This window comes from Antechinus flavipes, chromosome 1 (assembly GCF_016432865.1).
Source record: "Antechinus flavipes isolate AdamAnt ecotype Samford, QLD, Australia chromosome 1, AdamAnt_v2, whole genome shotgun sequence".
In the NCBI taxonomy this organism is placed as follows: domain Eukaryota; kingdom Metazoa; phylum Chordata; class Mammalia; order Dasyuromorphia; family Dasyuridae; genus Antechinus; species Antechinus flavipes.
In genome coordinates, this window is record NC_067398.1 from 577966450 (window position 1) to 578038538 (window position 72089).

At 36.4% G+C, this 72089-nt stretch overlaps 1 protein-coding gene across 1 annotated transcript; it reads right to left on the reverse strand.

Moving 5' to 3' along the window:
* Positions 1–17759: 17759 nt before the first annotated feature.
* Positions 17760–34746, reverse strand: GEM (GTP binding protein overexpressed in skeletal muscle). The gene is made up of 5 exons (XM_051970865.1): positions 34426–34746; positions 32288–32627; positions 25527–25603; positions 23391–23595; positions 17760–19228 (listed from the first exon to the last, which is right to left on the reverse strand). Exons 2-5 carry the CDS (start codon positions 32616–32618, stop codon positions 18951–18953), a joined length of 891 nt encoding a protein of 296 aa, XP_051826825.1. The 5' UTR covers positions 32619–32627; positions 34426–34746; the 3' UTR covers positions 17760–18950.
* Positions 34747–72089: the final 37343 nt, after the last annotated feature.

The following is a 72089-nucleotide window of genomic DNA, read 5'->3' on the forward strand; positions in this document are numbered from 1 at the left end:
CAGCCCTCCTTTCTGTGTGTCAGATACCACACATGTAGAGCACAGAATTTCCCTCCAAGTTCTTTCTAGCAGACTGGCTTTTTGTTGGACCTGAATTCACAAAATGTGTGTTAGTACTCCAGTATCAAATTATTCCCCAAGCTTTCCAGAAGATGTATTTGGCTTTACATCACTGTGTTATTAAAAGGCAGAGGCAGATGATAATTAAACTAATTTTCCAGCCATCTGTTCATTTTTAAATTGATATTTTGCACTTCTAAAAAAAACGATCTGTTATCCTCCTGGACAACAAAGATGGAATGTATAGAACTTATACAAGCTGGCGATGGGCAGATGATTCTGGCATAGATGTCAGCATAGGAATTAAGCCTTTGTGTATAAACATTGATGATCTCTCCATGCATTATCCTGGTCAGATGAAATTAATTGAATGTGAAATGCTTTCCTTTCATCCTTATTATAAACCTTGGCCTGGTCCTCATGTTTACAAAGGGTGTTAAATCCATCCCTTCACAGACCTTCAAGGACTTCTGAATACAGCAGTGATCAGCCCCCTTTAATGAATCACAGGTCCCCATTGCAATATGCTATTGTGGGTCAGTGCAAGATTTTGACCTGAGTTCTAATTCTGCATCAAATGTTTATAAACTGTGTGATCCTGAGCAAATCATAACTTTTCTAGGCCTCTGTTTTCTCAGCTATAAAATCATCTTGGACATTGTGAGCTGTGATCTCTCTTCCAGCTCTAAATCTAGAATTGTATGATCCAAAACCCACATTTTTGGTTTTTATTGCTGTAATTTGAGTAGTCACAGGCTCTTCCATCATCTCTTTGACTTTCTCAAGTGATTTTTCTTTGTGTGCTATTATCTGCTACTTGAGGGGCTTCATCTCCTTGACAGGGCTCTTCCTGGATTGTTAACTACTATAAGTGGCTCCCTTCAATGTCTCTGCCCATCCCATACAGTGCCTGTATGTACAAATGACTCAAAGCCATTTGGGATTACTTTCTAGAGAGTTAAAAGCCAGGATCTGATGTGTCAATATGCAATCAGCAATTAAGGACCTTTTTATTTGGCACCTAACATTATTTTTTTTTAATTCTTTATTTTACCCACCCTTAAAAAAAAAAAAAGTCAAGACAGAAAGTTGACTTCTTTCAGATCTGACTTTTAGAAATTCATAGGAAATAAAGTGAGTTTTTCCCTTTGTGCATCTGCTTTACTCCTGACATCAGCTATTTGGTGGATCTGGAGGAAAAAGAAGGGGGAGATTTCTACTGACTTTTTTTCCCCCGCTGTGGTTAATGGGGTTGTCTATTTAAAGAAGACCATTGTCTTTGCATGGGCTTATTTTTCCTTCCCAACAGGTTTAGAAGTTAGTGCTTTATCTTTGTATTTTTGTTGCATGAGTCTCTTGGTTTCTCTCTCTTTTTTTTAACTGTCTCAATTTCAGGAAGCTAAAACCAAAAACATAGATTAGAGTTGGCCTGAGGCCTTGCAAGCCTGAGACTATTTTGGTTCTAGTGTCTCTGAGGGCAGCATAAGGGGAGTGATGCAGATAGGATCTCAGAAACAAAGAATGTTGGAACCAAAAGGAAGTTTTAAAGTTCACATAGTCATAAGATTATAAACCAAGAACTAAAAGGAATCTCAGAACCCACCTAATCTGACCCCCTCATTTACAGACAAGATTTTTACTCTGAATATTCATGCATTCACTGATCTTTACTTTCTACTCCTCCATTGATCACTGACTGATAGCTCTACAATCTGGCACTTTGATTAACAGGGAAGACCTTACAAGTAGGTGCAAAAATTGGCTGCTTATATAATGTCATTTGAGAGAAGAAAAAAACTAAGAATCACAGGACTATTTGAACACCGTGACCATGAACCCCAATAACCTATTTCAAGAAATCTTAAAGCTGTCCAGATATTGGAGAACCAGAGGACAAAGTGAAATTAGAAAGAATTCACCAATCACCTCCTGAAAGAAATTCCCAAATGAAAATTTCCAGGAATATCCTAACCAAATCCAGAGTTTCCAGGTCAAATTTTAAATACTATAAGCAGCCAGAAAGAAAGAATTTGAGTATAGAGGATTCACAATCAGTATCACACAGGATTTAGAAGTCATCTCTCCAAAGCAGCAGATATTCCAAAAGGCAAAAAACTCCATTTATAACTTGTCCCAGCAAAACTGAATATAATAGGGAAAATGATTCTTTCATGAAATAGAGAGTTTTCAACTGATGAAAAGACCAGTGTAGTGAAGAAACATTGAAATTTAAATATAGTAGTGAAGGAAAAGTATAGAGAGATAAACATGAATGAATAATGATGATGGATTTAACAAGGACAAACTGTTTATCCTCCCAAATATGGGGAGATAATATATGTCTCCTCTGATTCCTCTCATTGTCAGAATTCATGGAGGGAATCCAATTAAACAAGACTGTTTTGTTATCTGTTTTGTCTTAATGATCTTGAGAAAATAATGGAAAGAGAAAAGAAGAAGTGTATATGTGAAAAGGAATAGGGATTGGTGGGAAGGGAAATTATTTCATCATGAACATAGACAAGTAGAAGTCTATGCAGACAAGGAATGGGAAGGGGAATGGCTAACATCTGAATGTCACCATTAACTCAACTGATCAAAAGAGGAAGACACACATACAAATACACAGATTTGGAAAACATTTTTATATTCAAAGGTTCTGAGAAAGGCCTTATTTCTAAAATATATAGAGAATCGACTCAAATTTATAAGAATTCAAATCACTCTCCAATTGATAAATAGTCAAAGGATGGGACAGCTAGGTGGTGCAATGGATAGAGCATCAGCTCTGAAGTCAGGAGGACCTGAGTTCAAATCTGGCCTCAGACACTTAACACTTCCTAGTTGTGTGATCCTGGGCAAATCACTTAACCTCAATTGCCTCAGCCAAAAAAAAATTCAAAGGATATGAACAGACATTTTTCAGATGAAGAAATTAAACCCATTTCTTGTCATATGAAAAAGTGCTCTAAATAACTATTGATCAGAAAAATGAAAATTAAGACAACTCTGAGATACCACTACATACCTGTCAGATTGGCTAAGATGACAGGAAACAATAATGATGAATGCTGGAGGGGAAAGTGGGACACTGATGCATTGTTGGTGGAGTTGAGAATGGATCCAACCATTCTGGAGAGTAATCTGGAATTATGCCCAAATGGCTATCAAACTGTTCATACCCTTTGATCCAGCAATGTCTTTATCCCAAAGTGATCTTAAAAGAGGGAAAAGGACCCACATGTGCAAAAAGGTTTGTGGCAGTTCTTTTTGTTGTGGCAAGAAACTGGAAACTGAGGGGATGCTCATCAGTTGGAGAATGGCTGAATAAAGTGTGGTATATGAATGTAATGGAATATTATTGTTCTGTAAGAAATAATCAGGAGGATGATTTCAAAGAGACCTGGAGAGACTTATATGAATGGATGCTGAGTGAGATGAGCAGAACCAGGAGATCATTGTACACTTCAACAACAATACTATATGATGATCAATTCTGATGGACAGCGGCTCTCTTCAACAAGGAGATGATCCAGGCTAGTTCCAATGGTCTTGTGATGATGAGAGCCATCTGTACCCAGAGAGAGAACTGTGGGAACTGAGTGTGGATCACAACATAGCATTTTCACTTTTTGTTATTGTTTGCCTGCATTTTATTTTCTTTCTCATTTTTTCCCTTTTTTGATTTGATTTTTTTGTGCAGCAAGATAATTGTATAAATATATATTTATATGCATATATTGGATTTAACATGTATTTTTTACCATGTTTAACATATATTGGATTACTTCCCATGTAAGGAAGAAGGGGAAGGAAATTGGAACACAAGGTTTTGCAAGAGTTAATGTTGAAAAATTATCCATGCAAATGCTTTGAAAATTAAAAAGCTTTAATTTTAAAAATCCAAAAAAAGTTGTTCCATGCAGCATAGGAATAGAAAGAGAGGTAAGTTCAAAATCAGAAAGGTACACTGATAAAACATGGGGTGTGGTTCCTTAGGAAGAGCCCCAGGAGCACAGTAGCCACAACCACAGACCAAAGGCCAATGTTCTCACATATAGAAAGACTTGTTAGTCTTGTCTTAGCCTTTTGGTGTGGTCCACACTCTGAGGTAACCGAGCAATCCCAAGCAAGTGGTCCACTGGCAGTAGAGTCTTCCAGGTTCCAGGAAGAACCTGCACCTACATCTCAAATCTTAAAGGACACCAATGTTTGTTCTCTGTCAATGCTTTGTCCTAGTTGTTACAGTAAATGGGACTCAGCAGTGAATGTCAGACCTTCCTATTCAGATACTATCAGTTAGACATGGACTTTGTGGCCTGAGTCAAGACAAGGTGATAGGCAGGATGATCAACTTCCGTTCTTTTGCTTCAAATGTCCTCTCTTTTAACACCTGAAAGAACATTTCTTGCTGCTGAATCTGAAATGAGACTTTTAAAGGCACAATGAAGAAAGCTAAGAGTCCTCATCTGTCTGAAGTCTGAAGAGACTGAATTGACCTTTCCACAGATGTTAATGTTTGAAAGGGCAGAGACAGACAGAACTGGGGCAAAGCCCAGAGATGGTGGTACCTTAAGTCAAGTGGTAATATGAGTATACTTATCTGCTGAAGCTAGTTGCCTTGGATTCTGAAGACCTGGATGCAAATCCTCGCTCTTCTCCTTATTAGCTATGGGACTAATTAAATTATTTCACTCACAAAGTCTCAATTTACTTCTCTGTAAACTAGGAATAATATTTGTACTATCAAGTACAAAGCACTGTACAAGTTATTATTATTGTCAGAGCCTCATTTCTTTACCTCCTAATGCAATGACATCTAAGAAAAATGAGGGAATTAGGACAGCAAGTGATTAACTATGGAATTGAATGAACCACACTAACTCCATTTTGTCTTTCAATTCCAGAGCTAGATTAGTTCCTTTTTTATGTGTCTAATCCATTTTCTGTCTTCTGGGTAAACATCCTTGGGGGAATTGGGAGAAAATCTTATTGTGTTGTTTGAATCTAACCCTGAATGGCTGGGCAGCTGGACCCCTCTACCTGCCACTTAGAGACCCTTAACTAAGGACCTCAGTTAAACTGACCAAAAACCCAGTCAGATCCTAAGGTTGATGCAAGAAGTTTTCTCACAATTGTACTTCTCAAGCAACTTTCTAAAACTGGTCCCACTGATCAATCAGTTATTGTTTTCATGCTCCTTTGATTGCTTACAGACATTTGAAGGGAATAGAACATCTCTTTTTCTGAATTCAGGGAATGGCACCTGTTTGCTCTCTCCCTCTCAATTTGGAAAATCCCTAATCTCTTATGTAATTAGGAATCAGTTTATCTAATGTTGTATTGTTGCTTTTTAATTAATTGATCTTATTTAACTAATTTTTTAAACAAATAAAAGTCTGTCTCTTCCTGTATTGGGATCCAGCCCTAAAATGTGGAAGGAGACTGATCTAGAATTGTTAGGCAATTGATATGCATTGCTTAATAAATACAAATGCTAAGAAGCTGGAATCTTTGTTTCCTTACTCATTTCATCTTTCATTAGCCACAAATCAAAACGTCTGTCACTGGCTATCTATATAATCAGGGAAAAGAAAGTTAATTAACTTATCTGTGTCTCAGGTAATTCATGTGCAAGATGAGAACAACTTCCTTGGATCTAATTCAATTTAATTCAATTCAATAAACATTTCTTAAGGAACTACTTACTCTGTGACAGGCACAGTGCTAAGCACTAGGAATACCAAAGAGGCGAAAGACCCCCAAGGAGCTTACAATCTAATGGAGGGACAAAACATGAAAGTAAGTATACACAAAGCAAGCTATATATGGGATAAAAAAGAAATAATTAACAGAGGAAGGGCAGTGAAATTAAGAGGGATTGGGATTTGAAGATTTATTGGAAAACCTCCTATATAGGTAAAATTATATACAAGAGACCTGGATTCAAATCCTCCCTGGCTATGTGGTCATAGTCAAATCATCGAAACCTTCTCTGCACAATTTCCTCATCAGTAAAATGCTGTGAATATCTTTAGTATTCTCCCAGGGTTAAGTTGAGGGTTAAAAACAAACAACTAACTGTGCAATTCATTTTGCAAACCTTAAATCCCATGTAAATATCTGCTCTTATCAGATTTCTATTGATTACCTCCAATTTTAAGTAAGTTTTAAGAGTCCAGTAATAAGTAGTGGACTCATAGGGATGAGGAATTGCGGGAGGGGGATGTAATTGTTATCAGAAAACAGAAGTAATGCTATCTGCTTCAAAATCTTTCTGATGCACCTCAGAAGTAATTTCCCTACCACAACAGTCACTTCAAGTTGGTACTCTGCTTTCTCCCCAACTCCTAATATAGCGGTTTCCAAATACTGAAACACATTATGGCAGACCACCAGCTAGATCATATAATCAAATAGATGAATCACAAGGCAATTTCCTCCAACTTATTCAATAGACTACCCATCGCACATATACACCCCCTTTGCTGTATCTGCCTTATCTTATTAAAATATAAATTAAAGTTTATTATTTTCAACTGATTGCCCTCCGCCTTTATTTTTCTTTAAAAAAAAAAAAAGCTGACTGCTGGTTATCCTGCTGACAATTATGTCCTCTGCCTTTTTCTGATGAATCATAATCTCTCTCTTCCATTGTACTTGACATTTCCCCAGCCATCTTTTAGAGGATCCCTTCTCCTTCCAACATTCATAAGAAATGAAAATAACTCCCCGCCTTTTTGCTGTGTCTGCCTTATCTTATTAAAATATAAATTAAACTTTACTATTTTCAACTGATTTCCCTCCCCCTTTTTTTTCTGAAAGAAAAACTGACTGCTAAAGTTACCCTGCTCACAATTCTGTCTTTTGCCTATTTTCAATGAATCACAATCTCCCTCTTCCATTGTACTTGACATTTCCCCAGCCATTTCTTAGAGGACCCCTCCTCCCTCCAACATTCATAAGAAATGAAAATAGCTCCTGGCTACAATCCTTCCATCAGATCTTTATTTTGAAACATCTGCACTACAATTATTCCTAGCCTTTAAGCTAGGCTACCAGATAAAAATATGGTTACAAATATCTCAAACAGATGTCCAGTGAATAGAACTCCCGAATTATTCTGAATCACCAATGTCCTGGGCCAGATTCCTCCAAGCAAAATATATATATATATCTGAAATCCTAAATCTCCATTGGGAAACTCCTGAATTTGTACTATGCTTCAAAAGTTCCAGAACTACATGTGAAATTAAAATGACTTCCTTTAGTCAAATGGAGTGATTAAAGTTTGTGGTCAAACAGAAGCGTAGTTATTTTACTTTTGACACTTTTTGATGAATCCATATGAGTTGATAGATGTGAGTTGAATACTACTCCTTACAAATATAAATTTCAATTTCTGTCTGTTGTCTCCTCTTGTGATTCTTTTCTTTGTCTTTCTGAAAAGCACCATAGGGGCCCACCCAATCTGCTGTACATTTATCTCTTGTTCCCAGCCAGGTAGTTCAGTGGGTAGATCATTTTAGTCTTGTCAGGAAGCTGTCAGTTCAAATTCAATTTCAGACACTTCCTAGGTATTTGACCCTTAGTCCAGTTTCTTCCATTGAAAATAGCACTAATAATAGCATCTACCTCTCATGATTGTTGTGAGAATCAAATGAAATAATGTGTTGAGTACATGACATATAGCAGATGTTTAATAAACACTTATTTCCTCTCTCTCCTTTCTCTTGTTTTCTCAATATTTTGTTAATATGAATGCAGCATTTGGGCTGCCCATCTCTCTTTTACTCTCTATAACAGATTCATATCCCTTTTCAGAAATACATGTTCCCAGTGATGTTTTTTAAGGTAAGAAACAGGCCTTTGTTAAACACTTACTATGTGTCAGATACTATACTGATCACTTAACAAATATTAACTCATGTCTTTTTACAACCTGGGAGGTAAGGACTATAACTGTCTTCCCTTTATAATAGGGAGAATTGAGGTAAACAGAGGTTAAATGACTTGGTCATGGAGCTAGTAAATGTCTGAGGCTAAAATTGAACTCAGATCTTTCCAACTTCAGGTTCAGTATGCTACCCACTGCACTGATGCTCTAAGGGACTTGACAGAGTAAAGAAATCTGGTCCTTCATCAATGGAAGTCTTTTGAATAAGACTAGATCACCACTTATCTGAGATATTGTTCTGGGATTAGCTAATATATTTCAGGTATGGATAGGACTAAGGGCTTCTGAGGTTCCTCCCATTTCTCCAATTCAAGGATTTGTTGATTCCCAGTGTTCTTTGGTTCACCTGCAATTTTGGATTCTTCTGTGATCTTGACATTGTTGGTATCATAGGCAGAATGTTGGCATTTAAGATATAGGTTTTTGAGCAACAAGAAACTCCAGATCATTGAAAGAGCTTTATAGTTTCCCAGAAATGATTTAACCTGATTTTTTTCCTCCTCTTTGGACTCAGGTCTATCTGCAATACTTGTCCGAAACAAACACTGTTATACTAATTCAATGGGAATACTCATCAAACTGTTACATTCTTGGCAATATACATTTTCCATTCACTTCATTTTTCCAAAGTGGATGGTTTAACCCAATAGCATTTAAATGACTATATATTGTATTGAAGAGATTTGTAGGGGTTCAATGTGATAAGCACAATGTTCTTGCAGTTGGGAATATTTGGATAATTTGAAAGAAATTCCTGTTCCTTTCAGATTTCACAAGTATATACCCACACACCCCTATATATATGTACACACGCACACATGTGTACATCTGTATATTTCATATGGCATACATACATGTATGTTTTGCTCAGTCTGTGATGCTAATAAATACTTTAGATCATTATATGTCTATTGATTTTATTCTTAGTTAAGTTGATGTTCAGCATTATTCAACATTGAACAATGATGGCCACATCTGTTATAAAATCACATGATTTCTCCATGGCTGGAGAGAGTTCTAATCTATCTTTTGTTCTGTTGAACCAAATGCAGAAGTCAAATGTCATTTCCTTCAAGAAGCCTTTACCAATATTCCAAATTATTTTGTCGTTGTTATTGTTGTTCCGTCATTTCAGTAATATTCAACTCTTCATGGAGTTTTCTTGGAAAAGATATTGAAGTGATTTGTCATTTCCTTCTCTAATTCATTTAACTAAAAAATGAGAAAATTGGAACAAACCTGATTAGGTGACTTGCCCAAAGTCACTAGGAAGATGAGTCTCCCTAATTCCAAGCCCAGCACTGGGTTATCTCCCTCCACAGTTCCTAGTACCTCCCAAATCATTATGTATTTATTAGATATAGAGCTTATATACATATATATATATATATATATATATGTGTATGTGTGTATATATATATATACACACATATATATGTATGTATATATATATGTCTTATCCATATATGTGTGTATATCCTATATAGATATATATGCATGTAGAAATATACAGGGTGATATATTTATAGGAATGTGTATCCTATAAGTACTTATATGTGAACATGCTATATGAACATGTTTAGTAGAATATAAGATCATTGAATGCAGGAGTAACTTTTGAAAAATCTGTATTCCCAGGATATAGCACACTAGAACATAATAAATCCTTAATAAATGTTTCTTGAATGATTAATAAAAGGTTAATCTAAGAATCAAGAATACCTGAATTCAACTCTTGCCTTTGACATACTAGTTGTATGAGCATAGGGAAGTCATTTAACTTTCACTGACCTCTCAAGCAACTTTCTAACTTATAAACTACGGATTTACATCAGAAGGGATTTTTCAAAATTTGTATGAGAAATCGATGGGCATTTACTTGGTTTCCAGTTATGAAAATTAAACTGGAGAAATGAAACTTAAATTAGAAAATTGAACCCACAAGGACTTAAGGAATAATCAGGAGCGGAGGTTTAGATTTGAATAGGAGCCCCTTGGACTTTGCCCTTCTCTTCCTCAGGCAATCTTCCATAAGAATGAAGAATGTAAGCTCCTTGGGATCAGGGACTGCCTATGTGATAACAAAAAAGGAATTTTCCCTCTTGGACAGGGAAGGATTGGAAGAGTGAAGAAGTGACCAAAGGCAGGAGCTCAAAGAATTTCTCTGGTCACATTTTGCTTAAAGGAAATATTACATATCTTATAAGGGAGAATGGTAACCTGTAAAGGATTCTGATTGGTCAAGATCCAGAAAGAAATAAAGCTAATTAAATTCCATAAAAAGGCTTGATCTGGTTTCTGTAAGTATGTTCCCATTCTACAAAGTTGCAATATAAATTTTTCCTGCATTCACCACTGAGTCAGTACAATTCTTGAGAAGATTTTTTTTTTCTTGAAAGAAAAATTATTTTACATTCTTGCAAGAATGAGTGCCTAGGTGAATAGACACACCTCTAGTAATCCATAGGCACCATTTTATTTCTTATCCTAAAGCACAAGTCTCTCCCCTGATTCCTCATTAATTGGATGTTATAGAAATCACAGGTCAAGTATTTCCATTCCTCATCATATTGTCAGTCCCTGCCCCAAAGGAACTTCCATTCTAGAAGAGGGAAAAAGGTAACAGAGGAGGGGTAAAGTCAAAGAACCAAAGATTCTTTTCAATTCTCAGGCCACCACTCCTGACTACAAAAATCAGTCCCTGCCCCCATGGAGCTTACATTTTTTAGGAGAAATCAACCTCCACCTTTGATCATTTCTTGATGTCCTAGTGAGTTACAGTTTTCTAATTTGTTTCATTTCTCCAATTTTCATAACTTCATGTGGAAACCAAAATGCCCATCCATTTCTCACAAATTTTTTTCTTTTTTCCTCCTTTTTTCTTTTTCATAATTTGTTTTCTACATCCTTTAGAAACCCCTCAGATTTGCTAATTTTTATATTCCACTTCATAATAAAAATCTATTAGTCCCTGCACAGATCTCCTGGATAGATAATTAATCCCCAAATTCTCTGCTAATTCCAGTTGTAATATATGCGCTTCTTCTTCCTGCCAATAACTTTTCTAGAGTCATTCTATTTTCCCATGCCATTTTGCTAGTAGCATTTAACTATTCTGTTATTCTCTTCACTGCCTTTCTAGTGTAACTTATCCAATAATATTTACTCACCAGAGTAGGAAATGACCCAAATTTAAAACTAGATTTCTAGCTTTGAATTCATCATTTACTGTTCTTGACTTAATACTTCCTGCTACAGTCTTAACTTCTTCATCAAATGCCAGGGTAAAAGGAATAGCCAATTGAGGTGATGTACAAGTGCCCACTCAGTTCCCATGCAAAGCAGGTTTCAGATTGCTGCCTCCACAATACCATCCAAGGTTTGCTTGGGGTATGTTAATTCTTGAGAGATTGCCAGAGCTACCCTCAGTTACATTCCAGACTTGGGTACGTAACACTACAATCCCTAGATTTGGAATCTTTCACCCTGCCATGAGAGGCAAATTGATTAATCTCCAGAGGTAAGGGACTAGTATAAAGCATTATAATTTTCCCCAGGAATGGTATTTTGGGAACAGGAGGAATTCACTCTCATGTTCTTCAAAACCCAAAGAGGATGGTACTATCTGGACATGGAACAACCTATAGACAAAAATTGCTTTTCATTCAGACTCTTTACAGAGCACTTTACTAATTCTATCCAAGCACGGATGTCTATCACTTGCCTTTTTTAAAAAATAACTTTCTATTGACAGGGTAATTTTTTACAACATTATCCCTTGCACTCACTTCTGTTCCGATTTTTCCCCTCCCTCCCTCCACCCCCTCCCCCAGATGGCAAGCAGTCCTATACATATTAAATATTGCCTTAAGTCCTTAACTTGATTCCAAACCTTCCTAAGAGATCTATACCTATTACCAAATTGATCTTTGATTTCCATTTTCTAAATGTCCAGTCCTTGTAGCAAATGAAACATTATTCCAAATTGAACAGTCAGTTTCATAAGTCCTCTTTTTTTCTCTATCAGGACACAAACCTTATACCTACTTATCTATGACTAGTCAAGCCTCTACAATTCTATAATTTGACAAGCCTCAAACTGAATTGTTTGTGGAGTATTTTTCCCACTAATATTAACCTGAATCTTAACTTGATGCCCTAATCCTAAATCCCAAATACTATTGCAGCATTGTTCCTATATAACCTCCTCCATTCACAGGATTGATGAACTGCAGGAAACTCTCAGACACTGAGTAGTTTGGGGTCCATTCACCAATCAGTTCTAGTTCCTTCCCAAACAAATGGGACTCAAAGTCTTTTAGGATATGGAGTAATGATCTCATCTTCTGAAACTACATCTTGCTTAGAATGGGCGTGGAGCTAGGTCAATCTACAGGATCCCATTTGAAGGGACTTAAGCTGATTGAAGATCCAGTGGGTTGTCAGACCCCTGAAGCTGGTCAATACAGCTTCTAGTGCTGATCATTTGAAGGTGAATTGCTCAAAGCCTAGAGGAAAACAAATCTAAAAGAATTAGAGAGAGAGCTAGTGCAAAGAGCAGAATCCTCATTCTTGGGAGTTGTGCTTATACCTTCCCTGAAGAGTCTATAAATAGTTAGACATCATCTCTTTTTAGAGACTACATTATACTCCAAAAGCAATTTTCAGAAAGGGTAAATCCCATCAGAATAACAGAGGTATTCACAAAATCTTTCATTAACAGAACTCATTTTCCTGTCACAAAGTAGAATACTGTGATAGATTAACCCAAACTTCTGCATATGTGTAAAGCCTCTCTGCCAGTTTTTTTTTTTTAAAGATATTCCTCCTCTTTTGCCAAGAATTGTTGTAGGATGAACTAGAGAAAGCCAATATAGATTGTCCAGCAGCTTTTCAATATAAATTATTCAAAAGAAAACACTATACACTCTAAACACCATTATACAAACAAATATTATCCGCACATTAATAACAAAATTAAATAAAAGTGACTTTCCCATTGATGTAACAAAATATTCCATGAGTTACAGCCCTCTAAGAAAACTTGAGTACACTAAAATCCTCTTCACTAAACCATAAAATATTTCAGTTTCAGTTTCAATAATCAATTAAATAAAAGATTCCTAAGTTGTATCATTTGTTTTTACATTTACATAAGGTCTTTAAGGGACCTTATTTCAAACAGACACATACATCTAGCAACAGATAGATGACCAGGCCAAATACTCATTTACCTAATTATAAGAGACTACATATGTTCAGACTGAAAACAGCAAGCTATTACATACTTGAACTGTGCCTAAGGCTTCTATTGATCACTTACTCTGATTATAGAAATTTGCTATAAGAAGAAAAAGCAGAGAATGATTATAATGGCAGAAAAACTGATCCTTCGGGGCCTTGGCCTTATGTGCCTTCAGGGCACATAAGTCACAGCTGACAGCCAGTCATGTAATAACAATCCACCTTGGAGCCAACTCAGCTCTCAAATGGCAAATTACTAATATAATAATTCAAGATTCAAAACTCTAACAGTTATACTCCAAGATATATCATCTCACTAATCAGTTTTAGACACTAAACTTATCTGTCCCATGTGCCTGCAGAGTACAACTAAAGCTAAATATATAGGATTGTCAGGTTGAAATCCTGGCACTAGGTACTTCAAGAAAGCACATTTGCTATCATATTCATTAAACAATGAGACCATGATTCACTTAATAAATAATTTGCTTAATGGGTTTTGAAATAACCATTTTCAGAGCATTTGAAATTAACCAGAAATCTAACAAATTTCTCTTAGAAGTTCCTTGAATTGCTAAGTGGTAGAACTTTTGATATAGCATCACAAATTATTTTGCCTTAAAACAACCACAGACTTGAAAAAAAAAACCAATTATTAACACCATATAAACATAAGATATTCCTTTAAACAATAGAAGCAATTAATGTTACAGTAATTTCATTTAACCAGAAGGGGGGTTGCAGAAGTTGGGGAGAGTGAGCTGCAGTGAATTGGTTTGTTTCTCACTTCTAGGGAAGTGAGGGAAGAGTGGATTTAAGCCTTCATCTTCCCAAGCCAACAGATCATGCAAATAACTAGTATACAGTTTTCAATCCTAAATTTCAGATAACTATCAAAAATTCCAATGGAAAACCTTCAAAAACCTAAAGGTGAAGAAACTCAAATTCTAAATGTAGAACCAAGCTGTTTCCAAACCCAGCAAGCTCACAAAGCAAGGAAATGGGCCCTAAAGCAGGATCTGAAGTCTACTTCCCCAGCCTATCCAACCCCACCTTAGAGCCTCCTAGACAGGCAGGAAAAAGACACAGGTAGAAATCAGTTTAGCTCCATGTTCCGCACCCTTTGGGGAGGTGGTCCAGTCTGAAATCCAAGTTATGTCAAATTCCTGAGATCCACTGTTGGCAGAGGAGCAGTCTTGTTCTACCATACCAACTGAAACCCCAGTGGGTTAAATCCTTCCCATAAAATCTATCTGTGGGCCAACCATGGCCACAGCCTTCCCCTGGGTCAGTCCTCCAAGGTGCTCTGACTCATGGCATCTTTCTCTTTTCCCATACCACATGGAATTTTTCCTGCTGCTTCCTGCCCCACTTCTCCTTATAGCTAACTCTTTTAGGGTGCTAAGTGCCTTTCATGATTTAACCTGCTTGCTCATGGGGTGTTTCCTTTCTCCTACAAATAGCAAATTACACTAAAGAACTTGCCCTTTCCATCATTAATTATTAAACCCCTTTCTATACTGTCCCACTCTATTTCATATTTACCATTCCTAGTGTCTGTTCTATCTCTTCATTTTTGGGTCTGGAACCACATTTTTTGGTACCAGCCAAAACATCCTACTCTTCTCTGTGCCCTCCAACATCTCCTGTCTCTGTCTCTGTCTCCAGTTTCTCTTTCTCTCAACATGCTCCTCTTTCTAACAACTTATCACATCCTTAACAATTTTAGGTTTCAATATATGACAATAACCCCAAATAATTAGCAACTTTACAATTTTTATAAATGGCCAAATAGATATAACATAGCCTATCACCAAAATGCATAGGAATCTCATGTAATTTACAGTCAAGTTTCCAATTCTAACATACCCATCAATTTTAAAAAAAGAAGTTATTTTAAAAATCAATACTTGGGGCAGCTAGTTGGTACAGTAGCTAGATTATCAGCCTTGAAGTCAGGAGGACCTGCATTCAAATCTGGCCTCAGACACTTAACACTTCCTAGTTATGACCAAGTCACTTAACCCCAATTGCCTCAGCAAAAAAAATTAATAAATAAAAAATAAAAAAAATCAACATTATATCTTGTGATATTCTAACTGGATGTGCTGTTCAAACTAGCAATTGTTTTTGCAAATCAAGCAAATCAAGGGTTTTTTAAAGTGGTTTTAAAAACAAGGGATAAGAATGCTTGATTAAGATTCACAATATAGCTAATATCTACATAACTTTGGACCAAATTTCATAAAATATATATATATGTCCAACGGAACTGACAAAATTTTAAAGCATAGCTCATAATTTTTACCTATATCTGATTGCTTACCATCTCAAGTGGGGGGAAGGAAGGTTAGAATTAGGAATTCAAAAAATGTTTTTAAATGTTTGAAAATTGTTTGAACATGAGTGTGTGTGTGTGTGTGTGTGTGTGTGTGTGTGTGTGTGTAGGAATGGATGTATATATGTATATAATATGAATTCTAAATTAACTTATTTTCTGGAAGAAGCCCATCCTGCTCCTTTGTCAACTCTGATCAGATTAGTTTCCCAGACTATTCTGTTTATATAGAATGATGAGAGAGCCTCCATTGTCTCAATCCTGAGACTGTCTTGATTAACATATCTTTAGGCAATTCTGGGACCTGGTCTTCCAGGTAGATTCTAGCTGTCTCTTCCTTGGTTCCTCTCTGATGCCTCCCTAGTTCCTCCCACTTATTTCATAAATCCTGCCTCCACTCTCCTGAGACTTTAAAAATTGTGTTTCCCCAAGAGCAATCATTCATTTGTGATTCCGTGTTGCATTTGCTTAAAGCTATTTTAACATAAAGCTATTTTAACAAAAAATAAAACAGCAAAATCATCTGTGGAGTTTGTTCATGACCTTTTCTCATAAATTGTCAAAGAGAATACTAATGTGATTTTATCATATGCACCTTGCACTTTGTACCTTGCCTTTCAATCAGGAATCACTCTCCCAACCTTCATCGGGTGTGTGTGTGTGTGTGTGTGTGTGTGTGAATTTGAGCTTCCCACAAATTGGAACTGGTCCAAACCAAAACTCTCTACTTTGTGGCCAAATTGAAAGGCATTTTACCTCTAGTAAATAAGTCAAGAAAGTCATGAGACTGTCTTCAAGGAATTGAAAGGCTGCTCATGTAAAAGAGGGGTCAGAACTTGGCTTGATGCAATGGAGAAAAATTGAGAAGAGATAATTTTAGACTTCACATACGAAAAAAGAAACATTCTCACACTTAGAGCCATCCAAGAGTGGAATTCATACTACCTGGAGGTCTGGGGTCTCTGGACAAGGGCTGAATGACCATTTGTCAGGTATGATGTAGTAGGAATTTACTTCTGAGTTGGAATTGGACCAGATGGATCTGTAGGTTCCTTCCAACGTTGAAATTCCCTTATTCTGGGAACTCTCATTCATTTAGAACCAGCTTAAGGAAAGTATCAATGGATTATGACCTATAATGTCCTGTGCTGGGCCAAGTAGCTTATGATTATGCAAGGTAAGTTAATTATGCAATTTGCAAGATTGCATTTAGATCTGCTGGGTCACTCTAAGACTGCAAGTTCATAGAATTAAGAGCTGAAAGGAACCCTAAGAGATCACATATGTCCATCCACTCCCTTCATTTTTTAGGTAAGGAAACAGGTCCAGAGAATTAAAGTGACTTGGTCAGGGCTACCCAGGTATATATCAGAGTCAGGATAGAAGCTAAAACCTATGACTACAATCCCATGTTTTGCCCACTATTTCACATTATTTTTCCAATAAGTGGTAAAGATTATTTTCATACACTTCAGCAGGGAATAGTAAAGGGAAGCAAGTATGAAAGTGACTGTTTGGACAGCTCCAAAAATGCTCAGAGAGACAGAGAAATGAGACTAAAAGGGTCATATAGAGCACAGTGTACATTGTGAAAGAAAGATAATGTTAATTTTCATTCCAATAAAGTTTATAACCCTCTCCTATCCTCCCACACCTCTAGGGAAAGAGCATAAAAATAGAGTTAAATGGAATTAACATCAGAAGGAAGAATTTAGCTAAAGTGACACTAGCCCAGGCCCAGGCCTTGGAATAACCAGCTTACAATTTTATAATCCTTTATGACTTCCTCTTTTGCTTTAGCCAAGTCCAAACCTATTGGCTTTCAGAGAGAGCTGCAAGGCCCATCTGTTCAAACAGGAATTTGCCAGATTGGAGAAGAAGCTCAGTCCAGCTATTACTTAGCATTTAGATGACCCTTAATACTTCCTAAGTACTTTACAAATGTATCACCTAAAAATATCTTTGTATTACTATAATTCCCAGTCTCTGGGGTATAGATGATGGGAATGTTCCTTAAGCCCAATTATGTCCATGCTGTTGTTGCTGTTGCCTCTATAATATGAAGTAATAATAGATAAGTGTCTTTCGAATGTTCTGGCTTTCAGAGATCTAGAAACAGCAATCATGACCATCTCATTTAGGGAGGAAAAACATTAAGGATTTTTTTCAAACTTTTTTTATTTCTTTTATTACAAGACATGTACGTAAAAACTGGCATATTCTGAAAAAGATAGAAAACAGTAATAAAAATCAACATTTTCCCATTAAGAAATCTGTTCATAAATACACGCTATCAAATATTAAAATGTTTATTCTTTCTGCAGAATAATAATAATAAATATGGCATAGCTGTGACATACACAAGGGCTGTTGCCAAGTACCAGAAGTACATGGGCACAGAGAAATGTATTATAAAAGCTCAGACCACTACTTATATTCAGACATTTGGCATTTGCGCTCCTGATTGCAATAATCAGACTTTTTTTTTTTTTTTTAAAGATCTGATTTTTTTTTTAATGGCTCTGTGGCAACAAAAGACAATCATTCTAAAGAGTATTTTGACTTGAAGGAGAACTTGGTTAAAGGATTTCTCCCCTAAATCAACAACAATATACACCAAAAAAAGGTAAGCTACATACTCAAGGATATATAATCTTTGACACCATAGGAGGGGTACATATATCATTTACCTAGTCTACATTACGGCAGATTTCTAGCTGCGGGCACTTAACAGAACTGATTTCTGGGTTCAGTTTCCAGTGAGGTCAGTCACTTCTTTTCACAGCTTTACCAAAGAACAATAATATCATAGTAATGAGGTCAGCACTCCAGTTGTAACTCAATAAAGCGTTAATAACCAAGGCACCTCTGAGTTTGACTGGGAGGCCATTCCTCTGGGGGGGAAAGGAAAAATTTCCCCGTCCTGAATAACCCTCAGAAGGCTGCACTATATAGGCTGAGGCCGTATTGGCTTCAAATTCACTGGGCAGAGCACTGAATAAAGTTATGTTAATAAAGAAATATTCTTATCCTACATGTTCCGTTATTTTTTAATTCTGCTGTTATCAAAAAGAGAAAAGAAAAAAAAAAACATAACAGCAAAACTTGTCCTACGGTCAATCTGGTTGGATTCAAATAGTGAAGACAAGCCTTTTCCTGTGAATAAACACCGAAAAGCAACAAAGACCTCTTATTTCCCATGCACTGTGTTGCATGTTGCCAATTCCCAACTGCAATGGGGACATCAAGTCTAACAATGAGTGAGCATCCAATCTAATGTAGATTGACTATTGGTCCCAATGGACTTTAACAATGTCCATAAAGGAGGACATCTTGGGGAGATCAAAGCTTCTAAAGCACGGAGAGGTCGTGGCAAGATTTGGATTTCAGCTTGAAGGCCATGTTCTTGTTATTCTTGGCCACTATCTTGCCCCAGAACCGGCGGGCTTTCTTGGGGATGCTCTCTCTCCTCTTCTGGTAAGCCAGTCTTCTCTCATTCTTCTCCTTGCTATCCCGCCTTAGGCGCACTTGCCGGACAATGCCTTCAAACAGCTCCTTCACGTTGTGCTGAACCGCAGCAGAAGTCTCAATGAACTTGCAATCAAAAACTACTGCACACGCTCTCCCTTCTGTAAAAAAAAAAAAAAAAAAAAAGGAGAAAATTCATGAAGCCAGATCTGTTAATCTTCCAAGAAAGCTTTTATCTTATTCAAAGATAAAAGTGTAAGACTTAAATCTAGGGAAGTCCTGAGGTCAAATCCCGACTCTCAATTATGAACTGTGTGACCCTGAGCAAGTCAACTGACTTATTTCCTTATCTGTAATATTATTATTATTATTATATTAATTATACATATATTTATATTATAATGTTATATATTATTGTTGTTAATAACATTAATATGTTATTTATATTATATATTTGTGTTATATAATTTTATTAATAATATTATTATAAAGGATAATAATAATCCTCACAGGGTTGTTGTGATAACATATATATATATAAGTTATATATATATATAAAACACATATAACAAGATAACATCAATAAAATGGTTGCAAACCTTAAGATACTATATATTTATACTATATATAAACACACACATATATATATGTTACTACATATTATATATATTTCTGAGTTATCATCATCATCTTCTTCTTCTATGATTGGATTCAGACTTCTGAAGGTTATAAATAGATAAGCAAGCTTGGCTTCTTTTTATTCTGAAATTGCCACAAATGTAGATTTTAGTCATTCATAATAGAGCATACCCCTTTCACTATAATGAGGCACATTCTCCCAATGCATAGATTGAAGCAAATAGTCTTGCAGAAAGAGCCTTGGAAATCAGAAGTCATCACTTCAGATTTAGAATTCATAACAAAGAAATTGTGTAACCCTCAGCAAGTCATGATTCTGTTACAATTTAGTTTTTTCTATTCAAAATAGCTACAATAATATTTGGCCTTCTCTACCAAGGAGGGTTGCTTTGAGAATTCAAGATGAATAATATATATTAAAAAAAACTTTGTACTGCTTTGTATTAAATTGGACATTTCCAGTGCCACCCTTCCCCACCAATCAAGATTTTTTTTAGAACTAGAGCACTGTGTAAAACTCTATATGGAGTATTTATGGTAACACTTTAATATGGATTACACAAGTGCTAGTAAGAGATAGGACCATACAGATAAAATCACAAATCTATCCAAGTAATATATGTAAAATATTCTTTTTTTCTTTTTTAATTTTTATTTTTTCCAGATATACATTGAAATATTTTTGGTTCTTTGGTTCTAAAAAATTCTTTTTTAAAATAAATATTTCCTTATGAAGTATGATAAGAAAGAAAAATCAGAATAAAAGGAAAAACCACAAGAGGGAAAAAATTAAAGGAGAAAGAAAAAAGTGAACATAGCACGTGTTGATAGACATTCAATGTCCATAAATGTCTCTTTGGATGTGGATGGCAATTTCTATCCAAATTGGGATTGCCTTGTATCACTGAACCAGTGAGAAGAACCAAGTCTCTCATAGTTAGTTGATCATTGTACAATCTTGCTGTTACTGTGTACAATGTATTCCTGGTTCTGCTTGTTTTGCTCAGCATCAGTTCATGTAAATCTTTCCAGGCCTTTGTACAATCAGTTTGTTCATTATTTTTTATAGAACAATAATATTCCATTACTTTCATACACCATAACTTATTTAGCCATTCCCTAAATGATGGGCACCTATTCATTTTCCAATTAAGTGTCATCACAGAAAGAGCTGCTACAAACATTTTTGCACACGTGAGTCCTTTTTCCTCTTTTATGATTTCTTTGGGATACCGATCCAGTAGTGATACTGCTGGATCAAAGGGTATGCACAGTTTTATAGCCCTTTGGACATAGTTCCAAATTGTTCTCTAGAATGGTTGGGTAAAATATTCTTTTAAAAATATATGAATACTATTTAAATTTGCCATAAGTATCCTGAAAGTGAATTGAATACTTTTTTAGTGTCTAGGAAATGATCTTATAGAATTAAGCAGCAGTCTGCTAGTAGGTCAACCCAATGTATGAAAAATTTACTTTCAAATTCTAAAAACTTTCCAAGTTATTTCCAAGATACACCTTACACACAAGAATAATTCAATTTGCTAGATTTCTTTTTTGTGTCAATATTTCATTTTTGCTACATGAGTTTTTAAAATGTTATAATCTAAATCTCATTTCAAACTACAATCATCTTTCCTAATGAGGTTTATTTCAGCTCCTAAGCTTAAAGAGAAAAATTCCTCTGTGAAATATGCAGGGCCTGCAGTGAACAGCTATCCAATGAGAGCTAACTAATGATGTGTTCCTTGCTGAAGGACTTCCTTGGCAAAGGTCATGGCAAAAGAGCAGCTAGTTAAGAAAGTCAACTTCTTTCAAATATTTCTATATTCTGAAGTAATTATTGTCTGTCACAGCCCACCTTCTGCCCTACTACATCCAACTCCAACCACAATGGTAACAAAGATAAGATCACTTTCTGATCTTCTTTCTAGCCATTATTTGCCAAGTGACTTTACAATTTAAAGAAATTATTTTATTGATTAGGTGTGTTTTCCCAAAAATTAAAAAAAGAAATGACAATTCTTTTTTAGTTTGAGCTTATTTCTTTTATAATTGTGTGACTCTAACTGACCTGTAAATGTAGACCACTGAATACTGGATTTTCTTACAGGGAAGCATAATCATGTTGTCTTCAATTTTCCTTTTCAAACATTAGCCAATAGCTAATTCTATATTAGATTAATAACTCATCTCAGGGATCCTGAAATCATTTATGTATCCTGATATCTATATAACCAAAATAGTTCTTTCTCAATATAAAAAATGCCCAAGTTGGGAAATGAATATAAACTGCTTGCATTTTTGTTTTTCTTCCCGGGTTATTTATACCTTCTGAATTCAATTCTCCTTGTGCAACAAGAGAACTGTTCGGTTCTGCACACATATATTGTATCTAGGATATACTGTAATCTATTCAACATGTAAAGGACTGCTTGCCATCTAGAGGAGGGGGTGGAGGGAGGGAAGGGAAAAATAGGAACAGAAGTGAATGCAAGGGATAATGCTGTAAAAAATTACCCTGGCATGGGTTCTATCAATAAAAAGTTATTTTTTTAAAAATGCCCAAGTTACACTGACTTATTTGGTCTGATTAGTCTAATGTTTTAAATAACGCCCAAGTAATTTAGATAGCCACAGGAACCAGAAACAAAGAAGTTTCTCAGCAAGCAACCACTCTCTGCCCAAACTCTGCTTCTCATAATTTTAATCTAACCTTTTCTTGCATGTAGAAAAGTTACTTTTCAGTTCACTGAAGCTTTAATATATCTACAGGGTGTGACATTGCTACCAGTAAAGATATTCTTTATAGAAATCTCATAGAACTTTTGACAGGAATATTTGGACAACTGGGGTTTGTGATAGTTAAGACAAAATTTGTTAATTACCAGAATAAGGCTTTGAGATTTACCAAGACATCCTAAAAAACTGGGTACCCCTGTTCCAGCTGTTTTTCAAAGGCTACTTTGCAATTAATAGGAAAAGGATCATGGATTCATAGCTAGAAGGGACCTTTGATATCACTGAATCCAACATTTTCATTTAACAGGTGAGGAAACTGAGGCCTATAAATGTTCAATGATTTGCCCAGGGTCACATAATTAATACATATATCAGAGATGATATTTGAATTCAGGTCTTTCTAACTCAAAGCATACTTCCTAATTCAAAAATATACTATTCTCTGGAGAGACAAAGACAGAGACAGGGAGAGAGAGAGAGAGAGAGGAGAGAGAGAGAGAGAGAGAGAGAGAGAGAGAGAGAGAGAGAGAGAGGCAAAGAATGGGAAAGAAAGAAAGAGAAAGCCAAAGAGAGACAGAAAAAGAGAGAAAGATAGACAGAGAAATATGGAGATAGAGGGGGAGGACACAAAAAGAAACAGATACAGAAACAAAGAAAGAGACAGACAGAGACAGAGAAACAGAAACAAAAAGAGAGAAACAGAGAAAGACAGAGACAGAAAGAGAAATAAAAACAGAGGGAGGGGAAGAGAGAGAGAGAGAGAAAGAGAGAGATAAGAGGGAAGAGGAGAGGGAGCAGCATTAACAACATAAATGAATCACTATCTCTATAACTAGAATCTTCCTGAAACTCTACTTCAGATCTTTAGTCATAGACAGTAGAGAAATGAATCATAGAAAAGAAGGTATCAAGAGGCTATATCATTTGCATAACTACACATACCTGACACAGAGACTTCACGGCACCGTACCAGGTCACTTTTGTTTCCAACTAAAATAATGGGAATGTCTTCTGTTTGACGAGCCCGGCGAAGCTGAATTCGAAGTTCAGATGCCTTCTCAAAACTTGCTCTGTCAGTGATGGAGTAGACAATCAAGTAGGCATCTCCCACCTGCATACAATGATCTTGGAGCCATTCGTTTTCCCCCTGGTAGAATGAAAAATACTTTCATGGTTGGCATATGAATGTGATGATATTTCATTGCGTCATAAGGAATGACAAAGAGTGTGTTTCAGAGAAAACTGGGAAATCTTATTTGAACTGATAGGGAGTAAAGTTAATAAAAGCAGGAGAATAATTTATATAATAATAACATCGTAAAACTGAATAAATTTGAGATTTAAGAACTCTGATCAACACAATGACTAACCATGGTGCCAGAGTGCCAATGATAAAGAATGCTTTTGGTAGAGAATGATTAATTAAATATGAAGGATGAGATATATTTTTGAACCCAGCCCATGTAGGAATTTGTTTTGTTTGATGATGCACATTTGTTACAAGGGTATTATTTGTCTTTTTGTTTTCTAGAAGAAGTGAAAATTATAGAAAATAAATGTTTGTTAATAGAAAAAATTTAATTAAAAAAATAAATTATAACAAACAAAAAATTAACAGGAATTAATTAAATGTTTATTCTTTTTTAAATTTTTATTTATTTATTTTGCTGAGACAATTGGGGTTAAATGACTTGTCTAGAGTCACACAGTTAGGAAGTGTTATGTGTCTGAGGCTAATTAAATGTTTGTTCTACGTTAGATTCTATAAGAAAGGAGGGAAGGAAGGAAGGAAGGAAGGAAGGAAGGAAGGAAGGACGGAAGGAAGGAAGGAAAGAAGAAAGGAAGAGAGAGAGAGAGAGAGAAAGAGAGAGAGAGAAAGGGAAGGAGGGAGGGAGGGAGAGCAAGGAAGAGAGGGAGAGAGGGTTAAAAGGGAGAAAAGGAGAGATGAAGGAAAAGGGAAAAAGAGAGGGGGAGGGAGGGAAAGGGGAGGGAGACATGGAGGAAGAAAGGAAGAGAGAGGGAGGGAATGAAGAAGGGAGAAAAGAAGGAAAGAAGAAAAAGAAAGAAAAGAAGGAAAGAGTAAAAAAGAGAAAGAAATAGTATGCTTATGTCTATAATCAGACTATCAGTTCTTTCTCTGGAAATCATGAGTCTTTGGGGAATTGTCTTGACTCATTGCATTGCTGAAAATAATTAAGTTATTCACAATTCTTCACCATACAATACTGCTGTTACTGTATACAATGTTCCCCTGGTTCTGCTCATTTAATTTTGTATTGGTGCATATAAATCTTTTCAGATTTTTCTGAAATCAACCTGCTTGCTATTTCTTATAGCACAATAATAGTCCAGTACAATCATATACTACAATTTATTCATCCATTCCCTAATTGATGGGCATTCCCTTAATTGCCAACTTTTAGCCACCACAAAAAAGAGCTACTGCAAATATCTTTGTACAAATAGGTTCTTTTCTCTTAAAAAAAAATCTCTGAGGCAGCTAGATAGTACAATGGATAGAGCACAAGTCCTAAAATCAGAAGTACCTTAGTTCAAATGTGACCTTAGACTATTAATATTTCCTATCTGTGTGATCCTGGGCAAGTCACCCAGTTGCCTCCTCAAGGGGAAAAAAAAACTCTTTGGATATAAACCTAGTAGTAACATTGATGGATCAAAATATATGCATAGTTTTATAACTGTAGGCAGCATCAACAAACATTGGTAAAAGCTTTCTGTATGAGAGCACTTTACTAGGTGCTAGAGTAGCACAAAGTTAGATAATATATGGTCCCTGTACAAACTGGTCATATTTGTTTGAGAACTGCAAATCTGAGTCCTTCTAGAAAAAGCAAATATGCTGAAGGCTGGAGGTTAGAATGACAATTTTGTACAGTTTTATATGGTTTGAAGTCGTCTACTGCCTCCTGAAAATGATGGTTTTCTTACCAATGACAAAATAAAATTGTTTATTAAGTATAAGGTTAAGCAACTGGAACTTTTTTGTGGTTTAGACCCTTGCTTATGAAAAGCCTCTTTCTTTAGGACTGGAGACAAGTATTCATTGGAGCCACATACCTTATTTTCCCACATGTCCAATAAGATGATGGTTGCACTTTCCCCATCAACAATCAGGGTTCGTTCATAGGTATCTTCTAGAAGAGAAAACAAAAATGATATTGAAGATAAAAACCCAAAAGTGGATGCTCTTGGATAGGAGGGCTGTGGCTAAGAATCATGGAATAATAGACTGAGAGATGGAAGGAAACTTAAAATCCATTTACTCCAAACTCTGACTTCAATAGATAATGAAACTTTAATGTGACAAGAAGACCTGAGTTCAAATCCTACCTTACTTGTGCAAGTCAGTTAATCTCTGATTCCCTCATTTTCCTCATTTGTAAAATAGAAACGACAAAGACATCTACTTCACTGGTTTTTTAAAGATCAAATAAGATAACATATTTAAAGTATTTACTTTGCAAACCTTAAATCACTCTATAAATGCTAGCTATTATTTGGAGTCCCATTCAAGTAAATACCCACAGTCACCTGTTACTTAATCCTGCCCCATCTCTTATTTAAAACGAAAAGCCAAGAGAGAGTTAGAAGTTTGACCAAGGTCACTCAAGGAACAATTGGCAGAGGAAGTAAGTCCAAGGCTTTTCCCCTGTTTGCTATTGTTCAGTCATTTTTTCAGTCATTTCCAATTCTTCATGAGCCCATTTGGGGTTTTTTTTGGCAAAGATACTGGAATAGTTTGCCATTTCCTTCTCCAGCTCATTTTACAGATGATGAAACTGAGGCAAACAGGTTAAGTGACTTGTCCAAAGTCACACAGCTAGTAAGTGTCTGAGACCAGAATTTAATTCAGAAAGATCGATCTTCCTGACTTCAGGCCCTAAACACTAAATACTATATCACTACCATACTGTTACCCTGATAGGATAACACATTTTAGTAATTCCAGGTAGGGATCCTACTAAAATTGTTTATCCAGTACACATGAATGACTCTTTAAGTCATGGCATAGCACATGGACCACTTTCACTCACAAGCCAAGTACAGCTTGAACAAATGCAGATATTTTATGGAGCTTGAACATTATCTCCAGGAAAGCACTTTCTAAACTTCCCTGGCTCAGAGTCAATGACCGTTGTGCACAAGGAATTATTAGACATTCCTGTATCTACAAAAGAGTGCAACTAACTTCCTTTAGCCACATTCAAAAACTTTTATCCTCACTTTATAGTCAATCAATTATGATTTGCAATCATTCCTTATTTCTATGAGGGCCATATTTCTTTGTGATTCTGGGATATATACCATCCCTAGTTTTCTTCTTCTGAAAAGGGAAAATGAGAGAAAGAGCTCGAGTCCCTTATAGTGTTAGCTCCAGTTTTTTTTTTAATCCCATTTTTGAAAAACATAATTAATTCTCCAGGAATACACAGAGCTTATTTTACCATTGAAGTACAGAAGAAGTAACAGCTCCAGCTCTGTTTAGTAATGGAAACTTTCCTTCCCCTCCCTTGCTCTGAAATTGTTTGTGGGTGAAGGGTGAGTACAATGTGCAAACATAGTTAGAATCTAGGAGAACAGTTGGGCAGAGAGCAGAAAGGAAGAATTAAGCAAAAGAACAAGGAAAAAGACAAGATTTTACAGGAAGTTCTTCCATCCATCGTCACTCATCTAGGCCCACTTAAAATGTCTTTCCCTTTATTCTGATATTTCTTGTCTCTGGGTCTGATACTTGGTCATTAAGATCTTCTTTCTTATTAAATCAAGTAATTAATGTGGCTATTCTAGGAACCTTGTTATGAACAAATTCTATCTTATCAGGGAAAGGAAATGAACCAGGTGCTCTCTCTTTGTTTCACACACAACCCATATATATGTAGATCCAATATATACACACACATATATACATATATGCATTATGAATATAAAGATATATATATATATATATATATATATCTTCCTCTCTCCCTCCCTCCTTCTTCTGTATGTGTATGTGAATGTGTGTATATATATACATATTAATCATGGTAGTAGCAAGAGAGCTAGTCTCAAAGACAGAAAGACCTGGGTTCGAGTCTCATATCTGACACATAGTGACTTTGTGACTATAAACAAGTCACTTTAATTCTTAATGCTCTAGGCCAGATATTCTCAAAGTATAGTTTGGGAATCCATGGAGGTACCTAAGATCCTTTCAGGGGTGGGGGTGGTGTGCAATCATTTCATGTTCAATTCTTCATGACCCCATTTGGAGATTTCTTGGCAAAGAAACTGGAGTGGTTTGTCATTGCCTTTTCTAGCTCATTTTACAGATGAGGAAACTGAGGCAAAAAGGATTTAAGTGACTTGCCCAGGATCACACAACTAGTGTCAGGGAGTACATAAGCTCAAAACTACTTTTATAAAGGGAGTTCCTTAAGTCAATGAAATCATAAATCCAGGCTCAAATCCACCCCTATCTAGTAAGGGTACATAGTAAGCACATAAGAATATCTCTCTGCCTATTTATAATCCCTTCATCTTGAAGTTACACACAAACAGGAGACAAGAAAGAAGCAGCATATGGATGGGGAAGGCTGTCTGTTGATTGTGGCCACCATGTGTGTTTATACTCAGCATCCCCACTTCCATATGTGTTTATATCTTTTCCCATCCTGAGTATGATCCCTGTTCATGCATTGGATTAAAAATTCTTTATTCATGTCATGTGTATCATTGCCCGAATATTCAGGAGGAATAAGATTTCAGTAGGATGTAGTCACTTTTATTTTAAGTACTTGTGGGTAGAAACTCTTGGATTCAACAGCAAACTTAAAAAAAAAAGATTATTCTGAATCTACAGAACTTCAAGGTTTTAATTTAAGGAGACAGCATCAGATATTAGGGTTATTAGGATTAATCACTCTCCTTGTCAAGAGTCAAAGTAGCCAGTTTCCTAGGAGAAGTTTTTTATTTTTTCTTTTAGGCCTCTCCCTATATTCAGAAGTTGTTCTTTGCACACACCTTCAACATGGGCTTCCCTGGAAATGAGAATCAGTGGGGAAATCAGGAAGCCTGGGGTCCAAGGCACAAGGTGACCTGCGTGCTGACTGAAACAGATATCAGGAATTGGGGAGGCAGAGGGGGGAAGAGGCAAAGCCAAAGATTTTGGGGGGAGGAAAGGGTCCAGGAATTTATCTCCAAGGGACCAAGAATTCAAATGTATTTAATAACACCACACAAAAAGATAAAATTTCATAATTCTCACAGTCAAATCTCTGCCTCCAGATAATTGTTAGTTTGAAGTAACAAGTCAGTGAGATATATAGCTAAAACCAATTGTACTTTGCATGGGCTAGATGAGGAGATCTGAAGTTATACATGGACTCCACAACATCCTTAGGTACTCCAAGAATGTTGTAGTGCCATAGAAAAAGCACTGAAACTTGCAATCAAGAGAGACTTGGCTTCAAATTCATATTAGCTATGTGACCTTGGATAAGCCATTTCAAATCCCTGAGGCACATTTTCCTTATTTGGAAAATGGGTCCAATACTATTTGTGCTACCTTAGTATTTTAGAAAAGAAAGTGCCACAAAAATGCAAGCTTTTAATATATGCAAGTTACTTATTGATGATCTTTATAATTAGGTTCTGAGAACTCTTAATTACCCAGGGGTTGACTCCTCTCTTTACTTATGTTTTTTTCTTTCTAATGGGAAAGAAAAGAGGGAGGCAAGGAGAAAGAAAATTCACTTTCTTTTTCTAGGGGAGGGCTAGAGTAAGTAGTTACAGAGAAAGATTTAAACTAATCTTTTTGTTATTTTTTTTAATTATCTGGGTGAAGCAGATTTTTAGTCATCCATGATATCTTTTTTCATATTTATATGTTTTCTCTCCACAAAAAGGAATTATTCTACTATTATACTAATAGCCAATTATTAATTGGGGATCCAAACTTTTCTTCTTTATTTTTCTTTCAAAATTCAGCCCCTATTAAAAAAAAATTTTTCAGTTTCTGAAGGACACGACTGATTGATGGGATTGTCCTAGCCCTCAAAGAAACTTGCTCTAGGAGACCTTCTGTTTAGAATATAAACAGAATCCAGTCTAGGCGAAAGGAGAAAGGAGCACAATTCTTGTATCCCTCTTTTACAGTTTAGGGTGACCTAGCTCATGAAGTAGAAAACAAATCAGAGAAGTCTGCATGGAAATGAATTCCCTGACCAGATTGTTGGAGACAGCTGAGACTTAAAATCAAGACATATCCTCAAAGGAAAAGTCTTTTAACCATCTCCTCATTAAATATCCACCAATTAGTATTGCTTTTCACTTATCAGGGGCATTCCCTTTAAAAAAAAAAAGTAAGACTTTTGGCCTATCCAAGTTTTTGTTTTTACCTACCAAGAGAAATCACTGATCATCAATTTATTGATTATTAACTAACTTAATAAATTATTAATTATCCAGAAACTCTTGGGGGTTTTCTATTCATCACATCTAACAAAATCTAACCTTCTAGACAGCAGGAACTCTTTCATTTTCTATATTTGTATCCCCAGGACTGAATAAAATGCTCAGCAAGTAGTAGATGCCTTATAAATGCTAATTGATTGATGAAATGTATGAATGAATGTCTAAAACTGAATTCATTATATCTCCTTGCACTCCCCCCACCTTCTGAACTATTTTATTTCTAAGGCTTCTATCCTTGAAGATAAAATCAAGATAAATTATATCATGTAATCCAACAGGTTTTCAGTATATCTCATATTCTTCAAAGAAGTAACCCTCACATAGTATTTAATCTATCTTTCCTAATCCATGAGTGAAGTGTCTTTTTAACAGTCTGACTCACAATACCACACACTGGTGAAATTAATCATAATGTCTTGGAATTGGAAGGGACTCTACAAGTCAACCTTTCCTAATTCCAATGAGCAGACTATTTTTTGCCTATCTGAGTTGATTTTCTGAGAAATATTTAGGTCTGAAAGTACTCGAAAGAGTGCAAAGCAACCAGCCAAGAAGCATTTATTAAGTTCCTACAGAATGCCAGATACTGTGATATATAAGCACTAGATGAAGTAGACTATTATCATGTGGACATGTGGTACTAAAGTAGTAATGTGGCATGGAATTTAGAGATCAGACTCCAAGGAGGGAGGAAACAAACATTTATTGGTCACCTATTATATGCCAGACATTATACTAAGCACTTTAGAAATATCTCACTCCTCACAACAATCTTTCAAGATAGATGTCATTATGCACCCCATTTTATAGTTGAGGAAACTGAGGCAGACAGATTAAGTGACTTGCTCAGAGACACAAAACTAAGACGTGTCTGAAGTTGGATTTGAATTCAAATTTTTCTGACTCTAGACCCAGGGTTCTATCCATTGTACCCCCTAAAATGTCAATTACTATTATTTTTAAAGTGCCATTGTCATTAATTATCACTCAGAGCAAGATGGTATGATTAGCAAATAAAGAGGGATACATGTACAAATGCTTTAAACACTTAAAAAGTACTGTATATTTGTGTAGTACTATTGATCCACCACTATTTGCAGAAGGTTCTCAGGGATGTTATCACTTCTCACCTCCTGGTTATTTTCATGAACTTCATGATCTCTAGAAACTCATCCTTTTGCAAGACCCCATCAGACAATTTCCCTCCCCAATTATAGGATTTCATCATCCTCTCACCACCATTACCACAACACCTCCTCTACCCAGCTTTTCAGTCTTATTATCATCCATTAGACTTCAAGCATCTTGAAGGCAGATATCATAGTAGGCACCTAACATATGTTTATTATTTTTATTTTCCATTTCAAAGCCAATAAAGCATCTCACTACTACAATTCTTTCCTTTTTTTTTCCCTGAGGCAATTGGGGTTAAGCGACTTGCCCAGGGTGACACAACTAGGAAGTGTTAAGTGTCGGAGATCAAATTTGAACTCAGGTCTTCCTGACTTCAGGGCTAGTGCTCTATCCACTGCACCACCTAGCTGCCCCTCACCACTACAATTCTTAAGGTTGCTCATTGTCTTCCTCTTGCCATAGTTCTATATCTCGTTGGTTGTACTTGGGGATATGCATACAATCAGAGTGGATTGAGGAGTTCATTTTGGTAGAAACTAAGTAGTGCCAGAGCAAAAATAAAGCTGGTAATATACTTTCCAGTGCTCCACACTGAATAATTTTTGAGAACCTTTGGATTCTGGATGATCCCACTACTTAGTTTCTACCAAAATGAACTCCTCAATCCACTCTGATTGTATTAAAACAGGCATAACAGTGAGAACAATGCTGCACCCTTCCTTCTACTTGGACTCCTAGAAAGAAAGATGCTTTCCCTCTGAGGCATGCACAGGGACTTTTCCAACATAAAAATTGAAATCATCCCTTTAATACCTAAGGCAATGAGTGACCAAAGAACTTGGCCCAGGGTCACAGTTATGAAAAGTGGAAATAGGATTCCATGCCCTTGGTTTATGGCATGGAACCAAACCTCACTATAGGTATATATACTTATGTATCTCACTTGGGCATATACCTCACTTCTCTTTTTTGCTTAGCCTTGGGATCTAAGCATTCCTCTCTCTGGCCAAGATTCAGAAGAGTTTGATCTTTGTCAATGATTATTTTATTCTTCCTGGTCCATCACACAGGGCTTGAATAAAAGACTTGTGGCTTTCACAAACCCATTAGTGTCAAGAATGTATTATTTCAGTTCTAAACCTTACCGATAAATAGCTCTACCATTTTATTGTGATTTTAGTGCAAATATGGCCTGCTGACTAGAGACAGTTCAACATTTAGCTACCTACCTCCCAGCACCTCACAGTCACTGTCCATGCTGTCAGGCACACCTGCAAAGATGTTGGCCAGAGTAGACTTGCCCACACCATGTTCCCCAATTAGCACCACTCGGTGATATGTATTTCCAGACTCAGAGGAGATAACAGAATCTGTGGAGTCAGATGACCAGCTTCTCCGGTAATAGTCTTCTGGATTCATAGAGTATCGGTTGCGATTGTTGTATGGATGGGGGTCTTTCTGGACCATCAGGTGCCTCCCATCTGCAGGGATGCTCCACCGTTGTTGTTGTGCCTGTAGGGCTGTACTGCTGCGGCGCATAGTGACATTGTTCAGAGTCATTGTTGGTTCCTAGGGAGCAAGCAAAAACAAGGCACCAGGATTATATTTAGGAGGGTTTGTTTTTTTTCATAAAATGAAATACATATCCCCAAGACACAAGGTATCAATGAAACAACCCTCAGCTCTTAGTGGTCCAAGTGCAAATTGCTCAGTCACACTCCCAGGAATAGAATTTCTAATCTACTTCAAGCAGTGAAACAGCTCTGGGTTCTGTTTCTAAAAGAAGAGAAAGAATACCATCACATAGGGATCACAGACAGATGAGAAATCCCCAGATAGGTCATAAATTTAAAAGCAGATAGTACTTGAGAGACAGTACTCATATATACTCTAAGCCACTAGTTTTATAGTTTTATAGATGAAGAAAATAAGAGCTAGAGAGCCCAAGTAATTCTCAAATTATTCCAATTCTCAATATCTCAAATTTTCAAATCCTCTGGCATCAAATTGCAAAGCTGCTTCTAGCTCTTGAGTGCTGATACTGAGAGTTGAACCTAAAGATGTCAAAGTCACAAACACACTTTAAAAAAAATCCATCTCCATTTAAATTCACAAATGAGTGGTTCTGAGGAGCAGCGGACCAGAGACCAGGTTATCTTTCCAACTCACTCTGCACTTAATTACACTGCTATCCATCACCCTGCTTTGCTTTGGTTGGAAACCAGTGGCAATGACATCATTGTCCCTCCACTGGAGCAGTATATACATTGGAACTACCATGTTTAGTCACATTGCCTTGATGCTCTCCAGCTGCTGTAACTACTATTGAAAATTTTTTCTCCTTAAAGTTTATGCCTCAGCCTTGCCATCTGCTCGCTGATATGCCTTTAAACACACACACGCACACACACACACACACACCCCACTCTGATGCTCCCTATCCTGGCATTAAACTTGCCCTCGGCTACTTCCAATCCTATCAGACTTGCATTGGGAATGCCTGTGCACATCTCTTTTCACTGAGTCCTGTTGCATTTTTTCATTCCTTTAACTGAGCTTTTTAATATTCTGGAAGTCTCAATTTTTTTAAAAGATGGACTATTGGACATCAGAAAAACATGATGAAGCAATGGAATTCAGGTTGGGCTTGAATGGCTTTCAAATCTCCCCTTTTCTTACCCGTTATTGTGACCTTGGGGCAAATCATATTTCTGATCTGAGTTTTATCATCTGTGACATGAAGGCGCTGGACTATATGACTACCAAAATCCCTTCTCAGCTCTAAAAATCTGTAGCATAATCAACACTCTCTAACAGGTCCAGCTTCTACCACATTATGATTCCTTCTTTCCTGGAGTTTTATGAACTCAATTGGTACCCGAAGTGGAGCATTAATATTTTTTCTTGGCAAAAAAAATTCTCGGGAGCAAGAAACATATTGAAAGAAATCACTATCCGTCCCCAAATAAGATGATCAATGCACATAAGAAAAGTAATTCGAAGTGACAGGGATTGGGGTGGGGGGAATACAAGACATCATCACTGTCCCCGTCCGTCTGGCTATCTGCCTTGAGAAATGGTATCATTCTTCATCCTTCCAAAAAGAGAATTGCCGTTATTCTCACCTTGAGGTCCTTTCTTTTTTCTGGACATTTAGAGCCTAGATCACAGCCTCTAAGATCACTTTTACTACTTAGAAAGAAGTTCTGACTGACTGAGGGCGCCGCATTTACGGCTCCCGGCACCGCGCGTCCCATCCCTCCTGGTCCCTTCGCTGCAGAGGGCTCTGCCCTCCGATAAAACCCCACGTCCTCGCCTCGCCTCCCGAGCGCTCACACAGACACACACACACGTTCGCCTCCACTACCTGACTTTGCACAGTCCTTTCCCAGCAGGGCAGCGGCGGGATCCCGGGGAACCTCCTGTTCACGTTGGAGCGAGCGAGGAGCGAGCGAGCGCAGTCTGGCGGACCGCTCTGCTGGAGTAAACTCCTTCCCACCGGCTGCCTCTCTCCAGCCGTTGCTCGGCTCCCCCAGGTTTATATTAAGCACATCTGATCAGACAGGGCTTTTCCGTGACGTCACTGCCCTGGCCACAGAGCGGGCGGCCCCCCGCTGGGAGGAAACGGGTATGCAGAAGAGCCCAAAGTTGCAGACGCTCCCAGCTAACACAAAATCGGTTACTTGCAGTCATATGATTTTTCTTTCCCCCTCCTTTCCCAAACCTCCACCCGCTTTTCCAGAGTGCCAGGGAAGCAGATCCTGTGACTTTTTTTTTTTTTTTTTTTTTAACAAGGTGAAAACAAGAAAATGGAAAAATACTCCAAGTGTCACTTAATCGTCTTTCCCGGCAATGTACTCGAGAGCTGTCCAGATGAAGGATACGCAAAGGTTCGGGGTTGGTTTGCAAAGGAGAGCTGGGGATCCATTCATTCTGCTTTGTCACGACAGCATCGATCAGCCCTGGGCGCTGGAACATCCAGCCTCCGAATCATGAATCTGCAGCCACCTGGAAAAGGGGAGAAGAGGAGAAGGGAGAAGGGAAGCATTTATTTCAGCAGCATCTTCTGGAACAAACAGCCTCGTGCCTCGTTTTACCCCTTCTTAGGCCCGAGACAAAAAGTGGTCGCAGCCGGCCAGCTACTTCTGCAGAGAATGAGAAAAGGAGGGAGAAGGGGAGTCACGGAGATTCAAAGGGTCATTTTAGGGAAGGAAACAATGAGGTATCCAAACAGATGATGGTAAATTCCCCTGACCCTCCCTACTTGCCTCTGCCCACCTCACCAGATGCCAAATCCCCACAATCAGTTACAAGGCATTAGGGTGTCAGGGGATTTCATCAAAACCTCAATCATCATCAACATCTCTGCAATAATCCCCAGGCAAATCAGAGCTTCGGGCAAGGGGCCAAGGCCGGAGAGCCACTAACCAGGGCACGAGCGGTGTCTCCTTCAACCCCAGGCACCTAAGGGATTTCTTTGAATAGTACGCATGTGGTGTCAGTCCTAATCTATCAACAAACGCACCTAAATCGTTTCTTCTTAGAGGGCATCTCAATTTCCCCAGATGCTGTGTTGGGAGATGACTCAGGGCCTTTTCAATGTGTCAGTCTTTTCCTCTAGCCAGCTTTGCTTCTTGTTTGGCCAATGAGTTGTAGCAAGAGCCAAAAGGCACTGCAGCTATCTCAATGGCCAAGTTCAAATGTTCCTCCAGCTTAAAGGAAACTACAGTCTTGTCTTTTTTTTTTTTAATCTGCAGGTGGTTTATATGCACCGAGGTATTATCCTGAATGACTAGCTGTGGGCAAGAGAAGAATCACTGAAATCACCATTCAAATACTTCCGTTCTTCTATCCAACCAGCCATACACATATAACCATAGACTCTACTTCCAACAATACCAAAAATCACAAAAATCACAGAATATAGAAATTTGGAAGGGACTTCAAGGAGGCATCTAATGGAACCCTGCCTGAGCAGAAATTTGCTGAACAACTTCCCTGGCAAGTGATGGAGCAGCTTCCACTGAGGGGGCCACTATTAATTCCTCCTTCAAAGGCAGATAATTTCACTTTCTGGAGAGCTCTGATTGGTGGGAGTCTACCTCAAGCATAAACTTGCTTTTCTTCAGGTTTCACCCACTGCTACTAGTTATGCCTCTGGGGCTGAGCAAAACAAATTTAATCCTTTCTCCACATGCTATTCCTTCAAATACTTTTAAGATAGCTCTCGCCACAAAGACTTCTCCAGGTCAATCAACAAGCATTTATTAAGTGTCTGCTCCTATGCTAGGAGCTGAGTAAAAAAATGAAAAAGTAAAAAAGTAAAAGTAAAAAGTAAAAAGATGAAATCATCTGTAAGTCTCAAGGATCTTAGGAAACATTTTCTGGTTACTTCAACAAGTTTTTTTTTTTATGTCATGGTCTCCATGTCACTTCCCTTCATTTCCTGGTTGCCAGTTTCTGGATATGCTTCTGGACTATCAGTGTCTTTCCTAAAATGTGGCATGCCATAACTGGACACAATATTCCAGATGGTGTCTGATCAAGGCAGAGTACAATAACAGAACTATCCCATCCTTCATTCTGAACACTATGCTTTTATTAAGGCAGTCAAAAAACACATTTAGTTTTTTGGCTGCCATGTCACACTCGACTCATATTATGTTTGCAGCCACTAAATGATAATCAATGATACCAGATAACAGCTCTGCAGCTACCAATCCTAATCCATGAACATAGAAAATATTCTCCTAAATATCTTTCCTCTCACTTAAGCTTCCCATAGAATTATTCTGATGAGGATGTTCCAGAGGTCTATATCCCAAAGAGATCAAGTAAAGGTAAAGGATTCTATATATCCAAAAATATTTATAATGATTTTTTGGGGTGACAAAGAATTGGAAATGGAAGGTACAACTATCAACTGAGGAATGACTGAACAAATTGAGATCCTTCTTATTATAAGTTAGATCCTTTTATCATCCAATATCTCCCGAAGTCTATACAAGTTCATGCTTGTTGCTTCTGATAGGATCTATCCATTTCATTCTCTGCTGCTCCCTTATCATTTTTGCCTTCAATCTTTCCTAACATCAGGGTCTATTCCAATTAGTCTTGTCTTCTCATTATATGGACAAAGTATTTAATTTAAGCTTTAGCTTTAGTATTTGTCTTTCCAATAAGTAGTCAGAATTAATTTCTTTAATTGAGTATTACAAGAAAGGAAGAGCAAGATGGCTTCAGAAAAATCTAGGAAGATTCATGAATTGATGCTAAGTGAAATGAGCAAGACCAGAACATTGTACACAGTAACATATTGTCATGAAGATCAACTGTGAAAGATTTAGCTACTCTGATCAAGACAGTGAACCAAGACAATTCCAAAAGACCCCAATGAAAAATGCTATTCATCTCCAGAGAGAGAATTGATGAATTTTGAGAGCAGATTGATGTATACTTTTTTGCTGTATGTTTCTTGCCTTTTATTTATTTGGAGGAAACATAGCTAATATGGAAATATGTTTTACATGACTTCATGTGTAAAATTCATATCATATTGCTGGCCTTTTCATTAGGTGGGGGAGATGCAAAAGAGATGAGAATTTGAAACAAAAAAAGTTAAATAAAGGTTAAAAAATAAAAGAGGGAGAAAAAAGATAATTCACATTTATCCAAAAGAAAATCATCTTTTATGATAAAATCATAAAGAAGAAAGAAGACATTGATAGTCATCTAGTCCAGTTTTCCATGCAAAATAAATATTCTTTTTAAAATTCCTTCCACATTAAGACCTATTGCCCAATCCTCCCACCACTTTCACCCTCATACTCACACAACCTTCTGCCCAGAACAAAGAATACAGAAAAATATATTTGTTGAGGGTTAGTCTTTGCATTTGGAGTTTTTTTTTCTATTTTATTTTTTTTAATTTCCCTTGTGAACTAATTTCACTATCTTCATAGAGTTATTCACTAAAAAGAGAAAAGAGACCCATTTATTTTACAAAAAAATCTAATTTGTGGAGTTTTGATTCAATTCAATTTGACATATATTTATTAAACATCTACAATGCTATAAGGCACTGTGTTAGGCATAGAGAAATAAAGATACAACCTCCACTATGATGGCTCCACAATATTCTAATAGAAAATTCTCCATATAGTAATGGAAGTGGAAAAGGGAAAGAAGTAGGGAAGGCAGAAGGCAGAGTAAACCATAACCTCCATGTCAAAGGCTTTGTCCTGGTACCACCCAGATATTTCTTGGATACTGCTCACTTATCTTATTGCTCTGATTCACATGAAACTTGGGGGTTCCCGTTTCTGGCACCTCACCAATTCTCTCACTGGCATTTAAGCTCACAAGGCTTCAGGACCGTTTTATTTAGACAATGAAAGGGAAAAAAAGGACTCATACCTAAGCCCATAAAGAGTTAAGAACCTCTGCTTGGTTTCTGCTGAACAAATCTTCCAACACACAGCTCAAGGACCCACCCACTCTTCAAGATTTATAGTATTGTCCTCTCATCTCTATGACAAAACAGAAATTTCAGAAAACTTTCTAGTTTATTATTCTAAACATTTTATTAGTTTCCCTCACATAGTTGATATTCCAGGGGGAAAATGGCCTAGTTGCTGTTCCCCATCCGAAACATTTTATTTCCCAGTTCTATACCTCCATGCTTAAAATATCCCTTCTTTCTTTGCTGCCTGTTGGAATTCCTCACTCCCTTCTAGGTTCAGTTCCCAGTGTAATCTCCCTAATTGTAAGTGCACTTCCACTCTGCCAAAAAAAAAAATCATGTTTACCTTGTACATGTTTTATATTTATTTTGGTTGGGGCGGGGGGGGGGGGGAGGAGAGGCGAGAAAGCAATCAGGATTAGGTGACTTGTCCAGGATGGCACAGCTAGTAAGTATATGAGGCTGGATTTGAACTCAGATCCTTACACTTCAGGACCTATACTCTGTCCACTGCACTACCTAATTGCCTCTTATAGTTACTTTTCTATAACCCAATCATATCTCTCTCCACAGTATAAAATAAGATTCTTGAGGGCAAGAACAATTTTTTGGTCTTTGTATACCCAGTGGGTAGGCAATAGTGTGCTCTTTTGCTTTTGTTGAATTGTTTTGATCTATCTAACTCTTTGTGACTCTATTTGGGGGCTTTCTTGGCAAAGAGTAGTTTGTCATTTCCTTCTCCAACTCATTTGACAGATGAGAAAATGAGGCAAACAGGGTTAAATAATTTACCCAGAATCACACAGTTAGAAAGTATCTGAGGCTGGATTTGAACTCAGAAAGATGAGGCTTCTTGATTCCAAATCCGTCCAGTATCCTATCCAGTATACTACCTAGTTGACCCTGACTATACTCATAGTAGGTGTTTATTAAATGCTTGTTGAATGAATGAGGCCAGAAGAGGAAAATCCAGCATTCATTCCTGCCTTTTAGGGCTTTGTAACTTTTTTTTTTTTGGCCCAATTCTCTCATCAATGCTCTGTCTTTCTGCTGATACTGTCCATCATTTCTGGTTGGGTATCATGGAAATTCCATGTTACTCCTTGGATCTTCACTTTTGGCTCCCTCTTCCTCAGTGTTGCTCTCCAGGGACCATATCTCAAGCTACCACTATGGCCTCATTTGACAACATGAGAGCTTTTCCAGACTCTGAGACAATGAGTAACTCTGACTTTCTTAAACCTTCTACTCTTTTATGCCCAGTTCCCATAGCCCCACCCTGACCACAAAAGGTATCTTCAGGTGGCTATGGAAATACTTCTTTCTTGAACTTCCCAAAAGGTATCTTTTCCTGCTCTGGGTCAATTAACAGGGAGAGCTCTTTTATAAGCTATAATTTCCTTCCTGCTCCAGCAGCTGGGCATTTTACCTTCAATTCTCATGAGTTTTTTGGAATTTGGATAAGCAGCCCCCTCTATTTGCTTTTTCTTCTGCCATTTTCCTATAGGACAACTGAACTGGGTTATATAATTGCCCAGAGCTGCTTTTCAAAGATCTCTAAAAGAGAGGTAGAACTAATAATTCCTAATAGTTGCTCCTAGTCTAGATTCCAGTAATTTAGCGAGAAGGGGGCAACCTCTCACCACAATACTTTGAAACAGAACTAGTTCTTAGGATGAGTAATGTATTTCCTTCCTCAAGTTAAGGATTCAGTTAAATTCCATTTATTTAATTTAATTCATTTCCCTTGAGGCAAGTTACTAGGTAGTAACAGCATTTCAGACCTCAAAGAGAAGGTTTTTGCCACTATCATCAAGAGTTGGGCTCCATAAAATTTATATGGGGCAACCACATAGTTAACCACTTATCTTCTAGAGATATTTGAAACGCATTTGGTAATTTTCAGAAGTATTTTCATAGCATCCTTTTATGGTCAAGATGGGGCTAAGGGATCTGGGTATAACCCATCCTTACTAATGTAATTGGCAGTAGAGTAGAAAAAGAGAATGTTATTAGAAGAGGTGTTTGGGTAGGAAATGGAAAGAGCATCAAATAAAGGGTTAAATTCAAATCCCAAATCTGATGTTTATTTAATACTGTGGTGACCCTGGACAAATCACTTAATTTCCCTTAGTTTCTTCATCTGTTTAAAAAAAAAAGGGATTGACCTCTGAGGTATCTTCCAACTCTTCATCTATGATTCTATGAACTCTCTTCCAAATTCTCAAATATAGACTAAAAACAGAATTATAAAGGAATATATGGCTGCCTCAAATTCCAAACTCTTCCTTGACAGCATTTACTAAATACCAGTCCAGCTTTGAGAAAGAGAGGACATCTTCCTTCAAGTTCAATAAAATAAAAAAGTTAGACCTCTAAACTCCTTTCCAGCCAAAATTCTATTATCTTATTACCTATAGCCACATTATTGTCTCTAAATCTCCTGAGACAATATACTTTACTCTATGGATCTTAAGCGTAGAGCACTTCATAGATAAACAAAACATGTTATATCTCTAAGGTCATTAAAATCACATAGAAGCCTTTGAAAAAGACTAGGTGAGGAGCTGAGGTTCAATAAAGCTAAGAGGTTTCCTCTAAATTAGTCACCAAGAAACTGGTAAAGTTGATACTTGATCCCAGGTAGCAGCAGCAGTATTTAGATAGCTCTATGTTCCAGGCACGATGCAAAACAAAACAAAGTATTTGATCCTCACAACAACCCTGAGGAGAAAGTACAATTATCTCCATTTTACAGATGAGAAAACTGAAATAAACAGAGGCCTAAGTAAGTGACCTGCCCAGGGAGGCAATGCTAGTAAATGTCCAAGGGCAGATTTGAGCTCTCACCTTCCTGATTCCAACCCTGGTGCTCTAGCCACTTTATCACTTTGATGCTCTATATTCACCTATAGTGAAGCAGGGAAGGAAATTTATATCCTATGAGAATCTAAGCCATGTAGACACTCCTCTCTAACCTGGAAATTGAGGTCTTCATAATCCAGTTTAGCAAAGTGATTGCTTCATTCATCAATTCTCTGTAACTCGTAGACATAGCTTGATATTCAGTCCTATATTTGGTCCTAAATGAATTTATCTTTTTTACCATCTGTCAGTTTTATGGCCTCATTGCCACAGAGTACAAAATACTGCATGATGGTCTCTCAGGGGAAAAACATTTTAAAAGCCAATGGTCTGTTAAATATATAGGATGCCACTATCTTAAACGAACCCACAGGCACAGTGTAAAGTGTTCTCTGCAAAACAATGAACTTAAAAAACTCATCATTCTCGTTTCTATTATAAAATAATCCTTTAATTTATTAAAGGATTCATGGCAAATCTCTTTGAGCTGGACTAAGGGAGATTTGGACTTTAGTATTCATTTTCATAAATTTGATGAAGAGGGATACTTGATAGAGAAATGTAAAGGTATACTTTTAGCTTATTGATGACATTGTCTGATATCTCTCCAGCCTTATTACTTCTCCTTTCATAGAATATATATTGTGGCCATTCTTGACCTGCCCTTTCCTACCTTTTGCATATATTGTCTCTCATGACTGGAATGGATTCTTCATTCTCTATCTGTTCAAATTCTTCAAAACTTTCTAACTTTTCTATCTATGTTGAGATCAACAACCAACATTCTAGACCCTGGGCCTTGACACCTCTCTGTGACTGTTCATTTTCCCACACCTCCTATAAGATAATTATTAGTCGATTGGATAACCAGCTGTCAAGTCCTAGTGATTTCATTTCCATAATATCTTTTACATCCTGACACTTTTTTCCATTCACTCAGCCACCATTCCAGTCAAGGTCTTTATCCCCACTCAGCTAGATTTTTTGCTCCAAATGGGCCTTGGACAACTAGATTGGATAAAGGGTAGAGTCCCAGGACATTCCCATATCTTTGCCAAAAAAAAATTCCCAAAGAGTCAGACATGACAGAAAACAACTCAACAACAGTCAAATCGATCTCCCTGCTTTTCTTTCTCCAATCCATTCTCTATACAGCTATCAAATTAATATTTCTAAAGCACATGTCTGACTGTTATTCCTTTCCTCAAGAAATTACAATGGCTCCCTTAGGTTGTAGGACCAGATATAAGCTCCTCCATTTCACATTTATAGTCCTTTGCAATATGGCTCCAGCTTACTTTTCCAGTTCAAGAGGATTTACATCCCAGCCCAATTGGTATATGTGTTGTTTCTCACACAATGTTCTATCTCCCATCTCAAAATTTTTACACAGGTTACTTCCATAGCAGGAATATATTTCTCCTCACTTCTCTCTTGTAAAATCTCTAAATTCTTTCACATCTGAATTCAGATGCCATCATCTCATTAAGATTTCTCCTGATTTCACCTGCTTGATAGTCCCATGTCCTCCCACAAAAAACCCCTTTGCATTTGTTATATATGCATATATTTTATGTTTACTAATTTGTATTCATGTTATTTCACTTCACCTTCACCCCACTCCACCCCCATAAAGTGTAAGATTCTTGAAGGCAAGAATAGCTTATTTTGTTTTTTATTCTTGTATTTACAGCATTTATCACTGGAGATCATTATGTTTGATAATGTTTTTTAAATGAAGTAAATGAATGAAGGCCCAGCATATTTCTTCCACAAAGTTTTTTCTGATCCCCAACAATGTGACCTCTCTCCTTTCAGATCTTCCATACAACTCACTATATTTGAACCCACTCTTAGGTATTTATAGCAAATGTATAAATTTTTAATCATATTTAGACATGACCTGAAAGGTAGAATCAGGACATCAAGAATGTGATTTAGGCAAGTAAAAATGGATGGCAAGCTCTTAAAATGAAAAAAAAAACTGGCAGAAGACTAAGTTACATTGGCAGATGAATTAGCTCTCACAGCATTTTCTTTCTGCCAGCATCCATGAGGCTTTTCAAGTCATGGTATAAGACGAAAGAAGAAATATAAGTATAACTAGGAAACAGAATGCTCCTTTTCTTTACCCCCCTCAGCCATCACCTTTTTAACCCCTACTAAGTGGGTAGAACCAAGTTTCAGTCTAAAATACCATTAAATAAATGTCATTTTGATTATCAAGGAAGCCACAGTTTATTTGCTCTGCACCTGATTTTCCCTACAGCAAGGGTCCTTAATCTGGGTCTTTATGCTTTTTTATTTTAATATTTTGGGAACTATTTCAGTATAGTTGGTTTCCTTTGTAATGCTGTTTTTTAAATGAATTTAGTCAATCAACAAACATTTATTAAACACTTACTATATGTCAGGCACTGTGCTAATAATAACAATAAATGTTATTGTAAAAAGGAGTCTGTAGGTCTCACCAGACCACAAAATAGAACCATCACACACACACACACACACACACACACACACACACACACACACAACCTTATGAATTGCTCCCCTAGAGCACAGAGAAAACAAGACTGGAAGTTAGCTCCAAATACTGGATTTAATAGCTTCTCAAGTTTAAAAAAAATAAAAAGTTAAGACAGAAAAAGTTCAGAACCATTCCAGGGGACAGAACAAGCAGCAACAGAGAGAAATTACAAAGAAGTAGATTTCAACTCTGTAAAGAAATACATCCTAATAATTCAAGCTGTCCCCAAAGTAAAACAGAGTGCTTAGGGATAGAGAATGTTATATTACTGAGTGTCTTGTCATTCCTCCCTCATTTTCAAAAAGGACAAATGACACCATAAGATCTTAATGAAAAAACTAAATGATCATTTTTTTTTGTTTTTTTTTTAATTTTTATTTAATAATTACTTTATATTGACAGAATCCATGTCGGTAATTTTTTTACAACATTATCCCTTGCACTCGTTTCTGTTCCGATTTTTCCCCTCCCTCCCTCCACCCCCTCCCCTAGATGGCAAGCAGTCCTATATATGTTGAATATGTTGCAGTATACCCTAGATACAATATATGTGTGCAGAACTGAACAGTTCTCTTGTTGCACAGGGAGAATTGGATTCAGAAGGTATAAATAACCCGGGAAGAAAAACAAAAATGCAAATAGTTCGCATCTGTTTCCCAGTGTTCATTCTTTGGGTGTAGCTGCTTCTGTCCATCATTTATCAATTGAAACTCAGGTCTCTTTGTCAAAGAAATCCACTTCCATCAAAATATGTCCTCATACAATATCGTTGTCGAAGTGTATAATGATCTCCTGGTTCTGCTCATTTCACTCAGCATCAGTTCATGTAAGTCTCGCCAGTCCTCTCTGTATTCATCCTGCTGGTCACTAAATGATCATTTGGGGATATTATGGAAGGGAATACGATTTAAGATAGGCTTTGGAACAGGTGATCTCTACAAACTCTTGAAACTTACCAGTTCTTATTGAATAGATTCAAGAGACCAAAAAAAAATTTAATTCCCACTCAGTGTCACCCATTAAAGAATAATTGCTGAGAAGAATATTGTACTTAAAGTCCTGAGGACTTATTTCCTCCACAAAGCCTGGAGTTCTTCTCCAATCCATAGAAATACCTAGGAGGTAGAGAGTCTGGTGAAAGGCAAAGTGTGAAGTGTTATAATACAAAAAAGAACCACCCCTCTCTGTGAGGTCTGTGGGAAGGAAAGAATTACTATATAGAAAAACATTGTTTTGTGCTTGAAAAGATAAAAACAAAACCATAGGCAACTAGAAAAATAAGAGGAACATGATAGATCAGGGCTTCCAGGGTTAATAAGCCCAGCATTCATTTACTGATTATTTTTGTTATAATATTCAGTCATTTTTCAGGCATGTAGAACTTTTCATGACCCCTTTCAGGTTTTCTTGAGTATATAATAATGTAATCCATTGTTGTTGATGAGTTGGTTTAGTCATGTTCAATGCTTAGTGGCTATTTCCTTCTCTAGCTTATTTATACAGATGAGAAAAGTGAGGTAAACTGGGTGAAGTGACTTGCTCTGTGTCACACAACTAATAAGTGTCAGAGGCTAGATTTGAACTCAGGAAGATGAGTCTTTCTGATTCCAGGACCAACACTCTTTTTGCTGTGCCAATTAGGATAACCAGTAAAATCAAAAACTTTACAAATATAAAGGTTGTTTTTAATTGGTTTGTTTTGACAATAACAGTACTTGGTCCCATTATTTTCTGTATCTATTATATTCTTATTGGTCCTTAAGGTTACTCAGACTTGACTTCACATATGCTAATCATTCATTATTTTTCTCCATTGACGGGAATTTATGAATGGCCTTCAAAAAGCCCCAGCTCTATGTCTAGAAAAGTGGAGGGGATAAAAAAGAAGTATAAGACAGCCCTTTCCATTTAAAATATAATAATAATGATAATTGATCATTGAAGAACACTTTGGAATTAACAAAATGTTTTTCACTGAAATAGAGAACTTTGAAATAGGAAAAGATTTTGATAGCCATCTAGTCTAAACCATACTTGAGAAAGAATTCCCATAATAGCATTCCCAGTAAGTGATCATCCAGGTTCTGCATGAAGTTCTCCAAGAAGGAGAGACCTCTGCTCCCCCAAGGCAGCTCACTCCAGTCTTGAATTTCTCTAAATGTTAGAAAGTTTGTTAATGATATCAAACCTAATTTTATCTGTTTAAAATTTCCACTTTTGCCCTTGCTTCTGACCTTTGGGACTAAATAGAATGAAATTCCTCTTCTTCATTGCAATCTCTCAAGTATTTGAAGGTAGCTATCATGTCATGTCAACCCTTTCTTGAGATTAAAATATGCTCAGTTACTTCTACTAGACTCAAGGTCCCTTGCCATCACGTCTGGTCTTTTCTAAATGCGCTTAAACTTATTCTTGTCATGGCACCCCAAATTGGGTGCAGCGTTCTAGATGTTGTATGACAAGAACAGAATACAATAGTGCTACTATCAGATTGTTCTTTTTTTTTTTTTTGCTTCACTCGTATTGAGTTTTTAGTCCACTGAAATCCCTAGATCTTCTCCCGACAAGTCATACTTTATTCATGTTGTATTTGTTATTATTTAAACCGATGCATAAGACTTTGCATTTCTGCCTAATTAATTTCATCTTATTAGATTCAATCCAATATTCCAGTCTGTCAAAGATCTTTTTTAAAAAAATAATTCCTTTCCTGAGATGGTAAGTGATTTGATATAAGTTATATACAGGCAATCATGCAAAATATAATTTCATATTTGTCATGTTGTAAAAGAACACACAGACCAAAAGAAAAAAGCACATACACACAAACACATACTCACACAAAATGAAAAATAGTATGCTTCAATTTGCATTCAGACTCTGACAGTTCTTTCTCTGGACACAGATAGCATTTTTCATCATGAGTCCTTTGGAAGTATCTTGGATTATTATTATATTGCTGAAAATAGCTAAGTCATTCACAGTTGATCATCATACAATATTGCTGTTACCACATTACAATGTTCTCTTGGCTCTACTCACTTCAGTTTGCATCAATTTATGTAAATCTTTCTAGGTTTTTCTGAAATCATCCTGCTCATCATTTCTTATAGCACAATAATATTTTATCATAATTATATGCCACAACTTTTTCAGGCATTTCCCCAATTCTCAAAGATCTTTTTGGATCCTGACTCTGTTATCTGTTGTGTTAGGTATCCTTCCTGGTTTTGTACCATCTGAAAATTTGATGAGTATTCCATCTATGCTTTTATCCAAATCATTGAGTAAAATGTTAAGTGGCACAAGGCAAAGCACAGCTGCTTTAGGGATTCCAATGGAGATCTCCTGCCACATTAGTATGAAACTCTTGATGGCCATTCTTTAAGTTCAGCCATTCAACCATTCAAAAATTCATCTATTATTAACAAGCCTTACTTTTTCCATAAGGAGAGTAAGAAATGCATAATTGTATTTTCCCAGAGATAGCATATCTACAGAATTCCCATAATCTACTAATTTAGTCATCTTGTTTAAAAAAAAAAAGGAAATGAGAATCTTTGGGGTTGACCTGTTTTGGGTAAAGTCATGTTGGTTTATAATCCCCATTTTCTTTTCTATATTCACCAATCACCTCTTCAATCATCTTCAATCAAGAATTTTCCTGGGATTTAAAGTCAAATTCACAAACCTATAGTTTGCAGATTTTTCTTTTGGCTTGTGTGTTCTTTTACAACATGACAAATATGGAATTATATTTTGCATGATTGCATTTTTTTATTTTCTTTCTTTGAAAATTGGAATATATGTATTTTTCTGGTCTTGCCCTTAAGCTTATCTCTCTCACACTCCAGTCTTTCAAGCATCAAGCATCACTAACCATGGCTAAGCAATCACATCTGTTAGTCCCTGTTAGTTCATCTGGGTCACATTAATACCCTATTGTTAGAACTATGAAATGGGATAGCTATTCTGGAAAGTATTTTGGAACTCTACCCCTAAAACATTAAATTGTGTTTAAATTTTGACCCAGAGATTTCTTTATTAGTTCATATGCAAAGAGATTGGTGAAAGTGGAAAAGGTCCCCTTTGCACAAAAATATTGACAGCAGCTTTTTTGTAGTGACAAAGACAATGAAACTAAAGAAAAGTTCACCAATTGGGGAATAATTAAAAAAATAAAACTATATGAATGTGATAGAATATGATTCTGTCATCAGCAATGACAAAAGGGATGGCTTCAAAGAAATCTGGGAAGACTTACATGAACTGATACAGACTGAAGTGAGCAGAACCAGAGAACTAAGACAACAATTTATACAGTAACAATAAAATTGTAAAAATGTACAATTTTTGAGAGACATAAGAATTCTGATAAGTATCAAGAATTATCCCAGAGCATAAATGATGAAGAATGTTACCAAATTCCTGATAGACTTGATGAACTCAATATACAGAATAAGACATATATTTTTGAGCATGTCCAATGCACAAATTGGTTTTGCTTGACTGTGCAGATTTTCCTTTTTTCTCCATGGAGTAGAGAAAGGCAGGGGTGGGAGGGAAAGAAAATAACTTCTTAGTAATTGGAAAAATAAAATAAATCTAATTTAAAAATGTAAAAGAAAGCAAAGTGGTCAGAAAGTAAAAAAAGGACAAAACTTTCTGGTTGATTTTTCCCTCATCTGGCTACAACTAAGTGGAGCTTCTGGGAAATTACCTGGATGACAGGAAGAGGAGAGCAGACAACCTACCAAACCCAAAAAGAATTAGGCTCTACCCTGCTGAGGATCCTGGAACAGGCAAGGCAACACCATGGAGAGCCCTTATGACTTTCTAGCAAAAGTGTCTTTCCTTGGCCACCAATCATTTCTTGCAATTTTCTAACCTATTAGAATGCAATTTCCCTGAGAACAGAGACTGTCTTTCCCTTGTTATTTGGATCCCCCACCCTTAGCAGTATATGGCCCATATTATGTACTTAACAAATTCTTTTTAATTCATTGTTTCAGAAGGATTCATAACTAAAACCAAGCTGTTAGATGTAGCTTCTTCCCCGAAGTAAAGCGGCAAAAGAAAGAGTAAAAGGTGAAGGGGAAAAGGCTGAAATTAGATGCAGAACCTGCATCAACTGAAAGTCTCAAAAGACTGAGAAAATTACCCCCTGGATGAAAAGATCTTAATCCCATGTAGTCCCAGCATAGCTAGACAATGCACATATACAAAAAATATTTATAACAGCTCTTTTTTGTGGTGACAAGAAACAGAAACTATGGGAGTATCCATCATTAGGAAATGGTTGAACAAATTATGGTATCTAAATATAATTGAATGTGGTGAAAGAAATGAAAAAAGGGATGAGCTTAGAGATACCCAGGAAGACTTGCAGACCCTGAACAAAGTAGAGAGTCAAACCAAGAGAATAATCTATATAATAACAACATGGATTCAAATTACATCTGTTATACTCACTAGCTTCATGATCTTGTAAAAGTAACCTAGTCTAGGAGACAACTTCCTAGAATTTAGCTATTGCCATAAGTGGGTTGAGTTCTACCTTTTCTGAGAGTAGATCTAAGCTGCTATCTAATCTGACAAATTGCAGATCTTTTAGACATTAGTATAAATTTTGACTATATAAACCACATGACTTTCCAACTCCTTCAGGAACAAGGCTGAGCCTAAAGGGAACTAATTAGTTGATAAACATACAAAGAATATGTACAGCCAGTTCTCAAAAAAAATGTCCAACCTATCAAAATCATAAGGTTCAAAATAAATGTTCCAAATATAAATTAAGACAACACTGGGATTCCATCCTATTTCTATCAGATTGATTACAATAGTAGGATGAACTCCCTAAAGAAACAAATTAAAGCAATTGGACCCAGCCAGACAACCCAATGATTCTGATAATAAGAACAAGGAATGGCAATGGTGGTATTACTTTCTGTGAATATTGTTTAGTTTGCTTAATTTTTCAATCTTCCTGAGTCTGCATTTAAAACCCCCCTGTTCTCAATTGGATGGATTCTTGGGCACCTGAAATGCAGCAAAGTTCTTTGGCTTCCTTGAGTAGGACACATTCAATCCGCCCCCACATTGTCCATAGTCCAGAACTGTTTTTAAAAGAAAATAAATGTAGCCTTTAATGGGTGAAAAACTGCAAGTCCAAGTTATAACAGAAGATACCTGAATAATCAATATAGACTCTGGCTGCAGTCCTTAACTAACATACTGTATTATCATTCTGGCCAGTTCAAACTGCCTAAGATGAGCATCACATTAATCTTTGAGTACATTTATTAGAAGCAGAAGTAGATGGGTGTGAACTGATGCTGTTGCAGAGGGTACTGATTCATTTATGGGTTCAGAAATGGCCCACATCTCCTCAGCCCCTATAAGGTCCCCAAGGATCCAAGCTCTTTCTCTCCCCAGGGTCAGAATTGTGTTGCTCTTCCTCACACTAGCAATGGGTGTCAAAGAGTGTGGGGGGGTAATAAAGAGGAGTGCAGAATATCGTCACTAGTATTTGCCAATGCATCATAAATCTCAATACAAAGCCAAAATATAGCCTTTTAATACCACTTTCCTTTCTTTTTAATTTTTTTTGTTCATAAAAATCTACCTCCTCTCCCTCCTCTCCCAAACTCCCTTCTCATGCAGAGAATGAAAGAAAAATAACATCTCTGTTATAAACATGTATAGTCAAGCAAAACAAATTTCTGCTTTTGCTATATCTATATTTATATATGTATACATTCATATTTATTTATGTACATATGTAAATATATATTTCTGTACCATGTATTTATTTTCTGGACATACTTATATGTGTTGTCTCCCCCAATATAAGGTAAATCCCCTAAAGACAGGGACTATTTTTTTTTCTTGATAAGCCCAGGTACTAGAAAAGTACTTGGCATTTGGGATTATAGGATCGCAGATTTATAGAGATCTAAGAAATAATTTAGTCCAAACTCTTCGTTTTTAAAAATTGTCTAAAATTAAGTGACTTGCCCATGATCTTACTATGCAGCAATACCACTACTGCGTCTATATCCCAGAGACATAATAAGAGGAAAAGAACCCGTAAGTACAAAAATATTTATGACAGTTCTTCTTGTAGTGGCAAAGAACTGAAATTGAGAGGAATTGCATCAATGGGGATGATGACTTATTCAAGTTGTGACATATGAAAGTGATGGAATACCATTGTGCTATAAGAAATGATAATTCAGAAAAATCTGGGAAATACATATATGACCTGATGCTTAGTAAAGTGAGCAGAACCAGGAGAATACCGTACACTGTAACAATAGCATTGTGACTATCTATGATAGATTTAACTATTCCCAGAAAGGCAATGATCCAAGACAATTTCAAAAGACTACATCCTTAAAAAGAACTATGGAGTCTGAATGCAGATTGAAACATGCTACTTTCACTTTTTTAAAAAATTTTTTCCTTTTATTCTGCTTCCTTTTTTTAACATAACTAATGTGGAAATATGCTTATATATAGGTTATATATGTTGCATATATATATAAAACCTCTATCAGATTGCTTGCTGTCTTGGGGAGGAAGAAAGGAAGGAAGGGAACGAGAAAAATCTGAAACTCAAAATCTTATAAAAATGAATGTTTAAGACAATTTTCAAATGAAGAAATTGAAACTATTTCTACTCATATGAAAAAGTGCTCCAAATTACTATTGATTAGAGAAATACAAATTAAGACAACTCTGAGATACTACTACACACCTGTCAGATGACAGGAAAAAATAATGATGAGTGTTGGAGGGGATGTGGGAAAACTGGGACACTGATGCATTGTTGGTGGAGTTGTGAATACATCCAGCCATTCTGGAGAGCGATTTGGAACTATGCCCAAAGAGCTATCAAACTGTGCATACCCTTTGAACCATACCCTTTCTACTGGGCTTATATCCCAAAGAGATCTTAAAGGAGGGAAAGGGACCCACATGTGCAAAAATGTTTGTGGCAGCCCTTTTTGCAACAGCAAGAAACTGGAAACTGAGTAGATGCCCATCAATTGGAGAATGGCTGAATAAACTGTGGGATATGAATATTATGGAATATTACTGTTCTGTAAGAAATGACCAGTGGGATGATTTTAAAAAGGCCTGAAGAGACTTACATGAACTGAAGCTGAGTGAAATGAGCAGAGACAGGAGATCATTATACATGGCAACAATCAATTCTGCTGGACATGGCTCTCTTCAATAACGAGATGATTCAAACCAGTTCCAATTGTTCAGTGATGAAGAGAGCCATCTACACCCAGAGACAAGACTGTAGGAACTGAGTGTGGAACACAACATAACATTTTTACTCTTTTTGTTGTTATTTGCTTGCATTTTATTTTCTTTCTCAGTTTTTTTTCTTCTTTATTCGATTTTTTTGTGCAAGATAACTGTATAAATATGTAAATATGTTTAACATAATATATGTTAAATCCAATATATGTATACATATACATATATTGGATTTAACATATATTTTAACATATTTAACATGTATTGGACTACCTGACATCTAGGGGAGGGGGTGGAGGGAAGGAGGGAAAAATTTGGAACAGAAAGTTTTTCAAGGGTCAATGCTGAAAAATTACCCATGCATATGTTTTGTAAATAAAAAGCTTTAATAAAATTTTTAAAATTAAAAAATGAATGTTTAAAACTACTTTAAAATAGAATGATATTTACCCAAAACATTTAAAATTTATCTTAAAATTACATCTGCTTTAAATAATTTGTTATCCCCATCTTCCAATAAAATGCAACTTCCTTAGAACAAAAGATCAAGAATTTCAAGGGAATTAATGAAGAAAAAAAGGAAGATGGCTTATGGACATCAAATCTAAATGTAAAGCAATGATCATCAGAACCATTTGGTACTGGCTAAGGAAAAAAAAATAGTGGATCAGTGGAATAGGTTACACAAGACACAATAGTCAATGACTATCGTAATCTAGTATTTGATAAATCCAAAGACTCCAGCTTCTGGAATAAGAACTATTTGGCAAAAAATTGCTAAGAAAATTAGAAAATAGTATGGTAGAAAGTAGGCATTGACCAACATCTAACAGGTCAATATGGTCATAATGGGTTCATAATTTAGACATAAAGGATGATGCCAAAAGCACATTAGGAGAACAAAGGATAGTCTACCTCTCAGATCTATAGAGAAGGAAGGAATTTATGAACAAAGAAGATCTAGAGAACATTATGAAATGCAAAATGGATAATTCTGATGATATTAAATTAAAAATATTTTGTATAAGCATCTAAGTTTAGAAGGAAAGCAGAAAACTGGGAGGGGGGGTGGAATTTACATCCAGTGTTTCTAATTAAGGCCTCACTTCTAAAATATATAGAGAACTGACTCAAATTTATAAGAATACAAGCCATTCTCGATTGATAAATGATCAAAGGAAATGAACAATTTTTAAATGATAAAATTAAAGCCATTTCTATGCATATAAAAAATGCTCTAAATTACTATAGATTAAAGAAATGCAAATTAAAACAACTCTGAGGTACTATTTCACACCAAGATCTAAAATAATCGGAAAGAATAATGATAAATGTTGAAGATGATGTGGGAAAACTGGAACTAACGCATTGTTGGTAAAGTTGTAAATTGATCCATTTGGAGAGCAATTTGGAACTCTCCCCAAAGGACTATCAAACTGTGTATACCTTTTGATCCAGCAGTGTTTCTATGAGGTATGTATCCCAAAGAGATCATTAAAAAGGAAAAAGGATCCACAAGTGCATAAATGTTTGTAGCAGTTTTTTTTGGGGGGAAGGGAGGTTGGTTTTTGTTTTTTGTGTTTTTTTCTTTTTTGTAGTGGCAAGGAACTGGAAATTGAGTGGATACTTATTCAGGAAATGGCTGAATAAGTTTTAGTATATGAATGCAACAGAACATTTTTGTTCCATAAGAAATGACCAGCTGATTTCAGAAAAGCCTGGAGAGACTTACATGAATTGTAAGCATATTTACATGATGTTAAGTAAAGTGAATAGAACCAAGAGAACATTGTACCCAGATTCTGTGATATTCAGTTGTGATGGACTTGGCTCTTTTCAACAATGAGGTGGTTCAATACAATTCTAATAGATTTGGGATGGAAAATACCAATTGCATCCAGAGAGAGAACTATGGAGGCTGAATGTGGGTTAAAATACAGTATTTTCACCTTTGTTGTTATTGTTTGCTTGCTTGTTTTTTTTTTCCTTTCATGTTTTTTTTTTTCCTTTAATCTTGTGATCTGATTTTTCTTGTGTAGCATGATGAATATGTTAATATGTTTAGAAGAATTGCACATTTAACCTATATTGGATTGCTTCATCTCTATGGGAAGAGGTTGGGAGGAAGGAAGGAGAAAAATTTGGAACACAAGGTTTTGCAAAGGTGAATGCTGAAAACTATCTTTGTATGTATTGGGGAAAATAAAAAAATTTTAAAATTTAACTTTTTTAAGTTATTTTAAAAATGTAACTTCTTTGATGACAGATACAGTTGTTTTCATCTTGTCTTTGATTCCCTATGTCTGAAATTCAGTGCATTGGTGGCCCTTCTGTGCCATGTGGACAGATCTTAACCAAAAACAAGCATACTTGGTCTCATGGTCTGAATGTTAATGTCCTAGGTCATGATTATGTTCCTGCCCTCAGCATTAGAAGCTTCAACCCTGAAACCAGAGCTGTGGTTCCTCAAGTAATAATAATTATTATTATGACTAATATTTCTGTAGTGCCTATTACATTCCAGGAACTGCACTAAGCACTTTACAAATATTTTCTCCTATGATCAAGTGATCGGCCAAAGAAGAACTGAATAGGGAGAAGTCTTCAAGACCAAATTGGGCAAGATGCCTTAAAATCCAATCATGGGCAGAATCTTTCCCGTACAAGAGGGCAAGAGCAGCCAGGAGTTTTTATAAGGAGAGATCTTGCTAAATAAAAGAAAGCAAGGAGCTTTACTCCTGCTGGCCATGATCCTATTCCAAAAGGTCAAGACACTCAGAAGCTTGACTACATGTGGCAATCAGCAGGGGATGGAAGTGCCCTGAGCCACAGACGGGGGAAGGCAGAGACTTAGCTCTGATTCTACTCTCCCCTCCCCAACTTTCCCCACTCCTTTCACGAAGGAAGATGCTGTTTTCACATCAGCAGATGGTGTGCAGAAAGCATGGTTTGTGCCTTACCAGAAAACTGTCATCCAACCTTGATGCAGTGCCTGGTGGTTGGATAGGAAACAGATGCTCCTTCCCATTAAAATTTATTTAAACTCTGTAAAAGTTTCTCTGACACATGAAAGAAGTGGATGGCTTCAAGAAATTATGAGGTTACCCCACTCGGTGTTTCAGCACAAGTGATATGTGCCCTGACAACTGTTATACTTGTTATTTTCCCATGGGATAAAAATGTGTGCTGATGGTGGAGAATGTAAGTCCCTTTTTGTTTTCTACCGCTTTCCTCCACCATCTCACCCCTTCTTCTTCCTACTAAGGACTTTGTCTCTTAGGGATTCAGACAGATCCACAAGGAATGATAAAACATATGACCCTCCTCTCAATAGAGAGGTGAAGGACTATGGATGTGAAATTCTATATACATTATTACATATGGTCAGCACAATGGTATATTTCCCATTACTTTTTGTAGAGTCAGCTTGGAGCAGGACCTGATTTCAAGGTCAGCCTCTCACATATCCTGATTGGATGATTCTAGCCAGGGCACTTAATAGTTCATCTGATTGTCCCCAGTCAGCACTTGGTGAAAACACAAAATTGATTATGTATGCTAACTAGTATAATGGAAGCATTAAGTCGACTTACACTTCACAATGTATGCATTAAACTTTATTAATCAATGTTTAATTCTAGTTTGCAATTGCCTATTAGACCATAGAACATCTCCATTAGGAACAAACTACCAGTGCTTTTTCTGGACCTCTCAGGAAACAGATCTCATACACTCACTACTCATTGATAAAGTTCTCTCTCTGTCCAGTCAGAAGTCATGCATCTCATTCAAAATGGCTGTCTGGAAAGTGGAGTCCCCATCAATCAATCGGCAATTCCTTCAAACATGAGTCTTGGGTGATGGAGAGGATGAGGGAAGAATGGGATGGAAATACAGGAGCCAATCCTACTCACAATCTAGTAGCAGACTGAAGGCTAAAGCCTCTGGTAAATAGGGTGTCTGGGGAGGTATTTGTTTTGTTTTGGTTTTTTCCTAATTTTAGCTATGTGCATTAGAGGTGGTACAATACTGGGCTTAGAGTAAAAAAGATCTTAGTTAAAATCTTTCCACTAACAGATACCATCCATGTTACTCTAGGCAAATCATTTAACCTCTGTTATCCTCAGTTTCTTCAATTGTAAAATGGGAATAATCCTAGCACATACCTCCGAGGATTGTTGTGAGAATCAAATGAGATAATATTTATAAATCACTTAACACAGTGTCTAGGACAAAGTAGGTACTATGTAAATTTTTATTCCCTTCCCCAACTAATTGATTATACCCAAGTTCTGGTTGGTAACTCATGACTTCATTTGTTTACTAGTTATTTGGTTGATATTGGATAACATAAGCCAATGACAAAAGTGTTTACAAAGCTTTCCCATTGGTGGCCTCTACTATCTGGGAGTCTCATATGTTTGTCAGTTGACAGTTTATCAGGAAAACATGCAAGTTTGGGGGAAGGTCTTTTTGTTTTGTTTTGTTTTTGTTTTATTTTATCAACCTATATCACACATATACTTATCTTAAAACTGAAGAATAATTTATGAAAAACAAAGATTAAAATCCTTCATTATAAAATGGTTACCTAATGAAAAGTGAGGTCAATTATATGAAGACAATAAACATTTTCATTACATTCTTAAAGACTGTAAGTTTCAGAGAAATACTGAGCTGCATTTTGAATTGATTGAATCCCTCTTCAGGAGCTCACTTGTATCAATGAATTAACAAGTCCCATTTAAAAATATATATATCTTTGTTACAAAGACAAGTATCATGAAGGATGGTATTAAGAACTGATTGATTTTTTTTAAAACATCACCAAAATATTCATATATATATATATGTGTGTGTGTGTGTGTGTGTGTGTGTGTTTATACATATGTGTGTGTGTGTTCACACACAGATGCACAGACACACACATATAGTTACATACCCAGCAAGGGAGCAACTGAAGCAACATCAACATCAGCAACAAAAAACATTTGTTAAGCACAGTTCCATTTGTAGAACTGGGTTAAAAGGTTTAATAGGTTTTTTTTAACTACATAAATTAACAATGAGGACAGGAATAATCACAAAGATGGTACATAGTAATAATATAAAGGCTTTTTATCTAGGAACTGAAAGTACTTTACTAACAATACTCCCATAACATCATTTTTTTGGCAAGTACCATTATGATAATCACCATTTGAAAAACACATGGCTAGTGCCCTTAGACACGGACTTGGGGTAGAAGCCACTAGGATTTAATGAATTCAAGATGGCCTCTATCTTCCAAATGTTCCCATGCTGAAAAAGAGAACTTTGATACCAGAAAAATACAGATTCAAAAAAATAGACCAAAATCCAAAGAATGTAACAACAATAATATATACATTAATACTCCAATAACCCGTGATTTCATTAATGTTGTCACTCCATTAATGCAAGTTGCAATCTCCCCCATCCCCTATCCCCATACCTCAGCATGGGTTCTTCATGGGTTGTAGAAGAGAAAAAAATTAAATGTTATTACCTGGTGGCCAGCCTCCCAGTTCTGAGCCTCTCCAAACTCAACAAGGAAGGTTCTCAGAAGAGAGGAATTCAGAGAATTAAAATAGGAATCAAGAAGCCTGTCTCAGAGACCTAAGGAACTTTGTGTGCAAAAAATAAAACATTTTACTTCTTGGAGCCTCAGTTTCCTTATTTGTAAATTTGGGGTAACACTATTTATATACTACCATACAACCTAGTTTACAAACTTTAAGGAATTTGCATCTTAAAGAGATGGATTAAATTTGATTCAATTCACCGACCATATTAAAAGCACTTACTGTATACCAGTCCCTAAGCTTGATGCTGGGAACATAAAAACTAAACTGACCACTGGAAACTTATCTTTTAATGGTAAAGGGGTGAGAAAGGAAGGGGAAGGGTCAATAAATAAACACAAAAGCTATACAAAATAAACACAACATAATTTGGGGGAGGATAATGCTAAGAATAAAGGCTTCATGTGTTTGATAGCACTTAAGTTGTGCCTTGAATTATTATGGATTAGGGGAGAGAATGAAAGAAGCACGAATATTAATAAGTTGGTCATTGTATTTCTGGGGCAAGAGGCTTGGAGTCTGGAAGACTCCTCTAACAGATCCTCTAATGGAGTTCAAATCTGACTTCAGAAAGTTACTCAATGTGTGACCTTGGGCAAGTCACTTGCCCTGTTTGCCTCAATTTCCTCATCTGCAAATGGAGAAGGAAATAGCCAATCACTCCAGTATTCTTTCTAGGAAATATGGAAGATAATGAAAGGTAGCATAGAATAGGATGGATTGTGGACCAGCCTGGAAAGCAGGAGACCTGACATCCAGTGCACCTGTGACATATGCTAGTTGTATGGTCCTGGGCACATGACAATCTCTCAGCGCTCTAGGTAATTCTGTAAGTTGCAGAAAAGCTTTGGATCTACTTTGGTAGAAAAAGTTCCCTATTCTGGTAAAATCACGAGCCTTGTTCCCATCTCTTTCCCTAAAAGAGAATAAGGGGAATTTTGTAGTCCTAAGTCTGTATTTCTAGATACATTCTACCAATGAGAAGAAACCAACTATCTACGCAAATATTACAATTTGACTTCTCTGCTATATGAGAAAACGAAAGGGCATATGTGTATTATGTGAAGGAAGAAAGGAGGAGTCCTTGACAGAAACAAAGAAGTGTTTCAGAAAGGAAGCAAATCCAAGGTTGTAATAAAGGCCTTATTTCTAAAATTATGTATATCAAATTTTTAAGAATACAAGTCATTCTTCAATTGATAAATGGTCAAAGGATATGAACAATTTTCAGATGGAGAAATTAAAATCATTTCTAATCATATGAAAAAATGTTCTAAATCACTATTGATCAGAGAAATGCAAATTAAGACAATTTTGAGGTATCATTACACACCTCCCAGATTGGCTAAAATGACAGGAAAAGATAATGATGAATGTTGGAGGAGATGTGGGAAAACTGGGACACTGAGACACCGTTGGTGGAATTGTGTGTGAACTGACCTAGCCATTCTGGAGAGCAATTTGGAACTATGTCCAAAGGGCTATAAAACTGTACATATCCTTTGATCCAGCAGTGTCTCTATTGGGTTTATATCCCAAAGAGATCTTAAAGAAGAGAAATAACCCACATATGCAAAAATGTTTGTAGCAGCCCTTTTTGTGGTGGCAAGAAACTGGAAACTGAGTGGATGCCCATCAATGGGAGAATGGTTGGGTAAATTGTGGTATGTGAATGTTATGGAATATTATTGTTCTGTAAGAAAAGACCAGCAGGATGATTACAGAGAGGCCTGGAAAGACTTGCATGAACTGATGCTAAGTGAAGTGAGTAGAACCAAGAGAAAATTGTACACAGCAACAAGATTATGTGATGATAATCACTGGTGATTCATTTGGTTCAGCTGGTGATGGATTTGGGTCTTTTCAACAATGAGGTGATCAAGTCAATTCCAATATTGTGATGGAGAGAGCCATCTGCATGCACAAGGGGACTGAATGTGGATCACAACATAATATTTTCACTTTTTTGTTGTTTGTTTAATTTTTGTTTTCTTTCTCATTTTTTTTCTTTTTGATCTGAGTTTTCTTATGCAGCATGATAATTGTGGAAATATGTACAGAAGAATTGCATGTTTAACATATATTGGATTGCTTGCTGTTTAGGGCAGAGGGTAGGGAGGGAGAAAAAATTTCGAACACAAGGTTTTGCAAGGGTGAATGAGGAAAACTATTTTTGCAAATATTTTGAATATTTAAAAGCTATTATTTTTTTAATTAAAATTTTAAAAAGAAGGAAGCAAAGAAGAAAAAAGACCTGAAAAGTTTGGCAAATTTTATCAGAAAAATGGAAGGCAGAACAATTAAAGAGAAAGAATAGAAAAAGGACCACTGAACATATGAAGATATATGATACATATTTGGAGTTAGGTCACAATTATTGCAAGTTATGAATTCCATAAAGTAGTTTTGCTTGTTGTTATTGTTATTTAGATATTTTTCAGTTATGTCCCACACTTTGTGAAAACATTTAAAATTTTCTCAGCAAAGATGCTAGAGCAGTTTGTCATTTCCTTCTCCAGCTCATTTTACAGATGAGGAAACTGAAGCAAACAAGGTTAAGTGAGTTGCTCAGAGTCACACAGCTGTTTAGTGTCTGAGGCCAGATTTAAAATCAGGTTTGCAAGCCTGGCATTCAAACCACTGCACCAAATCACTGCTGTATTCAAATTCACACTGCCCATTTCTGTTGAGCTTGGACGAATGATCATATTTTATGTAATTATAATTTTGAATAGCAAGAATTTAAATACATACAGCCATTTTGTGAAATCCACTGTTCACACTTGTTGAAACCTCCCAGCAAGGAGTATGAGACTCAGAAGATGAAGCAGCTTCTTGTGTTTTAAGTAATAATACAAGTAACTCTGAGAGAAAGGTCATCCAGGAACAGTCAAAGAAAGATCCTGGTCCTGGTGGCCATAGATTTCCTATGTGTCAAGGACACAATGGAGAGCCTCCAATAATTGTCAAATCCAACAATCATGACCACATTCTTTAGTGATTCATGAGAAGATAAATGGTGTCACCCCAAAGAACCTAGAAAGCAGAGCTAGGAATTCTAAAGACTGGACATAAAACCAAAGACCCTAAAGGTCATGTTTTCATCACTGTGATCTTCTAAAGTTTGCCCCCCTTTGGAAGACAAGAGAAGGGCATGGGAAATGAACAGCTGGCTAAGAAGATAACTGAGAATGGGATTTAGATTTCTGAACCACAACCTAAAATATAGAAATAATAAGCTTTTGTCCAAAGATAGAGAACACCTAATGTTAAAGCCATTAAAAAGAGATTTGCCTGAGCTTGTAAATCCAATCAAAAGGGCTTTAAATTGAAAAGGAATGCAGAAAACTGATTGCATGTTTTCAATACACTGGACCATGGGAAGTAGCAGCCACAACATATGAAGAATAAAAGCATTCAGATAGTCAATCAATAAGCATTTATGAAGCACTATGTTCCAGAAAGGCAAAACAGTCTTTACCCCCTAGGTATTCTTATTTTATGGAAACAATATTTAATAAAGAAGCCAGGAATAAAATATTTGGTCTCAGATTGTTGTCGTTAGTCATACTCAATTCTTCATGATCCCACCTGGGGTTTTCTTAGTAGGGATACTGAAATGGTTTGCAATTTCCTTCTCCAGTTCATTTGACAGATAAGGAATGGAGGCAAAAAGAGTTAGTAAATGAGACCAGATTTGTACTCAAGAAGTTGAGTCAAGAAGACTCAACTCTAGGGATTGGTACTCTATCCACTGGGCCAACTAACTGCCTAGACATCTGGTTTATACATACAAATATCTATACACAAAACACACTATATAAGTATTAAATAAAGTAAATTAGAGATCTTAATGCAAAGATATCAATATTGCTGAAATTTGGTTGTGTAATTAAGACCACATCATACAATATAATTAGAATTTATCTTGGTTCCAAGATACCATAAAGGAGACATATTTCTGGCTATGTGTTACTTAAGACTGAAAAGTTTACACTTTAAGAGAATGAAGAATCCCCTTATTGGCTGAAGAGTCAGATGTTCCTCACTTCTGATGGATGTAAGTCTTTCCAACAATGAAATAACTGAGGCCAGTTCCAATGATCCTGTGATGAAGAGAGCCATCCAAACCCAGAGAAAGACTGTGGGAACTGAGTGTGGATCACAACATAACATTCTCACTCTTTTTGTTGTTGTTTGCTTGCGTTTTGTTTTCTTACTCATTTACTTTCCTTTATGATCTGATTTTTCTTATGCAGCAAGATAATTGTATAAATATGCATACATATGTCTAAATATGTTTACATATATTAGATTTAACATATTTATGCACATTAAAGTTAACATATTTTAACATGTTTAACATATATTGGATTGCTTGCCATCTAGGGGAGGGGGGAGGGAGAAGGAGGGGAAAATCTGAAACACAAGGCTATGCAAGGGTCAATGTTGACAAATTATCTATGCATATGTTTTGGAAATAAAAAGTCTTAAAAATTAAAAAAAAATAAAAGTTTTGAGACTGAAGGTATAAAAAAAAGTCATATGATCCTGTGACTCAGTCAACATTTTCAAAAGAGAGACAGCCTCTAACTCAACTTCAGTTTTTCCATGAAGCAAGTAGTGAACTCTGTCTATAAGCCTCCCCATGAAGGTCATAAAAGGTAGACTGTTCTTTTCCTAACTCACTATGGTTCCCACATGAAGCACAGACTCAACTATGTAATTTTACTCCTGATCCCCGTCTGCTTTTTCTACCTTTTGTTTCTTTTCCTGAAGGTAACAGAACATTGGTTTAAGGTGTCCAGGCTTAGAGATCAGAACTGAATCCAGTACAGATGAGACCCCCAGAGTGGGCCCAGAGCACCAGTGCATATTAGGTTTTTTGAAGCCAGGTCTTTGAGGTGAGAGATTAAGTTTCTCTTCCTTTAGCTCCAACCCATTTGATCCAAACTGGATCAAAGCAAAGGTTTGGTCTGTGGGGAGGGGAAGGCACCATAATGAGGGAATTGAAAAGTCCCACTGTACAATATAAATTACTTATGGGACAGGTGTTCATGTCCTACACACAGAAAAAAAATTCTAAAAGACCCAAAAGATTTACAGGTCAGTTTTATAGAACAACTTAAGGCAAGATTTAGTAACTTATCTTACAATTACGATCATATTCTTGGTAGATTGATACTTAGGCTTAATCAAAACATAAAGCAGGCTTTTTACATTACATCTCAGCTCTGCACTGTCTGTGACTTCTAGAAAATAAGCCAGTCTCAGCCAATCTTCTTGAGTTTCTCATCTTCTCCAAGAACTCTGGAGTAGTTTTCAGGAATTTGTTCTTTTGATATCAGTCAGTTCTAATCCAGTATGACCCCAAACCTCTAAATCTCAAATTTACAAGGCCCCTAAGTCTTGTTATTATAAATACAAAGCTGTCTCGTGAAACCCTTTCCCTTTTTTATTCACTAAATATTTATTAAGCACTTACAGTTGTTCTTCTGTGGTCCACTTAGCCCCCCGACTTGATACTAAGCACCTTTGAGCATTTACAGATCCACAAAATCTCAAAATTGAAGGAAATCTCAGAAACCAGTCATAGCAAGTAATTACCCACTCTTCATCAGAGACCTCTAATGAGAAGAAATCCATTATTTCTTGAGGCAGTCCATCACACATTTTAATAGCTCTAATTGTTAGGAAATTATTCATGCATCAAACCTAAATTCATCTCTCTGAAACAGGCACATTCCTTACAGTTCTACTCTCTAGGTCCAGACAGAACCAATCTAATCCCTCTTCCAGATGACAGTTCTTCAAATACTTAAGGCACTGTCCTGTCCCCTTAGATTCTTCAGTGGACACTCAAATATTCTGGATTCAAGATCTTGTACTTCCCAATGCCTTCTTCTAGTTATTCTCCAAGCTGTCACTTCTAACATGGAGCCTTGAGAACTGAACTCATCCTTCCAGATGTTGGAAGTCTTGCTGCTACATCATTTTTTCAGTCATGTCTGATTTTCCATGACCCCATTTGGGGTTTTTTTTGGCAAACATACTAGAACAGTTTTTCTTCTCCAGCTTATTTTATGGACCAGGAAACTGAGGCAAACTAGGTTAAGTGACTTGTCCAGGATGACACAAATAATAGGTCAGATTTAAACAAATCATTCTTGTTCCAAGTCCAGTGTTCTATTTATTGCTCAAAATGTAGGGAGTACCTGACTATAATAATTTGAGTTGACTATAATATCTAGAAAATGACCTAGCTATTGATACTCCTCTCAATTTAGCCTAAGATTTCTGGCCTTCTTGGTTATATCACGTGTGGACTCACGTGGAGGTTATAGTTCACAAAAATATCCAGATCTTTTTTCAGATCCATTGCTGACTAGCCACACAAAGTCAGGAAGTACACACCTAAAATAGCATCTTGCTTCACTCAGCTCATTGTAACAAGATAGCATTTTTGTTTTTAAGGTAGGGGGACATTGCTTTTACTCCCTTTTTTTTCAGAATATAATGGCTTCAGACAGATTTGGTGACACTGAGATGATGGTACCAAATATATTTAGTTTCTCATGCCTTGATTTTCTTTGAGCTTCCATCTCTTTCTCCTTGTCATCTATATTACTATTTTGGGAACATTCTGCTCTGGGTCCCTCCTCTCTTCCGCAGTGAGAGGGACCAATATTTTGAGAAGGGCACCAGTCATGTTTCATCTCACTTTTGTTTTTAATTTTCTTCAGATTCCACCTCCTTTTCCTTAGTACTATCCCTCTCTCCCTGTCTCCCACTTTCTATCACCCCCATATGTGTTGTCTTCTCCCAGTAGAATATATAAACTGTTTTTTTAAAGGAGGGAAGAGGTGGAACCAGGAAGAATGTCTTGCTTGCCTATATTTGTATCCCTAGCAGTTGGCACAATGCCTAGCATAAAGAAAAAGCTTAATAAATGCTCTCTATCTAATTTTATTATTATTAGTGAGCATAAAAATAGTACATTCTTTGCCAGGTCATACTTTTGATTCTGGATTTTCTCTACCATGCTACAAAAACTTCACTCTGGAAGTTCACTCCACCCCAGTAACTTCTCTCTCTGATTGGCTATTTCTTATTAGAACTTCCATCTAAAGGATGTTACCCAGGCCAACCATGTCCCTCCTCCCTTCCAACTCCACTTTTTAACTTCTTTTTATGTACTGTTTTTCCCCATTCAAATATAAATTCCTCTCTGGAAAGGACTGTCTTTTTTTTCTGCTAGTATTTTCTTTCCTAGCACTTAGCACAGTTTCTGGCACCTAGTAATCACTTAATAAATGCTTCTTGACTTGAGTTGACTTAACTTCCTCTTAGGGTTCATAAAGTGTTCTACAGAGCTTTCACAAAGTGTTCTACAAGCTTTAAAAGTCTTAGTCTTCCCAGACAGCTAATTCTAAAAGTTCTATTAAATAATTTTAAAAGTAATTGATAGATTGAGAATGGAAATTAAACAATAACAAAAAATATCAACCTTGTACCAGCCCCAAATTGTACCCATGACCACAACATAGCTTCTTAGTGACTAAGGGGTTTTATTTCATCATACAGTTTCTCCAAACCTTTACATAATGCCATTTGTAACCTGCCTATTTAAACAATTAAAGACAGACAGTATGTTAGTATCTGCCCACTCCTCATTCCATGGGCTGCAGAAATATGACCTAATTATTGTTAAATGCTACAATTCAGCTAGTTTCTCATAAATTATGGTGAAGTCTACCACATAAGAATAAAGAGAAAGGAACAAATGTATCACTATGAACCAATGGGGATATTAAAAAAGACAGGCCATTATTCAAAGGATGCTAAATATTTTGCTCTCCTAGTTACAAGCTCAGCTTTTGCTTCACTTCTGACCTAAAAGATATGTATAGTCAGTGGTCATATAGCATCCCTATTTAAAGGGACTTCGGGCATTTTGTGAATCTTCTTACTCACAAAAGAAGACAAATTTACTCTAGCCATTATCTCCTCTTTTATTATCTCCAGTTTTTCCCTCCCCATAGGTTCCTGCCTATGTATCAGCAAATACACTCATGTCCCCTTTCCTAAAGTCCTCAAAGAGTCTATTCCCATATCTTTGCTGCCCTTCAAACTTTTTTTTTAAGTTGGCTATACTCGATGTCATTACTTCCCCACCATCCATTTTCTCCTCAAGGTTTTACTATGAATTATATAAAAGACTTTAGGGAAAAAATGCCTTAAAGAAAAATCATTTCCCTAATTCCTTGCAACCTTTTGAAAAAGCCATTTTTAGGGTTGTTGTATAGTCATGTTTGATTCTTCCAAAACTCCTTTTGGAGTTTTCTTGGTAAAGATACTAGAAGGGTTTACTATTTCGTCTCCAGCTCATTTTACAGATAGTAGAACTGAAGCAAACAGGGTTAAGTGACTTGCCCAGGATCATGCAACTACTAAGTGTCTAAGGTTAGATTTGAACTCAGGAAGATGAATCTTCCCTAATTCCAAGCCCAGTGCTCAGTCCATTGTGCCACCTAGCTGCTAAATAGACAGAAGTGATGGAACTAGAAATGATCCTGGGAGGATTATCTTGTTTCTTGGACTTGAAATCAGATAGAACGAACGGTAAATACAGGCTTCCTTCTAGTGACTTCCTCAATTCAATGGCCTTTTTTCAGTCTTCATGCTCCAGTCTCTGATAAATATTTATTAAGCATCTACTATTTGCCAGGTGTCAAACTGAGGATACAAAAAAAAAAAAGCCAGACAATCCCTGTCCTCGGGAGTTTACAATTTGATGGAAGTAGACAATACACAAAAGAAGGAAGGAAAGGGGAAGGAAAAACCAGGTCTACCGGGGAGGGGACACTTTGTCCCATGGAGATGAAAATACGAAAAACAAATGACTTTATTATTGTTGTTTCAATTGTGTCTGATTCTTTGTGACCCCATAATGGAATGGTTTGCCAGGTCATTCTCCAGCTCATTTTATAGTTGAGGAAACTGAGGCAGTTAAGTGACTTCCCTGGGCTCACATAGCTGGTAAGTACCTGAGACCATATTTGAATTCACATCTTCCTGACTCTGGATGCCCCAATATTGCTTTATTCCACAAGAATTTTTAGTCATGGGCCCTTGCCATGGGTCTGACTATTTGGGTCTGGGACTTTAAGAGAAATGTCACATGCTTGGATATCTCCCCAATTCACCAACAGGTCTGAGGCCCATTGGTTATCCTCCATCAGGTTTAGTCCATCTGCCCATTCAGTCTACTAGGGGGTGGCCACTGTCCATGGTACAGCTTCTTAGAGCCACAGATGAGAGCTGGGACACCAAAGGTAGATGAGGAACCCTGAAAAGGTCCCAGCAGCCCTCCCATCAGAGGGGCTAGTCCTCCCTGGACACCCCAGACAACCCTGAATACACAGAGACTGTATCTGGACTAGCCTTTCTTTCTGACTTGGCAGGACCTGCCAAAGCTTAGGAAAACAGTATTCCTTTTAAGAACCACTGGACCATGATGAGGATTTATTGAGTACCTACTATGTGCATAGTGCTGTGCTCAGTACTGAGAATATAAATACAAAAATAAAACTGTCCCTTGCCTTTGAGGGAGATTACTGTTTACTAGGGAAATATAACTTGTAAGCAGATAAATAAATACAACCTATACACCAAGTAGGGCAGATGGGTGGTGCAGAGAATAGAGCACCAAGCCTGGAGTTAGACACACTCAAACCTGGTCTCAGACCCTGGCCAAGTCACTTAACCCTCTCCCAGGAATAACTTTTTGCCATTTTTTTTTGCCATTAAGGGTATGAGTTTCAGTATTAAGGGAAGTATTATGTGCAAGGCAAAATTATAAACTAAAAGAGGTGTCTGGGAGTTTTGAGCTCATTCTTGAGACATCTGGAATGTGGAATGCTTTTCACTTAGATCTATAGAGTGTTGGCTGATAACAAGAAAAAAATCTTGAAACTAACATTAAATGATATCATTAAAATTATTCCTTTGCTTATCCAAGGCAAAAAGTTCACCTTTGCTGGGGTCTGTAAAATGAGCTGCAAAATGAGGGAATGACAAACTACTCCAATATTGCTACCAAGAAAACCCCAAATGGGATCATGAAGCATCAGACGTGATTGAAAAACAACTGAACAACATATGTGAAGAAATAGATATATGATTATAGGCAACTGGGTGGAGTTAATGGTTAAGATACTTGTAAATATCTAGTAGGAGAAAATTTGATATAGTAAAAACATGAAAAATAAAAACATGAAAAATATCAATAAAGTTTATTGAATTTTTTTAATTTAAAAGTTTACATGAAGTGATACAAAGTGAAATAAGCAGAGCCAAGAAAACATTGTACCCAATGTAAATTAGACTATATAAATGGAAGTAACAACAACCATAAAATAATCAAAACCAATATTGCAAAATCATCAAGAACAATTTTGGTCCCAAAGAAGAGACAGCCCTACTTATTCCTTTATAGAGGCGAGGAGTACATGAGTGTCAAATTTTTTTTAAATGTTTCGATTGGTTTTACTGATTTTTTTTTCTTCCTTTGTTTTTTTTTCTCTTTTTAAAGTCTTTTTAAAAAATAAGAATAGAAAGCAGGATAGAAGGAATTTAGATGATGTAAAAAGATATCAATAAAATATATTTATGTTTGCTGTTTAGCTTTGTTTTGTTTTTATTTTAATTCAAAGGAAAACTCAAACTGGAGGGGGGTAAATCTCTCAGTGATTTCATTATGGATTACTTCTGTACAGTATCAATTAAGTATATAAAGAGACACTCTATTTGGAAAAAAAATTCCCAGTAAGCCTAAATGTTTGAAAAAATAAATAAAACCCAAATCGACTCCCCAACACGCCATATCCCAGAAATCATTAGAAGAGAAAAATAAAGAGAAGATTGTTTTGCCATTAAGGGTATGAATTTCAGTATTAAGAGAAGTATTATGTACAAGGCAAGATTATAAATGAAAAGAAGTATCTGGTAGTTTTGAGCTCATTCCCCTTAGCTTTCTAAGACATCTGGAATGTCTAATGTCTAATGCTTTTCAGTTAGATCTATAGGGTGTTGACTGATAATAACAAGAGAAAAAGCTTAAAATTAACATTAAATCCTACCATTCAAAGTATTCCTTTGCTTACCCAAGACAAAAAGTTCAACTTAGTTGGGACCTCTTGATCTTGAGTGTTTTTTAATTCCTCTTCTGGCAAGTAAAAATGATTTACCAAAAGCAAGGTGGAAACTTAAAAAAACTAGATAGAAAAAAAGAAATCCCTGGCTAACTGAGCTCAGAGGCAGGACCCATTTGCTTTATGATAAATATGTTCTATGTTCAAATGTTATCAGTAATCATGGTTTCTTTAAAGTGAAATGAATGCCCTTAGGAAACAACTAGAAATGAACCAAATTCAGATGCTAAACAAAATGTCTTCTGCCTTTTGTGGCAGTCATTCCCTGACTGAAAAAAAGATGGATGGTCTCTCTTGTCTAATCCATTCCATAAATCTCTTCTACATGCTTCTCTCTTTTTGACACCACAAGGGTCACCTTTCTCTCATTGCTCACCTTTAATTTGACCCCAGCACATCACACACTCTTCTATCCTCTTGCTGGTCCCTCTTCAGATACCCTCCTTTTGTTGTAATGTAGTCTCATTCCCCTTCTCACCCCACAAAAAAGAAAGAAATTAATTCATTGTAGATAGAGTATCACCAAATTCCATTTGTAGTGTCGCAAGTCTGCCTCTTTACTGCTATCTTCACCAGACTTTAAGCTTTATGTCTGTCATCTTGTGAATATTTAGAAAAAAATTTCTTTCTGGTCTTTGCTGTCATTCTGTTGCTATCGCTGTCCCTGGTTGCTATATTTATTTATTCCTTCAGCATTTCTTCTGTTTAGGGAATTAAAAAACAATTTCTTCAATTATAGTTTTCTTTCTAAAATTGTTTCAAATGTCTCTATTATTGAACATCCATCTTTTTTTCATATATGGCTAAGCCCAGATTTGCCAGAGTAGGTTATCCTGGGCTTTGTCCTGAGTTTCATTGTTCTTCAGAACACATCTCCTACCTTTTCTGCTGGGTGCAGAAGAGCCTTGTATTATTTAAATCCCTTTTCCTTTCTATTAATAGGTCTTTCTCATGATCATTTGCAGTCTTTATTATTTCTGAATTGATATGTTAAATTAAACCAATTTGGAGTTTATAGTATTGGATTTTTTTTCTGGAGGTGATTTGTGAATTGTTTCAATTATATTTCATTTACTTATTCAGAATTTCTGGACAATTTTCTTCTATTATTTCTTTGATTGTCATAATAAAGTTTTTTTTTTTATGTTCTTCTGGGAGACATATGACCTTTAAGCCCTCCTCTACACATCTTATTTTTGAGATCAATATGTTTTGCTTGCATAGCAAGCATATTTTCTCTTTAATATTATTGTTGTCTGTTTCTCTTCTAGATTATCCCTCATTTCTTTGTATTTGCATGGTTAATTTATTGTTCTCTTTTGTTTCTTTGGTGAATCTTACCATTTCTATTCTGCCCACTCAGCATTTTATCTACTATACAAAGCTGTTGGCTCACAGTTGTGCAATTAGATGGATTCAAATAGTTCAATTCTGGAGTCAGAGAGAAGTCATTAATAGCTCAAAATTAACCTAGAAGGAGGTCTATAGTGAAGTAACTCAGTGATTCATGATTGACCGTGTGTTTGTTGGCATTTTTGTCAGTGTCTTGAATAAAGGCATGCTTTCTGAATTTCTAAATAATGTAAAGATGGACAGGACAACTAACATACTGATTAAGAAAGGCAGAATTCAAAAAGATCTTCAACAAGGGTCAGCAAAATATAGCCTATGGGGAAAAAAATCCATCCTGCTGCCTGTTTTTGTAGAGCCCCAAGTTATTTAAAGAATCATTTTTACAATTTAAAATAGTTTTATTATATTTAAAAACATAAAAGTTACATGTAGCCCATTTCAGATTGCTTGGAAAGTCAAGGTCTAGCTTCAAGGGCTCTTATCTATTTTCAAAAGAACATTCAACATGCCCACTTTTTATTTCTCTTAGATTTTTAGAGATGTCATTTTAGTACTAATTCTCCTTCTTAGCTTTTTAAATGATACCAAAACTGTTAAAATGGTGCCCAATAAGTGTCAATAGCCAATTAAATAGGGAATCATAGGTATGAGCTATAGGGCAAAAATACTTTTTTGAAATTTATCTATCCCATTTCAAGTATAATTGTATGGAAGCTTCTGGGGACAGATGGTTATCCCTAGCAAATTCAGCTATTCACCATTCTAGGAGCAAGAAGGCAGTTGGCCAGGGCTTCAAGTGAAGAAACCTGAGCTTCTACTCACGACTCATTAACCTGCTTTATAGATTTGGATAAATCACTCAACCCCTCTCTATTTCAGTTTTGTCATCTGTCGAGTAGATTAATAATAATAATATCTGCCAACTCTCTACAGAAGATCATTACAGGAGGAAAATGAAGGGAGAAACCGAGAAAGAACAAGTTTGAAAAAGAAGTGATAAGAATCCTACAAATTAAGGAAATTTTTAAGGTTAAGATCAGATATAAACCTGCGAATCATAGACCTAGGGCTGGAAGGGACACTGAATTCCATTCTAGTTCAATCTTTTTATTTTATAAATAAAAAAAACAAAACAGAAAGGTTTTGTAATTCACTTGAGGCCACACTGATGATGTGCTAAAAGTAGGATTCAAACCCAGAGCCTCTGACTCCAAGATTAATTCACTTTCTACTATACAATGTTGCATGGTTACAAACACTATAATACAAACTGATTGAAAATTGATGATCTGATTCTGTGATTTCCTTGGTATGAATTCCCAGAGAGGAAACTTCCATTTCTCATAGCACTTATTTGGCATTTATTCTAAAATTCAGAATGCTAAAATAATTGCCTGTGTCAAATGGCTTTCATTGGGTCACATATCCAATTTGTAAGAAAGGCAAATCTTTAATATAGGATTTCGTAGTGCCATGCTACCTCATTTTTAAAATTATGATAATTAAACGTTTCATTATGTATGAATAGATAATGTTATTCATTCAACAAATAATAAGAAAAAGAAATAAACATTTATAGAGCACCTACTATGTTCCAAAAATTGTGCTGTACTTTTTACATTTATTATCTCATTTGATCCTTAATAATCTTGTGAGGTGGGTGCTGTTATTATCCACATTCTCTAAATGAGGAAACTTAGGTAAACAGAAGTTTTCCCAGAGTGACAT

What these genes read in the sequence shown, in the direction of transcription:
- GEM (XM_051970865.1), bottom strand. Translation starts at nt 32,618, where the DNA reads ATGACTCTGAACAATGTCACTATGCGCCGCAGCAGTACAGCCCTACAG. An exon ending in TGACTGTGAGGTGCTGGGAG is followed by an intron (nt 25,604 to 32,287) that starts GTAGGTAGCTAA and finishes TTTCTCTTCTAG; the next exon opens with AAGATACCTATGAACGAACC. An exon ending in CCGTGAAGTCTCTGTGTCAG is followed by an intron (nt 19,229 to 23,390) that starts GTATGTGTAGTT and finishes TTTTTTTTACAG; the next exon opens with AAGGGAGAGCGTGTGCAGTA.